At 37.8% G+C, this 72,089-nt stretch overlaps 1 protein-coding gene across 2 annotated transcripts; it reads right to left on the bottom strand.

Annotated features, from left to right (window-relative positions):
* Positions 1–45,148: 45,148 nt before the first annotated feature.
* On the bottom strand, positions 45,149–71,795 carry Epdr1 (ependymin related 1). Of its 2 annotated transcripts, none has more exons than XM_076836249.1 (3): positions 71,288–71,795; positions 47,838–48,046; positions 45,149–46,769 (listed from the first exon to the last, which is right to left on the bottom strand). In XM_076836249.1, the coding sequence occupies exons 1-3, from the start codon at positions 71,560–71,562 to the stop codon at positions 46,576–46,578; spliced, it is 678 nt and encodes a 225-aa protein (XP_076692364.1). In that variant the 5' UTR covers positions 71,563–71,795; the 3' UTR covers positions 45,149–46,575. The 2 variants fall into 2 exon arrangements, with proteins under 2 accessions (XP_076692364.1, XP_076692374.1); XM_076836259.1 differs by having other exon boundaries at positions 46,739–46,769; positions 47,809–48,046.
* Between the last annotated feature and the right edge of the window lie 294 nt (positions 71,796–72,089).

Here is a 72,089-nt window from a genome sequence, read left to right as displayed (position 1 = left end):
AATCCTTTAAATCTCCAGAAAGAAAGGTTGAAACACTCTTGAGGTAAAAAGAAAGAAAGCATCTCAGAAAATAAATGGAAGATATAAAGAACCAAATTGAAAAATTTTACAACTAAAAATATGAAAACTAAATTGAGAAAATTCACTGGATGAATTCATTAATCAAAAGGAGATGGTGGAAGAAAAATTTAAATCAAAGAGAGATCAAAGAATTACCCAGATTAAATAACAGAGATTCAAAAAAAAAAAAAACATTTAAAAGAAAGTTAGCAGAGCCTCGGAGACCTAAGTGAAAATACCCAAAAGGCCTAAAATTCACATCACTGAAGAGCCAGAAAGTGGGGGGAAAGATGTATATTTTGGAGAAAATATATTTGAAGAAAAGTTGCCAGGTTGGTAAAAAAAAAAACATAAACCTATCTAAAAAACTAAACAAACTCCAAAGAGGATAAACCTCAAAATCCATATGCAGGTGTAATATAATTTAAATTCTGTGATATAAAGTCAAAGGAAACACCTAGAAAGTAGCCAGACACTATGCATCATATTTAGAGAAACAGCAATTTGAGTAACTGGATTTGTAGAGCAAATATAGAAGAAAATGGCCCAACAATTTTCAAATTCTAAAAGAACTATCAATCCATAATTTCATATGTAACAAAATATATTTCAGTAAAGAATATTAAATAAAGACATTCTCTGCTGAAAGAAAACTATATGTTTCTTGCTAGCAGATTTGCACTAAAATAACTGCTTAAGAAAATAATATGAAGAGATTGAAATTTCAACAATGAAATTTAATAAGAAATAGCAACAGAAATAGTGTATATATTGCCAACTCTGACAGACCACTTCTCCTGAGCTCTTTAAAATACATTTGAAGGATGAAAGCAAAACTCATAATGTAGTCTGATGAAGTATCTAATGTATGTAGATGTAATATATAAAACAACTACAATATAAAGGGGGAGAATAAAACCCTAATTATAGGTATTATTTGTGTATCCAGTAGGGGGCAATAAAAAATTGATTCTAAGCAGACCGCAAAACATGAAATACGCATATTTGTAACCCTTAGATTAGCTAATAAACAGCCTATATAAAGACATGTTAGAAATATTACATAAAATAAAATATCTCAAAAATTCTTATAACCCTAAAGAAGGAAAAACAATGCAAAACAAGAAAAAAATCAGAGGTAACTAATAAAAAAATAGGACTATATTTTTAAAAAATCAATATTATATTAAGTGTAAATGATCTGTACACATCAATTAAATGACAGAGATTTTCAGAGTAGACAAATATCTGACCAAGTATATATTGTCTACAAAAAAAAAAGAAAGAATGAAAAAACACTGCAAATACAAATTAGCATTAAAATTAAAAAGACTAAACAACATGTCATACAAACAATTCTAACTTCAATGTTAAGATGTTCTAGTGAACAAAGGCCTTCCAAAAGCCTGGAGATGGGCTGGGGGTATAGCTTAGTTGGTAGAGTTCTTGCCTCACATGCACAAAGCCCTGGGTTCAATCCCCAGCACCACAAGAAAGGAAAAAAAGCCTGAGGGTAAGATAGATACAACAGGAGCTCCAGAGGTTGAATGGTTAGTGAGGAGGGCCACGGTGGAAGCAGGAATCCCATAAATTATCCCTTAATTATGAACCATAGCTTTATGCTACGAATACATATATTATGGTTGCCTTCCCAACAAACTCATGTGTTACATAATGCAGCAATATTCATAGATAAAAAAATGTATTTTGAGAGATATAATCTCATCAGTGGATTAATTTGATGGATTAATAATTTGCATGGACTACTGAGTGATAACTATAGGCAGGAGAGGCATGGCAGAAGAAAGTAGGTTATTGGGGGCATATCCTTGGGGACTTTATCTCCTCCCTGACTTCTCCCTTGTTCTCTCTGCTTTCTGGCTATTAAGAGCAGAACAACTTTCTTCTATCACATCCTTCTACCAAGACATGTGTACTTTGGAGCCAATTATAGACTGAATCCTTTGAAACTGTGATCCAAAATAAATCCCTCCTCCTCTAAGTTGTTCTTGTCAGGTATTTTGGTCAGAGTGATCAAAAACTGACTAACTCAACATGGTCACATGAGACTTGAAGCTGAATAAGGTGTATTATTTAGACATATCTCCCAATAGAGTAAATCAATTCAGATTGATTCTTACCGTCTCATTTTTCCAAAGGAGATCCTTCTTGAGTATTAAAACAACTTTTTGTTAAACATTTGAAAAACTACTATGCTTATGGGAAGAAAATGCTGCAGAACCCAGCTTCTTTATCCTAGCTACACTGGAGCCTATCATTTCTGTTTGCCCAGGAAATTCCTTTCAGAACCATCTGCCTCTACAGAGATTTCCTCTTTCCTGAAGTTGGTTGTTATTTTGCTTTCACTGCCTTCCCTCAGTATGGATCAGTATCCTAGTTTTACTCTCATACTTACACCCTTATCTTACAAGGAGAAAGAATATGATAATGTGATAAAACAAAATTTTCTCAGATTTTTCTTTCTACAAAAATGTCTTTGCCTATGTCTTTCCTTATTTAAGATATCACAAATGATAGGCAAATTAAGTTGTTTGGGATAGTTGGTCAATGTATTATCAACTAGATTAACCTTCTCTCACTCTCATAGGACAACTAATTTTGAAGATCTTTAAAAAACAAAACACAAGATGAAGAGAAAACCCTCAGAAAGAATTAATCCAATGGTGCACAGGTCCAGAAGTCTGCAGACAGAGGGTTAATTGATGATAAAATGGGCCACTAAGCAAGAACTTGTGGTATCTCATGTTTTGCTAAACATTTAACTTCTTTTAGTAGTTCCTAATGTTTCAGTTTGAATGAAATTTTAATTTTGTCAGATATGTTGGGCAACATCCTATAGGTAAAAGACCAACATCAAAACAATGATCAAAAACAGCATTAACGTGGACTATTGCCTTTTCTAACCACAGCTTGCTATAAGCATTAGTCATTCAGATGGGAAATGTAAACTACCTGCTTTTTCTATTTCTTTGTAATGTCATTAACTTGATTGAAGTTTCCAGACTACTACACATTTCAGATCCTGACATGAGGTTTTGCAATAGTAGGCCTTGCTATTTGTAAAGGAGTCAGGGGAAAGGTCATGAACTGTACACATAGTCTCATCATTAATGGTCTTTATAACTCATTAATTCCTTGCTCAATCTCCCACTGTCTTTTCACTGAAATCAGAAGAAAGCCTATGCTCTCTAAACTGGCTTCCTTCCAAAGCAAACTGATTTTGCTGTCCTTTTGGCAGCTCATGCTTATTTGGAACTTTGTTCTGTTTCTCCTGCTGTTACCCCAGACCTAAGAGTCCAGTTTTTCTCTTCCCTTCTCCAAATCTTATTCATCCTACTTCTTTGAAAAGCTCTCCTCTACATGGGTCACAATATTTTTTTTCTTCTCATTCTTTTATAACACTTGCACATACTTGCCAAAACAAGAGGTACAGACTGTCAAAGGTTAGTTATCTATTGTCTGTGTGTATCTTGGGTCTACAAGCAGATTTTGGATCCTGAGGATCTATGGTCTCTGGCTTACATCTGTTTTCCTATTACTAAGGCAAAACAGTTGAACTTTCATCCTAGCAAAGTTCAAAACTAAGTATCAGCATATTCATGAATACATATAATGCATGAATCATAGTTTTCTTTTTTTAGGCACATTTATGATACTGCCTTGCTTCTATCTTGATCACGACCCATTCCCATGTACAAACTAAAAACAATGACTATTTGAATGTTTGCTAATATCTGCATTTAAAGGGAAAATATCTATTATAGATAAAAGCTTTGTAAACATATTTTTATCTTGACAAGTATTAATTTACTCTTAGTAATTTCTTATAAAATTTTCTGTACTCTTTAAGGTATTTTGGGTGACTCAATACTTCTTTGCCTAACTTGCATCAGACTGGTATTGTTACACTGAGGTTCTTTTATTTTTTTCAGGGAAATATTTGTAATAATGAGCATTTAATAAAAGTAGGTACTTTAAAATGATAATTGTAAAATATCAGACATCAGAGAATCATGTAAAAAATAAAAGGCATCCATCCCTCAACCCTAGCCTTGCCTAGAGGTAACCACTGTGAACAGTTTAGTACAGGGGTTAGAAAACTATAGCTCATTAGTCACTTTTTGCAAATAAATTTTATTGCAACACAGTCACATTCTTTAATTTATGTATTATCTATATCTTCTTTTATATTATAACAGTGAAGTTGATTAGTTGTGTCAGAGACTGTATAATCAGTGTTTTAGTCAGCTCTTTCAATGGTGTAACCATAAGAACTGACAAGAACAATTTTAAGGAGGGAAAGTGTATTTGGGGGTTTACAGTTTTAGAGGTCTCAGTCCATGGATGGCTGACTCCATTCCTCCTGAGTCAAAGCAGAACATTGGGGCAGAAGTGTGTGGTGAAGGAAAGCTCTGGGAACATGGGGATATGGTACAAAGAAGCAAAGGGAGAGAGGAAGAGAGAGAGGGAGAGAGGGAGAGAAAACAGAGAGAGAGGAACTCTTAAAAACACAGATAAAATATATATCCAATGATACGCCCCCCAGTGACCCACCTCCTCTAGCCACATCCTACCTGTCTGCAGTTACTACTCAGTTAATCCCTATCAGGGGTTTAACACACCGATTAGGTTAAGACTCTCATAATTCAATCATTTCACCTCTAAACCATCTTCCATTTTCTCACACATGAGTTTTTGGGGACACCTCACATTGAAACCATAACCATCAGCAAAGCCTAAAATATTTACTATGTGGTCCTTTATAGAAATGGTTTACTGACTCCTACGTTAGTATGACATATACATCTCATTTTATATGCATATATAAAAATACACAAATGATTTTTTAAAAACCTTACTGAAAATAATATGCACACTAAAAATAACACAGTCACAATTGTGTATAATTTGATGGAGTTTTATAAAATTAACATCACCAACACTCTGTTAAAAAAATAGAACATCATCAGCTATTCAAAAGATTCCTTCATTTCCCATTTCTGCCACTACCATTTCATAAATGTGACCTTATCATAAGAACACTATATGTTAGTTTTGTCTGACTTTTAACTTTGTATAAACAGAATTAAGCCTAGGTTCTGAGCCTGTCTTCTTTTGCTCCATATATCATCTTAAAAATCATTCATATTGTTGTGTATGGCAACACTTTAATGCCTATCGTAGTTCACTAGGGAATATATGTCATATTTTACTTATCCATTGTACTACAGAGAAACATTTCTGGCATTTTCAGTTTGGAGCCATTGTAAATATGCAGAAATGGACATTTTCACATCTTTTCTAGACATATGCAGGCATTTCTCAGCACTATTTTAAAAAAATTTTAAATGTTTTCATTTTTAATTAACACATAATATTTATACTTATTTCTGATGGATGGTGTTATAATTTGATACATGCATACAGTGAAGAATGATCAAATCAGGGTTATTAGAATTTCTATCTCAAATCTATCATTTCTTTGTGTTAAGAACCTTCAAATTCCTAAACTAAGAAACTAATCTACTAAATGTATATTTAATTGTTTAGCCTAGAGTAACCTTATCATGCTATATAACTATTTCTACTTCTGTATTTCAAAGCCTAGGGCCTTGCTAAGATGTTGAGGCTTCATGTCTTTTCTGAGGGAAGTTGAGCAAATTTTCATTTGAAAAGTCTATTTTTGATATTTTGTGACATATCTGTTTAAATACTGTATCACCTTTCCCATTGTATAATTATTCTAAAACATATTTATAGTGTAGTTTGTAATTAATTTTGTTTCAACTGGCTTTATACATTTTTTGATACACTGTAGCTAAATATTTCTTCAATTTTGTAAATTAGCTGGTTGTTTTACATCTTCCTCTAGAATAAATTTGGAGTCAAGCACTTAAGTTCAAAAAACATAAAATTGAAAATTTGACTAAAACTTCATTAAACATATTTATTTGGGGGTAGGATTATATAATGAACATATAAATTATAATGGATATTTTCATCCATTCTGATAATTGCTCTCCATTAATTAATTCTTACTGTCTAAGTTTTGTATATTTATCAATATATGTTATACTCAGTTTTTTTAAGTGTATGTCAAGATGCATAGGAAATGGTCAGGTGCATAGGAAATTTTCGCCTTTACAATTTTAATTTGGTTAAGTTTGGCTCATATGAGTTCTTTTTTTAGTTTTGTTTTATCTTTCATATGCTCCCTAGACTCATTGTTTTTGGTAATTTTAAAATTCATTTTCTGAAACTTACATCAGGAGCAAATAATTTATATTCAATTTTAATAAATACACCTTCTTTTTCTTGTCATATTGCATTGGGAATTCAATTAGAATAATACTGAATAGCATTAGTAATAATAGTTGTGTTTCTTCTTACCAATGGGAACTCCTTTATTAATTCAGCATAAAGTATAATGTATAAAGTAGAATTTTAATAAATTTTAAAATCAAACTAATACAAGGTTTGAAAATGTTTGTCTTGCTTTAGTAGATTACTTTTTTAGTTTAGCATATGACCACCCAAAACTCAATCATCCCCATCACCTTAATTAGGCATATTATTAATCCAGTTACTGTGATGACTGACTCACTTTGCTTCCTTTTCTTCTACAACCCACATTCAGAAGGTCAGAAAGTACACTTGCTATTTTCCTTCCTACTATTTTAGTTAAAGTCTTTAAGTCCTTTAACAATACTGTCCTAAAAATAAACACTAGAAGTAGTATAAATAATAGACAAAGTTTCCTATTTCTGGGCTCAGGGGCCCAAATCTAATTCAGTAGGCCTAGCATAATGCTATCAATTGGCAATATATTTAGGTCCTATTGAAAAAACATACCTCAAATGTTAAGACAGAAATTGGAAATGATTATGTTGGGAAATACTGTAAAATTCAATAGTCTGAAAAACCATTACAGAAAGCAATGTGATTTGGAAATTGCCTCACAGTCATAAAGAAAATATTTTGGCTACTCTGAGGGATGTTCCAGGCACCAGTTTGAGTCTTATGCTAGCTACATAACCCTTTCAGGTCAGCAAAAAGGTCAAAAAACTGGCCAGAGTTCAGAATGAACATGCATTTGAGATTTGTGAGGAGAATTCAGATCTAAAGTCTACACAAACAGACCTTAGACTTTCTGGCCACAATTCACTTGTTATTGGTACCATATGATTGCAATGACATTCAATGGTGTAAGGGTAATACTTCCTGCCAAAACACAAGACTTTGTATGAAGCTTTCTGTTTTGGGCCATTCATGCACCAAAGATGTAATTTTGGTTATTCTCATTTTTTATCCCTCTAAGGGCTTTGTCATTCCTCCCTTAAATCTCCAGCTATTTCAGCTCAAAGCGATCTAGACAAAAAAATCTTTTACATTTTCAGAAATTATCAACTTTAAGATTATAAGAAGGTGGGAAATAAAATGTTGGCTTCCAATTTATCCTGCAGTAACTTCTTATTTCTAAGAAACACTACAAGAACATAAAATTGTAAGGTTGAGGAATTTGTCTACATAATTTACATACATAGTGGAGGCCCCCTCCTAACTCTTTCACAGAGTAACCCCAATCTATCTTCTGGTGAGGGAGCATTTGCCATCCTTTGAATTTAATTAAAGATTAAGTGAACTCACTTGTTCAGGATAAATTAAGTACTTAGAATTGCCTACTTGTGATGATGTGTTTACGTCAATTATTTGAAACAAGCAACTCCTGGCACATTCACTTGTTCCATCAACTGGCTTATTCCTTGATGCCAATGTTTTGGTTTCATGTAGTGAACTGGTGAATGAATTGATCCTTACTATTGCCTTCTATTCTTCTGAGGTCCAGAACCTTCTGACTGGCTCATTTTATTTGGATTAGACAGTACATCATCTAAAGCCTGGAATCAGAGCATGAGATGGGAAAAGGAGGGTCGACAGTTGAGTCCACCTAGTGGGTTATATGGAATTCCAATAGGGACCTCCCCAAATTAACCATTGGACTACATGGGGTAATATATTTCTACATCTTGGCAGTATTAAGTGAAAATGCAAAATTATTGCATCATATTTTAACAAAGTTTGGGGACTACTTCAAAATAAATTGTTAATTTGACATTTTTAACAAGGATAGGTAATGTGCAACCAGTATCCTTTCTATGGATGAGATGAAGGAAGCGATGTGAAACAGCCTTTTCTCACTAGCATCCAAGGACATGACACTCAGGCAGCATCCTGGAGTCTTCTGTCTTCCACCCACATTTAAGCAGCCTTTACTATGTCCTTATTGTCTACACAAACTACCGGTATCTACTGTGAAAATGTCAGAAAACGTTAAATAGATAATTCACTTATCTCACACCTCATATAACTGCCAAGTATCTTACAAATTCAAGTGTTTCTCTTCCTGTTCCTGTTGCTGAATAACATCCCAATCTCAGTAGTATAAAATTATATTTAAAATAACATTTTCATTCATGTATTTCATGAGTGCAAAATTTAATCTAGCCACATGGTGGATTGCCTATGTCTGATACACCACATTTTAGGAATTATCTGGGAAGAAACAAAGATACGGGGGTCAAGAATCATTTGGATCCTGGAATCAGGAATCATCTGGGTACATCTGTGTTTACATGTCTGGTAGTGGCTAGGATCTCAGATGGGCTACTGACCATGTAACCAGTGCATGGTCTCTCTATGTTGGCTAGTTTTCCTTGTTCACAAGATACATAACAACTGAGTAAATGTCCTAAGAAGAAAAGGCAAATGTGCAAGGTGTTCTTATTGCCTTAGAAAGCACCTGGCATTGCTTTCATTACACTTTATTGCCAGAGAGTCAAGAGTTCTGCCCAGCTTAATACCATAGGTTTTTTCTTTTGGAAGTTTAGAATAAAAGACAGAAAAGCCTCTAATTATTTATTATTATTTAAGGAAGTTTGATAATATACATATTACATTTATTGAAATTGTGAAGAGGCAGCACTGACAGCTCACCATGGCAATACCAAGAAAAGTGGTGTCCTTGAGTAAGTAACCGAGACCAAATTTCTTCTCTAAGACTCTGACTTTGGAGATAGAAAATAGAACATCAGGAACTGTCTGATGCTCACCTAATGAATCATATAAAAGCAAGTTGGAGAAGTCTGAACAGGTGTACCAACTTGGAAGCTCAGCTGTCGACTCCCAGACTTGAGCTTATTTAGAGAGCAAGTTTTATAGAGGCCAAGTGGACACAGAGGAAAACTCTTGAGAACCACTTTACTAGGGACATCACTCAAGACAAAAGACCAAGAAGTTTTAGGCTTACAAAGATCCAGGATTTTCAAATTTGCTTCCTATAAAAGTTACCATGTACAATAGCAAGACAGCCTTAATACTCTAGTCCTGCGATAAGGTTCAGGAACTTATCGCACTGGGGGCTTAATAGAGACAAAGTCTTGGGATATAAGTACAAGGATATAGGATAACCAGGAAGGTTTATAATTATGTTTTGCCTAGGCTTGGTGAAAACTACATGTAAGATACCATGAGGTCCTTGAGTAGTTAAATGATGAATCAGGCAGTAGTCATCCTAGAGGCAAATCTAGACCAGTAAATGTCAGATGAACTAAAAGCACTAAAGTTAAAATTGAAAGCCATAAAATTGTCCTGGTAATAATCAGGGCCATATTTGGTTAGCATAGTTCCAGTAATATGCAAGTTTCAGTTATCTTAGTTTCATTAAATAACAGTAGTTCCCCAATGACATAGTTCAGATTTCAGTTACCATGGTATGTTAACTAACTCTAACTCATTTCATAAGACAAAATCTCACTGCTAGACCTTCATTCCACAAATCACTATAGATACAACAGGTGTAAATCATAATCAGTGACCAATCATGTCACTTCTTTCAAAGTCTATCAGCGATTAGTCACTACATATTTGTTATTTAGTTTGTACACTGACAGAAAAGTTTATAGTTGTTTTGCTTCCTTCTTTTCAGGGATGAACCTATATAACATTTTCCAAAATGGGCAATGAAAAGAGGAAGTTGGCTAATAGATGAAGTGTCACAAATATGAAGATTCATAAAAGAAACAAAAATTGAGAACTCTGTGCCAGTGGTTTAATTTTATGTTTCCAGAAGAGATCACTTTGAGCCAGGAGACTGAGTAAAAATCAGCTCACCCTCACCAGTGTGGGCATTGGGATGAGTAAGTGGAGACAGGGGAATTCTCTCTCTCTATCTAATGCCCTTGGATACTGACACTCATGGCGCACAGACCTTTGGAACTGGATGGAGACTTGAATACAGGCTCCATTGGTTCCCAGGCCTCTGGATGGAAGTGTAAAAATGGAACACACTTGGTTCCCCATCCTTGAAGCACAACTGTATGTCTATAGTCTGTTCCTTCTACTTCTCTGAAGAACTCTAACTAATATACCTTGTAAGTAAAATTCAAATTGAATATTAATGTAGTTATGGAAAAAAATAGCGATTGGGGAGCATATTAACACTATTTGAGAGACTCCAGATAGGCAGCCAGAGAAACATAGTGAAAGCAGACATGGAGACATAAATAAGGAAAAATGTTTGCAATGAAAAGGATGAAGTTGTCCCAGAAAAGTGACAATGAAAAAATACATTTAAAGGAACTCTCAAAGGTATTACATGACATTGAAAACCCAAAACATAACTAGCTGGAAGGTGATCCAAATTTGGAAAGTAATAGTTTGCCAAGGCATGATAAAAAAAAAAAAAAAAAAAAAAAAAAAAAAAAAAAAAACCTTTCACTCTGAATTGTAAATAATACAATGAGAAGACAGTGAACATCATTCAAACTATAGTCAAGTAGATACTTGCAAAGAAGTAAAACCCTTAATTGTTTCAAATTTTTAATGTTTTAAATTATAGTATATCGAATAAATATTACTTTTATTGTTTTAAAAAATTCCCTATACATTTATAGTCTATAGTAAAAAAGTTGTCATATTTTGAACAAAAATGTTTAAAGGTCACAGAAGAGTCATAATTTTTCTTCTTTAATTAATAATTGCTTTGCAGATTCTGTTTGCACTCCTTTAGGGACTACCTATAATCAGAGTAAGGGTCATAGCAGGGTAAAAAGAAATGAAATAGTTAAAACAAAGTGAAGCAAGGCCGAAAGGAACCAGACTGGGTAGTTTTGAAGAACAAGGCTAGAGATGATGGTCCTGTGGCTTTCAGGAAGTGAAAACTATCACAGAGATTAGAAGAAGAGAATTGGAAAAGCCCTTGAAAGAAGATCAACTCCAGGAGAGATATTGCTTAGGAAAATAGAGTTGTAAGTTTTACAAACAGAATGATATATAAGAAAGATTCAGATATGTGAAGTGTTAGATGCAGCCATGTACCACAATCTGATAATTTGTGATATGTTGGAAGGACAAGCACACAAACTATTATGGGTGTATCTTTTAAAAAAAATATTTATATATAACAGCAGAATGCATTACAATTCTTATTACATATATAGAGCTCAATTTTTCATACCTCTGGTTGTATACATAGTATACTCAAGGAATATATCTCATTCTCACACTATTGACAAGCCAGTACCACTAACTTAAACAGATTAATTTTGTTAAATCTACCTTTGAAAATGCAGCAAGCTCTGCATCTTTAAATCTTGCTAGTTTAGATGTGATTTTAAAAAAATAGACAAGTTGTCTTCATGAAAGATTTGCCTCCGTTATGACAAATGTCATCTTTCTTCATCTGAAGGGGATGTTATTTCAATATTGTTATTTCAGAATATTGGCCAACAAAGGCAGTCAGAAGAGGAATGCATTTCAGGTATCCTAGGGGTCAGAAAGAAAGAAGAATTTGGTCTCAGAGAGGAATTATGAAGACATTCCAACTGTACTAGAAGACTGTGCTCAACAGGAGGAGATTTGAAGTGATAGATTCCTGCCCTTTTGGAGCTTCAATTATTGTCGGAGACTAGAAGGAAATTCTCCTTCAAAGATTAGCCTGACAGCCCTGCCCGGGAGGCATCTTGCAACTATCTATCTCCCTGGAACATCCCGCGGTTATCAGGATCATCAGACATCTTTATCAGGATCATCAGACATCTTGCACCTGGCAGTTTTACCACCCACATCCAGCAATTGCTGATTAGAGAGCTTCCCCATTCCCAGCATATAAATACCCACCCAAATCCAGCAATTGATGATTAGAGAGCTTCCCCAACCCCAGCATATAAATACCCCTGTGTGAACAATAAAAACTGGCAGCTTGATCAGAACTACTGTTTTGCTGTCATCTCTCTGTGTCTCTTGTCCCTTCATTCCTCCCCATCTAGGTTCGCTGCCCACGTTGATGTGTCCTGCCTGCCGGACGGGACAAATTATGAGAGCTATTGTTCTGTAGTATGAAGAACTCTAGTCATCCACCATAGTTGGTTGACATGATTTATTAAGTTGAATCAAATACAAAAAGGAAAAGTTCTTTATGATAGGCCAGATTCCATGAGCGGGAATTCCTTGGAGTCAGCTAGGGAGAGAATACGCCCCAGTGTTAAAGACTTTCCAGAGACCTCTTCCATTCCACTTTCCACCCCTCCCTAAATCACTCGCCAAAGACATTTTTTGCTGGACACTGAAGTGGCCCCAGCTGTGGTCATGAGAAAACATCAGGATATAAAATTAATCATTCTCTCTTTTAGTTAACTTTTTTTTTTTTTGGCATGTGTGCACAGGGCAAAAGACAGGTGTTACTAAGATAATAAACATAAAAAACGTTTGAAAGAGCTGCCAGTTCCTATGACTGAAAGCTTTCCAAAGAGCTGTAATTATCTGAAGGTCAATAAATTAAAAATTTCCCTGTATCAGTATTAGGCAAAAAGGTCATTAATGTTTTAGGGGACTGTAATGAATCTGAAACAGGTTACCTTGACTCTTCCCTTCTGCATCTCTCTATCTACTTACATTGTGGTCCTCCTCAACTGCCAGATTCCTGGATGGACAGAACTGAGCCAGAGTCCAATACCCCGACAGGTCACATAAGGCCTGAAGTCATTTTTCACCTAGATTGGCAAGGTTTTCCACAACTTATGTAGGCTCACCTTCTGATAAGGATTACTACCATTCCTGGTACCCGCCCCCTCCCTGCCAAAGCCTGATGGTCAATCTTCCATAATAGCTTTGAAAAAGAAGTAACTGCCATCTTATCCCATTAGTATTTGAAAATGCAACTTCTTTGCCTGTATCCCAAAGCATCTTGGAACACAGCCGGGGAGCCCTGGATAGAAGGTCCTTCAACAGAATTGCCTTTATGTCCCTGAAGAATGGAGAGAGGGCAGGTTGACAGATGCTTTGTGTGTTTGGATTCACAGATTATACAGGAAGTTAGGATTGTCCTCTATTTTTTTTCCTTTTGTAGTACTGAGCGTCAAACCAAGGGCCTCATACGTGTTAGGTAAGTGCTCTACCACTGAGCTACATTCCCAGACATGCTTTTTTTTTTTGCCGGGGGTGGGGGTGGGGGTGGGGGTGGGGGTGGGGGTTGGGGGGTGGGGGTGGGGCTGGGGGTGGGGGGCAGGGTGTGACCAGGTATTGAACTCAGGGGCACTTGACCACTGAGCCACTGTCTCAGCTTTATTTTGTATTTTATTTAGAGACAGGGTCTCACTGAGTTGCTTAGTACCTTGCTTTTGCTGAGGCTGGCTTTGAACTCATGATCTTCCTGCCTTGGCCTCCGGAGCTGCTGGGATTACAGGCATACGTCACTGCACCAGGCCCCAGCCATAATTTTAAAGTGATCCTTTTGCCATTGATGCCATCTCTCAGAAAACTGATCACAAGATGCAATATTTTAACTTGTACTATATTCAGGAGATATAAATATAGATATGCACATATATTCTTATTTAAATACTACAAACTTATACATGTTGTCATTGCTCAGAGATGATAGATGAAATTTCACAATTTTCTCAAAGACAACCAATTTACGCTTTCCTAACAATCAAGAGTTATAGGCAGTGAGATTCAGTTTCCTTCTGGGAAACTCATCATCTACTGAAGCCCTGCTTTACTCATTTCTAGGTGGTTACTGATCACACTGTTCTTTGAATCCTTCCTTTTGGGATACCCTCCACACAACGTCTGCTTCTAAGCATATGCTGAGCTTCTCACCCATAAAAACTGAGCTTCCTACCCCACTGCCTTGGCCCATCTACTAAGAAGTCATTGACATTCCTGCGGGAAAGGAAATGCCTGGATGAAAATAATTCCCTTCGACTGATTTGAAGATAGTTCCACTAACATCACCCAAGTTCCAAGGTTATGTTTTCAGGTCAGATCCAGGGCTCATACTGGACTCTTCACCCTTTGTGTTTTTGTTCTCATTAGTAATAACATTTAAACTAACATTGAAATAACCACGCTGGGTTGTTTTTTTTTTTTTTTTCGGTATTTAGATTTATGTATGAAGACAAATAATACATCAATGTATTGAAGAGATAGAGGGCATAACAAATTCATCATAAAAGTTTAAAGAAAAAAGAAACTTATCTGTGGGTTTGTACATTTCATGAAGGAGCCATAACTGAATCCAAATTCTTATTGTTAAGTTAAATATTATTTCCAACACAAGAGAAAAATCCATCTCCCTTTCTCATGGGGTAAATCTCTGGACTTGGCTTCTGTTGCTGCCTTTGGCTCTGAAAGCTTCCACTCGCCACCCTCAGGGTTTTAAACACACACCCAATATCTCACCCCACACAGATACTGTCCCTGTGTCCACACAGCTGAGCTCCATGTGGTGTTTTAATAATCACAGGATCTAATTCCCACAACTTGTCCTGAGAGCTGAGATTTATGATCCCAATAAAGATTTCAGCAGAGAGCTGAGGGTAAATAGCTCAGAGCAACTCAGTTTAAAAGGTTGCTCTGAAATTCCCTACTTATCACCCTACTGATCATGGATCAAAATAAATGTGCATATGAGTTACTTTTACAGGGTCTAATAGGGTGAACATGTTTTGGAATTAGCAGTGATTCCTTCATAACAATGTACTATCTCTGAAGTTCCCTTTTGAAACAATGATCTTAATTTTAAAATTAAAAAAGGTATCAGGCAAATCTGTTAATTGGACATAACAAGGAAGTGACTGAGACATTCAGAAAGCAGAGATCAAGGACCTCAACTTCTGACATTTACTTTTAACCAATTTAGTAAGTTGGCGAATTTTAAAATATTAATGAGGTTCTATAGTTCAAGCAATGTCTGAAAAGTTCCTGAGGGAACCTCAGCAGGCATCCCACTAAAACACCCATGAAAACAGGTCAGGTTGAGAGCGTACCTCACCAGTGCAAAGCCAAGAACTGCAAACCAGCTGGTTTCACAGTCCATTATTCAGTCTCTCAAACTCTCAAACCCAATTAGGAAACACATGCAGTAGCTCAAAAATAGAAATGGAATAAATTTGATGGCATGAGAAATGAGTCTGCCTCTGATGCTAGGCATTGCTTTTACAGGCAAAAAGAATGACATCTCCTTTCTTTTCCTAATTCCCACTTACCTCTCCCAAATCACAGCCTTTCTCTCAGATGAGGTATGTCTGTCTTTTCTCTCCCTCCATATTTTTAAAATATGGCAAATGATAGCAGTAATATATACCATTTGGTATACTTTGGAAAGTCAGAAAACAGAAAAAGAAATAGTCACCAGAGATTTTAAATGTTTAATCTTTTAATGCACTTTTCAGCCTATGGGTATTGTTGCCTGGTCAAGCCCTATGGTGGTCTCTGGGCACTACCAATCAATTCTAGGAACCATTTCACATTCTCTTTTCTTCCTTCAAATCTTGACACCACGTCTCTTCTTTTTAATCTCAGCTGAACGTGTCATCTTTTTTTCCTTCCACATTTTTATTGGTGCATTCACACTTTACTTTTTATATAGGAGAAATCTTTCTGTAAATACCCCTGTTACAGACATCTGTCCTCATGTGTTTTACCCTCTTCCAGCTCCAGGATGGACCCTCCATTTTGCATTGGATCTCATGTCCTGCTCCTCTTCAAAATCTTTGTTCCTATAATTGTTTCCCTTCATACTGCTTAATTTTTCTTTTCCTTATTTGGTGGGTCATTATCAAGGGATATGAAAGGCCATAATATCTTGTACTATAATTTTTTTAAAACCTCATAGTTTCCCAAAACCTCAACATCCCTACAAACTGCCTGTGAGCACCCTGCCAAGGTGAACTGGTGAACCTTTAATGATAAGGCTGGTCCCTTTCCCAAGTCCCCCTTCTTGACCTCCCCTGACTGTGACCTTGTGATCTTCAAACACACCAGTGATAGCTCATCACTCCTTTGCTTGTGTACTATACCCTGATCCCTCAACAGAGGCACCTGCCCTCACTCAGGTCCTTGCTATCTCTCAGATCCTGACTAGCTTAGTGCAGATCCTGCTCCCTTGGTGCTCACACCATGTAGCCCCTTGCAAGATGATGTTCCTCGCTCTCCAGAACCTGTGGGTATAATAAATCCTTTAATTTTGTATATCACTCCAAGTCTAACTTCCACAACCTTTTAGGAATGATTTTTAAAGACCTCACAAGGATGACTTACCACCCCATTTGTAACACATACCTGCATCTTAGGGAAAAAAAACCTCTCTAACTTCTGTAACTCTCCCAGCTCCTGCCCAATTTTAAGGTTCACATTCACAAGAAAAGGGTTAGCAATAATTGTCCACACTCAAAGTTCATTATTATTCTTTCCTCTTTTTCCCTCTTCAACCCAGTCCAATCTGGGCAACAAGTACACCCATGTTGCTAACTCCAGTGATCACTATTTGGTCTGGATATAACTTGAATTCACAACAGCTTTTGAGACTGTGGAGCACTCTGTTCATCTTTGTATATTTCTTTACTTGGCTTGTATGAGACCACTATGCACTAGCTTAACTTCCAGTCTACTTCACTGGCTCTTGATTTTGATGGAGGCTTGTGTTCCCAACCAGGACCTTGGTTGGGAGCACAATACTTGACAGATCACAGTGCAAAATGAAAATGAAGTGCCCTTGCTTGAAAAGTATTGAGACTTTCAGGATGGTAAGAGCAAAGCATTCAAGAAAGCATGGGGTGCTTCTTAGCATAAGGCCTCAGGTGCTACATACGTCATATGCCTATGAATGGGCCCTGCTCTCATCCTTCCAATGCTGTTGTGCCTGTAAAGTGCTCATTTATAAATTATCTCATCTAATCCAATCAACTTTCATTATCACACACAGTATAAGACCCATATTTTATTATCAACTCTCCATTAACCATTCCAAATTCAGCCATTCAAATTCCTGTTATCTATGTGCATTGGACATATAAAAGAAAAGTACTCAAACTTAACATGTGCAAAATGGAGCTCTCATTTCCCAGTAAAATCTATCCCCAAGTCTTCCCCATTTCAGTAAATCCAACTCCATTTTTCCAGTTCTTTGGGCTGAAATAAGACTACAGTCATCTATCTTAGTCTACATTCTGCTGCATTAATACCACAGATTGGGTAATTTTATAAAGGAAAGAAATTTATTTCACTCAAACTTTTTGAGGCTAAGAAGTGCAAGAGCATAGTGCTAGCATCTGGAGATGGCTTCGTGTTGCATCATAACATGGCAGAAGGTAGAAGACAAGAAAGAGCCCCCAGAAAAGAAAAAATATGAGGGGCAGGCCTGCCTTATAATAATCTGCTCTTGGAGTAGTGAATAACACACTGTTGCAGGAAAGGCATTGTTTCTGTTTAACAATCAAATAACTCTTTAGGAACTTCATTTCCTAACATTGCCACAATAGCAATCAAATTTCAACATGAGTTTTGAAGTGAACAAATCATATAGAAACCATAGTATCAACCTTAAGTTCACATTTTCTCTCACCTCTCACATTCAATTCATCAAATCCTATTCAAAATATTTTCCAAACCTAACCAATCAATACTTTCAATCACTTGCAACTCTGATGCAAGTTTCTGTCCAACTCTTCTACGCTAGAAGGGATCTCTTGTATTCCTCCTTGAGTCTGTTCCCCACCCAACTGTCAATTATCCTTTTAAAATACAAGTCATGGCTTGCTGGTTCAAAGTGGCAAATTTGGAACCCCGTTTTTTTTTGTTGTTGTTGTTTTAGAATCTCTAAAAATGGCTTAAGAGGTTCTAAGGCAGCCTGCTTCTAGCCACCTCTTCAACCTCACCTCCCATTGTTATCATCACCACATTAGTTTTCTTGCTGTTTCTCAAGCTTTTCTTTGCTCTTGTGGGTGCCTCTGCCTAGAAAATTCTTCACTGGAGTTTTGTCTTGTTTTTTTAGTTGTTGATAGGCCTTTTTCTTATTTATTTATACATGGTGCTAGAATCGAACCCAGTGCCTCACACATGTCAGGCAAGTGTATTACGGCTGAGCCCTGGCCCCAGCCCATCACTGGATCTTTGAATGATTTATTATCTTAATTCAATCAGACTTTGAATTGCATGGCACCTCCTCAGAGAGCCTTCTGTATTGAATGTAAACTCTGCATATCTTTTGCATATCTCCTCAGATTCTCTTTACTATTTCATATGTTCCAAAGATGACATCCACCTACTGAACCTGGATTATGCCACACCATCGCCATCTTTATTGAACTCCCAGAACTAGCAGGAAATTGAAAAAGTCCTAAAATTTCCAATTCTCCACTTACTTCTGAACCTAGATGAAGTGCTACACAAGAGGAAATGGAATTTGTCTTCTTGATCAGGCTTATAAGGCCCAATGATATATCCCTGAAGAGCAGGAGAGTTATCCATTTACAATCAATGACCAGAGAGCCACTCCCCCAACCCTATTTTGTATTTTATTTAGAGGCAGGTTGTCACTGAGTTGCTTAGTACCTTGGTTTTGCCAAGGCTGGCTTTGAACTCGTGATCTTCCTGCCTCAGTCTCTGAAGCTACTGGGATTACAGGTATACACTACCACACCCAGTATACTCTCTGTCTTCCTGATCTGTTCTTTTCATTGTGCATTGATATCCTATAGTGTATTTATGTATATGTACACATATATGTATGTATACATACATGTAACATCATGACATAATAGGTACTTAACAAATATTTTTGAAAGAATAAATGAAAATGCAATACTCTATTCACAATTCCTCCTTTTTCTCCCCTTTATTTTATTTGTTTATTTTTATGTGGTGCTGAGAATCATAACCAGATATGTGCAAGGTGAGCACTCTACCACTGAGCCACAACCCCAGCCCTCACAATTTCTCATCTTGTTCTTTACACTGAATTTTACAAAATTGCATTTGGTTTTCCTTTTATTTGAGTAAATATTTTCTAGAAGAAAATAATTTCTTTGAGGATTCTATTGTAAATATACGTGAAAGTAAAGGTACTACCAAACTAAATTGTTTAAGCAGACATTTAGAAATTATTAGTATGTTAAAATATTAGTGATTTTAAATATTTTACTTATAACACAACTAGGATTTATTTGTAGATTTCTTTTATGGGATAGTTAAGTTTTTATATCAGGACACTGCTAATTTTGTAAAATAAATTAGGTTAAATGCACATATTTTTCTATGTTTTGAAAGCAGTATTTTTCAAATTATCCATGATGAGAGATCTTTGTTTTATCAATTTCCAATGATTTACTACTATTTGTGCTAAAATAAATTATTAGAAAAAAATGAAATAAGAAACCAAATAATCAAAACATAAGTGTATTTTCTTTGTTATTGGATTCAACAGACACAAAGTCATTCTGTCAAATTGATGTTAGTTTCTGATGCCAGCTCCCAGTGACCATGTTTATCTTGAACCTGTAACAAGTAGTTCATGGCCATGTCCAGCCCATTGACTATACTTTGAATAGCCCTGCTTGAGAGTAAAGGTCTAATGATTTTGATGATGCACATCAATATGCAACAAAACAAAACAAAACAAAAACACAAAAAAAGTTATTGTAGTAAAATCTCCATATCTGTAGCTTGATTTATTTATAAATTTTATCTATCATCAAACTTATTTTATAAATATTCTGGATGCTTAGATTATAAATGCCCTTCATCCTCATCTCATTCTTTTATTAATTAGTACACGAGACGCAAAATGCACTTAAGTTTTGTTGTTGCTGATATTGTGTATCAATTTCTGTTTTTTTACTAACATAAATGATTATTTAAAATTCTGCAGGCCAAATTTTTTCACATCTGATGAGATCATCCTTGGTTTGACTCATAATGTGATTAATGAAGGTTTTCTTTGAACTAACAGATAGGAAAAATGTCATTCATCATATTAGTAGTACTTTCTTCAAGCTGTGGCTTCTATTCAGGAGTATAATAATGTGCTTGTCCATTTTGTGGGGATTCATTTAGTGATAATGAAATTATGTCAGCCATGACCTTGCAATTAGTTTATGAGGCAAACATACTATGTGCCACTTATACTGTACTCCTGGGATATCTGCAAGATCACATATGTGGCTTGACCATCTGCACAGACTGAGAAAGGGGCAAAGCTATTGAGCAGAACAAATACCATTAAAGTGAAAATTCTTTCTTTTGTTATAAAAACCCCATATAAATAAAAGTCCTCTTTCTCTATATATCCTATTGGATTTCTCATGAAAACTCCTTGTTTTAAAAGACCATAGCTGTAGAACATGTTCTTCAAAGGGCAGCTCGGTTTTTCAAGCCTCTGCTCATTTAAAATTCAGATTCCTGAATTCTATCCATAACTACAAACCTCAAAGAGAAGATGGGAAGGAGAAAGGAGTCAGTATCTTTGGAAAACTCCCCAGGTGATATTTATGCATAGATACTTTGAGAACCAAAATTCAAAACATTTTTTTAAATTATAGGCATTGCACATGATTCTTGAAATCTTCAAGAATCATGTGCAATGGACATCTTGGGCTATGATTGTGGCTTAGTATAGAGTATTTGCCTACCATGTGTGAGGTCCTGGGTTCAATCCTCAGCATCACATAAAAATAAATAAATAAATAAATAAATAAATAAATAAATAAATAAATAAATGTATTGTGTCCAACTACAACTAAAAATTTTTTTTAAATGGACTTTTATTGTGAGATATTTTAGTATTGTATCACCCTTTTCAGATCCCCCTCTGATTTTAGTTAGCCTATTTTTTGTTCTGTTCCCTCTCACATCAATTTTAATAATTTTTGTTCTCATAGGATATCATATATTTCATTTATATTTCAAAACAACAATCTTAATAAAATTACTTTTGAAAGTTAATTCTTGTGCTTTTCTTTTTCTCATCTTTCTGATTCTATTTGCCCCTATACAGGGATGTAAACCATTAGAGATATCCTTTAGTTTAAATGAAATGGGAAAACAGAAGATTAACATTTATTTAGTGGGTACATAACATGAAAAAGGTCAACTTTTTGAAGTCTGCATAAAAGATGATGGTCTTAAAAGCTGTTGGTTTATAAGAATGAAGATTTTTGAGAGAATAATTCTTGAAAATTAAAGGGCAAATATGTAAAAGGCACAGGTATAAAATCAGCCTACAGATTTTAAAAATGGAGAATATATTTTTCCAAGTAATCCAAGTAGTCCCTTGTCAGGAACTCTGACAAGCACCAAGGTTAGAGTGAACTTCTGGATGACCAGGAAGGATCACACACAGAAGAGCAGAGATTATACTTAGAAAAGATCCAGTTTGCGCCCAAAGGGAGCCCATCAGGCTAATCCAAGGGCAGTCGAGAGGACATGCAGCCAAGCAATACTGAGAGATGTCCATCACCATTCCCTGAGTACTGCTACCACCCTACCAAAGAGCACTGCAGTCTCTCTCACTGCCCTCCACTGAAGATCCTTCTCTGCTCTCCGTTTGCAACTCAGCACTGAGCACCCAGTAGGAGAGTCACCAATGTATGCCCTAAAGTTTCTCTCAGAACATCTAAACCCTCCTACATTCCTTTTTAATGACCTTCAACTTTTTAAGACTCCTGAAAGAGAGACTGTAACCCTGTATAGTGAAGGAGTTGAATAGTGTCGAAAGAACTATCACTTGACTGGAGTGGTACTGGAAAAATGTAAAATCAAGAAAAAGTTTGACACTTTGAGCCAGAACAGTGGAAAGACCCACTGCCATTATTCTAGTGTATTAGTAGACAAAACGCACATATGTGGGCTTCCACTTTTCTTACTTGGAAAATTACAGCAACTACTTAGCCAACGTTCCTGACTCTGTTCTCTCCACCCTCCAATTTCTTCCACATTGCTTGTGACAATAACCTTCCAAAGGATCCAGAGTTGCCTTGTGGTTACTCTACTTTCATTACCCTGCTATTGCATATAAGAGAAAGTCCAAATTCAGTAGTGTTAACCGACTATCCTTCAAAAGCCAAGCCCATGCCATTTTTCCAGCCTCAACACATGCTATCTCAGCCACTTCCAATCAAGTGAGCTTTTTTCAAACTGCAGAATTTCCACTTACTAGTCCTTCCTCTAGGCTGTCAAGACCTTGCTTTTCTATCATGCTCCTTCCCATGGCAGCCTACTCTTATGATCCTACAAAAAGTTATTTGATTTCTCTTCCATTTATCCAGATCCTTCATTCAGACTCACAGAGAAGCCTTTTTTAGAGCCTTTTATCATGCCTTGGTTGCCTCTTTGAGAGCACCTTGAAAGCAGGGAACTTCCTTCCACTTGCTTCTTTTTCTATCTGGGGCTCCAAGCACAGTACTGCTGCAGAGGAGGCACCCTGTAAATGTTTGCTGAATGACTCCATCCACAATGAGGAACACAGCTGACTAATAAAACTGAAATGCTTTGTTCACACAACAGTCTAAATTCTTTGTCATTGTGATCCAGCTGTTTTTTCTTCTTCAGAGATTTCATTTTATTTTATTCATTTCATATCCTTTCTCTAAATTTGGCCAATCATCAGACCTGACAAAATGGTTTTATCATCTTTTTAACATTTTGAGTCTTTTATCCAAAGGATACATTGCCCCTTCCAGCTGCATCCTCAGCAGCATTTATTATTGCACTTTGAATGTCCTCACCCAAGTAATAAATAATAGTTCTGGACAGGGCTATTTATATGACATTTATCTTAACTTCCCTACAGTTATTTCTTCTCTTGTTTTGTCAACTGGATCATGAACTCCTTAAGACAGGCATCAGAGATCACTCCCATTCTTTATATTCTCTTAACTTTCTTGAGTTTAATAAATGCCAGAAAATGTTCTATCATCCCTTGATGGTAATGGCAGAGAACTAGTTCTGGAATCAAAAGACCTAGGATCGTATTTCAGATACCTTCTTTAGGATCTAGGATTTAGGTAATATTTTAAAGCCCTCCAACAAACACATAGAACATTTTCTTATATACAAAGTGGGAAATAATAGTACCTAGATCATGGGATTTTCTTGAGAATAAAACAGATGACATATGTAGACTGCTTGATACTATACTTACCACAGAGTAAATACTTACACTTACGATTTGTGAGGGATTATTACTTTACAGGTGCTAGCTGATTAAAGAGAGAAAATATCGATGCCATCAAATCTGTTGATTTATTTATCAGTCTGTAGTTTGCTAGGGCTGCCACAAGACAGTACCACAGTCTGGATGACTCAAATGTTTATTTTAATATTATTAATTCACAATTTATAATATTATTCACAATCCTGGAGGTGAGGTCTCCAGGATCCAGGGATTCTTAGTGTTAGTCTTCTCTCTGTGTCTACATGTGATCTTTCTTCTGTGCCTGGGTCTGAACTCCCCTTCTTAAAAAGCCATCATTTATAGTGCACTAGGGCCCACCCCCATTGAGCTCATTGTTAGTTAGCACTTTAAAGATCCCATCTTGAAATTTAGTCCCTTTCATAGGTACTGAGAATTAGAACATGATGCATGAATTTGGGGAGCAGTCACAATTCAATCCTTAACTATCAGCAGTAGAATTCACATTCATCATAAGTAACATAAATAAGCAGCCATGGTAGACTGCTCATCCCACTTCTTGCTCCACTGGTATTGGGCTCAGCTGTGTGTGTGCAGCCCACCTCCTGGCAGCAGTGTTAAAACCTGTTCTCAGCAAACTTCTTGCTCTTTTCCCTCTGCTCTATGGGCAGTGTGCATCTTAAATAAGGGCTGCCCTTCAGCCTACTGCCCTGAATGAGGCCGGTTGGGTAGAGCTGCTAATGTGTAAATTTAAGTGACAGTATACTTTTTTTTTTAAGTCGCTGGGATTTGGAGAAATTCTTTATTACTACATGGAAGCTACCACCAACAAATGCATACATATACTTGTTATTTTTTTCTTACAAAAGATAGAAATCCTATATTCCACTTAACAAGGTAATTCTTATAAACCCAAATTGCAAAAAGAGGAGTAGACTATATGTCAGACCACATGACAGTTAACAACTACTCTCTCACCCCTCTTCTTGGAGGCTTTTATGTCCCCAACCTCTGCAACTTGACGGGCAGTACCTCTAGTGGGAGGGGTAAGCATCATGAGCTATCATGAGGGATTTGACCTCCTGGAATATTTTTTTTTACTACTTTTCCCACTTAAGTATAAAAACATGCTGTCTTCCCTCATGCTTCAGTTTTCCCTTAGATATGAAGTAATTGCAATTTTTGGACTGGATTGGCAGTTTTTTCAGCTCTGTCTTTCCCAGGTTGAAGGAGAAATCCTATTCTGTTCTTAAGAGAATCACACTGGATGTTAACAATCAGAACTGTCTGCCCTCACTTGGCGAACACAAGACTCCCCAAAGCAGCGTAACATCACTCACACCAGGTTCAAGTTCACCAAAACATATGCTAGGTTCACAATTCAATAATCAAAATTCAGTTTGCTGCTATTTCTTCGTTACTAAGTGAGGGTGACACTGAAATTTTTAGGAACAGGCAGGATTTTGGCTGGTGAAAAAGAAGAAAGACATTTAAGACTGATGATGCAGTTGAAACAAAGTCACAAATGTATTCTGGGAATACAGGTGAGAGTGGTATGGCAAAAGTTGGGGCAATGGCTACCAAGAAGTTTGACAAGTAGCTGGAGGTATTCCTTGGCAGACAGGGTTCAGGACTCTCAGCCAAGGAGCAAAAGCTTTAGATTTTATGAATCATAAATTTATTTGTTTATACTTGTTTAAAAATACTTATATAAATATGTAATATTGTATAGAAGTTCATAATTCAGATATATTGAACAGACAGCCTGATCTATACCGCTCTTAGTCCTTCAACTTAATTACATTGGTTAGCCTGTGTAAGCTTCATTTGCTTCTTCTATTTAATGAAGATAAGCATCCTCACACAGTGTGATCAGTGGAGAGAGGATGCATGTAAAACTCTTGGCAAAATATCAAAGTCAAAAGTAAAAGCTCCAGAAATGATACTTCATAAAAATTGTGTTATCAACACTGATTGGAAAAGAAAACTCAGTCCTACACCTTTGTGGAGATTTGACCACTCATACCCCTTAGTTGTACTCAGACATTGTAAATGTTGCTTCTTAAAATGTACCTAAGACACAACTAAAAGAGAATGACAATCCAGTGACTGATAGGAATTAAATGGAGATCTCACAGCCATGTCTGTTCAGTTTCTGACTCAACTCAAACAAGGTTAAGATCAAATACTTTACAATCAACTGTAGGCCTGATTTCAGTGGGAACCACCACAGATAAAAATGGAATGGCAAACAAAGAGAAGTGTCTGGCTCCATTTCTGCAAGCCCCTAGCCACTATTAAGGTTAAGGAACAGCTTAAATTGAAAACTGGGTTTGCATTGGTAGGTAACTTTTCCCCTTGGAAATGTTATTTTTCCTTCCTTTATTGAATCAGAGGCTTCACAATTTGGGGGGTAATTTGGGAAATGAAATTTCTATCTTCCTTGAATTAAACCCTGTGGTTAGGCAGTGGCTTTTCTGTACTTACGCTGATTGGTAGGGTTTTAAATAAAGTAAGGGACCAAGGAAAAAAAATGATGAGGATAAAACCACCAGTTGCCTTTTACTTCTTAAATGTTTTCTTATTTACTTTTTGATAAACCAATATTTTATTGATGAATATTTAAAATAATCTGAGTATACTATAAGACCTTTATGGGGGTTTCTTATGGAAATGGGAAATAGCATGATCCACACTCATTCTTAGCCTTTCCCCCCAAAATAAAATATATATATGACATATGAGCACAAAAGGATATTTGTTTCACATTTTTTTCCTCTAGATTTAACCAAGAAATCTACTTCTATTATCAGATTAAGATCAAATAATCTTAATAAAATTACTGAGCTAGTTTATGATATATAGTATCACCATTGAGTGTAACAACTACTTTTCATACTGATGCGTTGTTGACTTTTCCCTTTAAATGACACATTTTTATTGGGTGATACTGGTTTTTCTAGAGAATGTTGGTTTGAATAAAAGACCCACATCAATTTTCTCCCTTTCTCTCTGTCTCTCTTTACCTGTCACTTTTACTCTCTGTTCTCTTCTTTTCCCTTTCTCACATTCATTTTTATTTATTCATTCATTTAATCTATACTTATCAACACGTACAGGATTTCAGAGTATTGAGTGGGGTCAACTAGGAGGTCAATAATCATGATTCAGAAAGATATGCCAGCCCTTTACCAATCAAGGTCAATTTCTTCAAAATGTTCAAGGGAGAAAATTAAGCACTGGAAGTCATAATTCAGATAGATATCTGAAGTAACATGTAAGCTTTCAAAGCTTACATATTTTATTACTTACACAAAGTCCAAAATAAAATATCTACTGCTTTTCCTATTTTTAGACTCCAGATTTATGACTACCTCTTGAGTGGGTCCCATTGAGTTTCCAGAATTGAGAGTGGCTTGAAAGTTGTTGTAGAGGGTTTTATGAAAACCCTCTTAGAGACTGATTCACTTGCTTTGGCTTGTAAAGCAAAAAAAAAATTCATATGCCTCCTTGCCCACTTTTAGGGTACAAAGGGACATTTGAAGTTTTGACAGGTGGGCTCTATTGCTGAAGCCCTAGGAGATGTGACACTCTCATGCGAAGAGTACCCATAGATTGAGCAGGGCTGGGTTCTGGGTCTGATCATTTGCTCAGTGATGCTCCTTCTCCTGTTGACTGGGGGCAGATATTGAGTGACTTACACAATCTTCTGCTAAGGTGACAGTGACTGCCCAGACTAAAGTGCATCTCTTTAAAAAATGCAAAAATGCTTACAGAGTTGGGTTAAAAAGAAGATTCATGTTTACATCCATCTGGATGTACAATTCCCCTAGTAATAATCAATGCTTTTGTGTATTTATGTTCTGTTTTTAAAAAAAGCATTATTTTTAGTCACCAACCCTTGTGGAAACAACTGCCTTAATTTAGCAAAATGCCTAAACAAATCATTTGGGGTAGCAGCTGAGTCACTGAGAACATTGTTTAGGATAAAAAGACAGGAAGTAAAAGGAAGAGCTCAACTGCTCTTACTTAGAAAAGCACAGGAATATGAAAACTGGAGAAGCTGAAGAGAAAGGAGTGAGCATTGAGTCCAAGAGACTCTGAAGAAGTTTTCATGTCAGTCTTAGGGTACATTCTTGGTTGTCTGTAAACACCTCTTTTTGCCTTAAATGCAATAAAGACATTGAATAATTTGTTTACTTACATTTTTTATTCAGAAATAATGGGAAGGGGTTGGATCCATGTTCCAATCAGCTCAAGATGTGGATATTAAGGACTAATAGCAAGTATAGAGCAAAGAATGATTTTCAGTGTCTGGAGCCATGGCTGGAGGCGAATTTAAGAATATAAACCCTTTTAGGAATTCACAGTACACAGGTGATAGAGGTGAAATTCTGGGCATTGAGATGGAAATTTTCATCAGTAGAGACATATACATTGTAATTATCTATGAAGTTGGGGAATAATAGCTATATATATTAATGGAGGTTTGCATGAAATTTCTGGAGGTCCCAATGATAGAACGATTAATTGATTTTAACAGAAAGGAAGATAGCACAAATACCAGGATTTTGTTAAATGAGTACTTGCTCAATATAATCCACAAATGATAAATTGTGCTATAGGATAAGTACAACCTACCTTCAGGAGCCATTGTTGGAAGTGCCCAAAGGTCATTCTTCTCATCAGATTTTTCACCAACACATCCCTCTCTAAAGTCCCTCCTGCCTTGAAAGGCTGCAGCCTGGAGAAACTGCAGAGGATAGTCTGGAAGACTGGAGTAAGAACTTCCTTTTCAGGTAGAGTCACCAAGCTTTCAAGAAACTTGTATAAATCCAGTAAGGTCAAAGGCGGCCCAAGAGGTTGATCCCTAATTGATGCTGAGTTAAAGTCAGTAAAACACAATTTCAAATGGCAAAGAACATGAGTTGAGCCAAATTGGGAGGGAAAATCTCAACTAGAATTCAGGAAGAATGGCAAAGAGGGAAGAACTGAGAGGCCAGGACAGAGGGTATTGACTTAATTAACTGATGAGTCTTGAGCTTACAAGTATTTGCTGTCAGCCAGGGGGTTTGATTTCTGGCTGAGTTTGTTCAACTTAAATATACAGGTTCAGCACAAAGGTGTCTTAAGAAAGAGCCTAGAAAGCTCAATGATAGCTGAGTCCATTAGAATAATAAGAACCTAGTGTGACTCAAAAGTTCTGGTTATGATAGAGCCTTATGGTAGAGTTGAAAGAACATCAATTACAAAAGAAAGAAAATGACTGATTCTCAATTTGTCAGAAAAATTTCCAGATTTTTGTTTCACTCTGTGTTCTGAGCCTATATAAATTCAGATTAAAAATACCTACTTTTCAAGGCTAGGTATGAGGGCCAAATACTCCACATCTGTGAACATACATCATGCAATATTCAGTATATACCAGTCTGTGTCTTTGCCCCTCTCTCTTCCTTATTCCTCTGCCCCTCCACTTCATGTTCCACATAACTACTTAGGAGGCAAAGAATCAGACTCACCAAGGCTTTCAATAAAGTCGGATTTTGAAACTCATGTTGACCTTGCCACAATGACCTGCGAATGCATTAATCTGCTGGCTTCCTCCCACACTATCTCAGCTAGGGTGATGCTCTATGCCCGCACAGACGTAAGCAGAGTGTGATTGTAACCCTGAGTCAGGGTCCCTCAGGGAAGATGAGTGGAAACCTCAGAAAACTCAAAGCATGTGTTTTACATAACAGGGGAGATCACAGGGCAAACAATCTGTCAACTTTTTCCACAGATGCCTGGAGGTCCTTGCTGAGAGCACCCTGCCAATCACTGTTCAAGTCCCTTGAAGGATGACTCATTTCCCTTTGCCATGTAACAAATCTGTATCAATAGCCAAGATATGGATTTGATAATATCCTCTGCAAAATAGTCATCCCTAGGATTACAGAATAGAACTTAAGCAGACCAAGTAGACACTCACAAGACCCAAACTGTGTATCATTTGTTTTATAAACAGATGGATAAAAGCAAGTGCAGCCCAAGGGGAAAAAAAAAAGATTTTGGAGTTATCTAAATAAGGGTAATAGCTGACACCATGCAACAGAATGAGTTTAAATAAAACATTAGTTTGTGAATCTAATAATACAAGCTCTAAACATCACTCGGGCAGAGCGGACAATAACATGTAAGGAGTAGATAGGGAAAAATGAAATTGAAAAAGCACAGCTGGAATATACTGAAGGAAGTAGCATCTCCAAAGAATCAAGGCTAAGAATTTCCCAAAGTTAGAGGAGTAGGGGTTTCAGAGTGTGGACCCATGTACAGGTTGAATAAGATGGAGAAGCCTTTATGTGGTTTTTCCATTTCTCCTAAATTCTTCATGCTACCCAAATGCCCTGCAGTCTCATCCCACACCATTCTCTCATTCTCCCACATCCACTTCTCTGGCTTTCTTTAAGTTCTTCTAGTGACCATGGTCCTTCCTACCACAAGGCCTTTGTACCCACATTCCTCTGCCCAGAGTACTCTTCCTGTTAATTGCACTTTGGTTCATCTTTCTAGCTCAGATGAAGCATCATTTCTTCTTCCCTGACTAATCTAGACCAAATCAAATTCCTTAATTATATGGTTTTTTTTAGAATCATGTTTCTTTCTATCCTAGCCCTAACTCAATTTATAATTATGTATTCAATTTATTTATTTGAAAAATGTATCATAAACTGGATTATAAGCTTTCTGAGAATTGGACATAAGAAATTCTTATCACAGCCACAAAGCAGTAATGGGTTGCAATTGGATCAGGTCTGGTGCAGAAAGAGACTTTCTATAATCTCTTCCATGTACAGAGTGAGCATCCTTAAGCTAAAAATACAAAATCTGAAATCTTTAAAATCTGAAAAGTATTGAGCATGGACACACAAGTGGAAAATTCAAAACTTAACCTCATGTGACAGATTGCTATCAAAAGATTCACTGAAAACATTATAAAATATTATCTCTAGCCTATATGTATAAGGTGTATATGAAACATAAATAAATTTGATGTTTAGACTTGAGTACCACCCCCAAGATACCTCATTATGTTTATGCGAATATTCCCAAATCCAAAAAATATCTGAAATCCAAAATTGTTCTGGTCCCAAAGATTTTGGATAAGGGATGCTAAACCTATATCGTATGCCTGAACAAACCCCATCTGAAGCACTTTGGTGCTTCTCCATGACTTCACACTTGTCCCATCTCAAGTCTATTGGTTTTCTACTCAGATTGGTATAAGAAAAGCTATAATGAAGATTCTGTAGACATTGCATCCTAATCTTGGAAAGGACCACAGACACCTTTAAGAATCCAGTGAAACCTGTGGATACTGCTGTGGGTTGAATCTGTTTCCACCAACACAATATGTTAAATTTCCAGTGCCAGGACCTGCAGAAAGGGTATTTGTGGATTATTAAATTAATACAAACTCATTGGAATGGGCCCTAATTTAATAAAACTGTTTTTATGTAAAGGGAAAACTTAGAAACAGAGACAGACAAGTAGATGGAAGACACCGGGAGAATGTTTTCTATAAGCCAAGGATGCCTGGTGCTACCAGAAGCCAGTAGAATGGTCTGCAGTCGGTCACTGTCACAACCCTTTAAAGAAACCAACCCTGTTTACCCCTTAATTTCAGATGTCTAGCCCCCAAATCTAGAAAGCAATATATTTCTGTTTTTTAAGCCATATAGATTGTGGTACTTTGTTAAGACAACTCCAGCAAATTTACACAGATATGTTCTCTAGAAATAAAATGCCCTCCAGGGCATTACATGTGATTTCCAGGTATTCTCAGATCTATAAAGCCCCACTTAGTCACTTTACAGCATCACAGATTATATAAGATTCCTAGGCCAAAATCTTCCAGAATTAAGGCAAAGAAAAGAAGGAAATTGGCCTCAGTAGATGTTTTCTACTTGTTTGGCCCTTGGTTAGATCCTTGACATAATTACTTTATTGAACCCTCATGAAAACTCCATGAAATAAATGTTACAGCCCCATTTCAGAAAGTGGAAAATAGGGACCCTGAGAGATTTAGCATCATGTATAAATTCACACATCTAGAGAATAGGCATGCTGGGAACAGGGCCAACATGTTTTACCCTGAACCCAATGCTTCTTTCATTCTTGCTCTGGCACTGAGCATGAATGATCTGTCAGATTCAGAGCATATGATGTGTGGCTTCACAACCTATGAGGTTACAGAGAGACAAGGGTTATGGATATGTCAGTGGCTTCAGGGGAAACAGGAGAACAGTTTTTAAAAAATTAAGGAGAAAAAAGAAGACCATTTCTTTTGACTATTCTGCTTTTGCTTTCACTCTTTGGCATTATCCTAATTTCCTTTGAATTCTCTAAGGATTTTACTATACAAAGAATTTTGTTCTTGCTTGGCAAGGATAGAGACAGAAATATATTAGGTCAAACTAAGACTTGATAATGTTGATTTCCAAAAGGAATTTTAAATTTGGACTTTGGAGATCAGGGGTGGCGGAGCGGTAAGAATGCAACAACAAATTAAAGAACATTCAATCTGTCTTTGATTCAAAAGTATTTATTGATTACCAGCTCGGAGGCAGGTACCATGCTCTGTGGACAGGTTGGCAGCCTTGAACTTCTAGCTTACGGGGTTCAGAGGGGACCAACGATTTCATTAGCCAAGATAAGAAATTAAAATGTCATGTGATAAGTAAAGAATAGTGTACTATACAGTCAATAAGGGGTCACGACCCACTTCTAATCAGGAAGAAAGTAGGGCTTAAGTTTACCCTGAAATCTGAGTAGTGATTATGCTGGACTGGAAGGTGGGAAAAAGGAGGCTCCAGGCAGAGAGAGAACATGCAATGTTTCTGAGATGACAAAAAGTATAATGCATTTGAAGACCTGAATGTAGAATGGCAGGGAGCAAAATAATAATAACAATAATGACACTGGAGAGCTATGCAGGAGCTGGATTGTGAAGAGCGTTGTCAGCAGCTGTGATGGAGATTGGATTTCCCTCCAAGAGCAGGGGAAGGCATTAAAAATTTGAAAAAGAGGAATGAGTACTGGAGAGAGGATTACTGGCTGTGGGAGTGAAGCAAGTCGATCAATCTTTCTGAGTCTCAGCTGCCTCATAATAAGGGATAATAAGGCCCACTGTGAAGAATAAAGGAGTCATTCAAGGCAGTACTATCAGAACACTGCCGCAGGAAGCATCAGGGCTTCTGTTACCACAGGAACACACAGCAAGACCTACTGAAGGCCTGCCTCTGACATGCATGGGATTCTAAGTCTTACCTTCATTCCACCTGCTCCCTAGAACTGTTCCCAGTGACAAGTGAAGTGGTATTTTGCTGCTCACAGCTCTCCTGGATCATACAGAAGTGTCAGCACATTGATCCTAGTGCACTTGAGTTTTCTTTCCATCATCTTCAGGTGAGGTCCACAAGTCTCCAGTGTGTGAAGGCAAGTTGTTCTTAGGCAATGCATTGGGGAGAGGTAGTGGCAGAGTCCAGGTCACTGGGCATTCTACTAGCTACCGGCCAGTAGTCCTTGCAGACCCACCTACTGTGTGAGCTTGGAGCCCTCACCAAGGCTTGTCTCACTTGCAGGTAGTGGTGGACTGGTAGAGACTCAGTCTAGAGACATTCATCTGGATCTCGACACCACATACTTCTTGTTTTTGCAGATTTTAATAAGCTTATGATATTTTGGTTTTTCCTCAGTGAGGCCTAGGGAAGATAATACTTCAAAACATGGCACTGTCTCATCTGCCATAGAAAACCTACAGAAAATTCAGCTCAGTTGAGGGCTTCCCTCTTGTATCCTTCAGGTGCAATCTTACAGATTATTCTCCATGCTTGTGAGCATGAGTGACAGCTGTTCCACAACTTGCATTGTCCTGAGACCTGGGAAATGCTCTCATCTCCAGCCACCATGTCTCTAAGAATGGAGATGAGTCTACAGATGTTCAGTCCCAGAGAAAACATGCTCTTTTTGTGGTGAGGATTTCTTCCATTAAGTATAGAAACCCATGTGTGCTAGGTAAGCACCATGCTCAGGGAACTATTGTAGTTGTTAGTTCATGTACTGACATTTTCCTTAAAAATACCAGTGAAGAAATGAGTGAGATTTTCTTTTATCTAGCTATGAAAAATGGGACTTAGGTCTAAAGATGGGACCAAGATATCACAGGTGAGCTTTGACTCAAAGCCCTGGTTTCCTGAGACATCGTTGCTCTTCAGCTCCATTGATTTGCCTCTCCACTCAGTATAATGATTACAACCTGTGTGAATCTCTAGACCACTTCCCAGCTCTGTGACCCTGGACAAGCTACTTAATCTTGATCCAGATTCCTTGACTATAAAATGGACAATGAAAGTATTTGCCTGATAATACTGTTATGAATTTTTAAAATGTAGTTGAAAACACTTAGGACAGGGTAAGTGTAAGTGCTGTAAACAAGTTAGCCATTATTGTTATTATAATTTGAAAGAGGAGTAAAGTCCCAGTTTCATCAGGGGAATATAGGATATTGTCTAGGGTCTCTGGTGTAAAAGGAGATATGTTTATAACCAAGTAAATAATTTTTAAAAGAGCACAGCAAAAAATAAAATAAATAAAATAAAATAAAAAAGGAAAGATAGAAAAGAAATAAACTTCTGAGGCAGATACATGAGATATGTTGGTTTTAAAAAACCGTTTTCCAGTAAGAACTAATTCCTTTATTTTCATCTCTAATGCCCTTCCTGTATCTCCACAATTTCATTAAGGACCTGGATAGACTGAAGAATACCGTTATTACCTACCATCATTATTGCAATCCTGACACAGATCCCATCCAGAGACTGAGCTTTGTAGTCATTAAAATCTTCAACCTCAAAGTTTATTCAGCTTATCCTTAGCTACAACTGGGATAATGGAAAGATATGGATCTCATGATATTCCTCAATCAGGTTGAGTACTAAATTCCCAAATTTTAGCTGTGCATATGAGCCCAGAACTTTCTATAGGCTCCCTCTTCTCAGACCATGTTTGTCTTATGAATGCAGTTTAATTAGCAAAACTACACTGATCACTTACTTGTACAGATAACCATGAGGAATGTAAGAAAGGTTTAAGGTGGGACTTGCCCCTGAAGAAAACAAATTCTATTTGGGAAATCATGAGCTAATCTCACATTAACAAGTGGTAGGTGATTATTGGAATCTGGCTATGATATTAAGTTGCCCCCAAATCTCTCTCCCACACTGATTGAAATATGATTGAAATCATACTATAGTATTCTCATTTTTTTTTTAACTCAAGGTTTTGCTCTCCTCCCCCAAATGTCAAATGACTACTTCTCCTGCTCACCTTAGACATAATTTCTTCCAGGTGAAGGTTTTCCAACAGCATCAGCATCACCTAGGAGCTTGTTTAAAATGAGATGCTCAGGCTGACCCCATATCTACTGAATCTGCTACTCTGGGGGAAGGTACCAGTCTCTTAACAACTCTTTCATTTGATTCTGGTTTATGCTACAGTTCAAGATGTTCTAAGAATTTTACTCTAACATCCACTCCAAATGGGGTTCAAAGCTTGTGCGGGACACAAAGTGCTTTTACCTATGTACATCTTGAAGAAAAGGGGATCCAAAATTCCATGGAGATTAAAAAGAAATTCTCAAGATTTTATTAGTTCTTCAGGTTGAATTAACAGCTTTGATGAAAGATTAAAAACTGTTGGAGAGAAGATTTCCCTAATTCTCAAATATGAACCAAGGAAGGACCAGGAAATTCTTTTAAAGTTATATGAAATTGAGTTTGAGAAACAGTCAAATGAGGCCGGATGTGGTGGCGCACCCCCATCTATAATCTCTGTGGCTCTGGAGGCTGAGGCAGGAGGATATGGAGTTCAAAGCCAGCCTCAGCAAAAGCGAGCCTCTAAGCAACTCAATAGGGTTCTATCTGTAAATAAAATATAAAATAGGGATGTAAATGTGGCTCAGTGGTCAATTGCCCCTGAGTTCAATCCCTGGTACCCTCCCCCGAAAAAATGGCCAAATAATTCATTAAAACAAAATTTTCACAGCATACAGCCAGGCTGAAAGTATTTAGGTGGAAATTTGTTTAGAGGTGATGATGCCAAATGCCCATTTCAATAATTTGATGACAATGGAGGGATGGTGGCAAAAGAAATTTTATGACTCTCAGTTTCATATCACCAATGCTTTCCAGGACTCTTCCCAAGTATAGGCTTCAAGTTATGCATGAGAGGATTTATTAAACCTTTCACACTCTGGAGACTGTACGCTTTCTAATATTTATAAATACCAGAAGTGAAAATGGCATTATGTTATTGTTTAGCCTGCATTTTTTAAATTATTACTGAATTTGAAAGTTTTAAAAATGCCCTTCATCTAATTTTATGAATGTCTACTCACGTCCTTTATTTTTAATGAGCTGTAGAAATTTTTGATTAGTAAGATGTCATAGGAAATATGTAACACATATTTGTAACACATTTTCTCCACTTGTCCTTTGTCTTTTAGTCTTCTTTATTACATATATGATAATATGTATTATGTAGACAGCTTTATATAATCAGCTCTCTTTTTCCTGTATGGTTTCTTTCAGTGATTTTTTTTTCTGAAATGTTTTCAAACCAACATCAGTATGGCTGCTTATGTTTTATTTTTATAACCTTTAAAAAGTCCTAGAGAGGTTTCATACTAATTTTAAGTTCCTCTCATTGTGTACTACAATTTATTCCAGTGCATAATATGGGTGAAATAACAATGAGGCTTTGTCTGTAATGGCTGTTTTCCTCAGTACTTTTTGATAAGAAATCTCATCCCTTGCATACCCTTTGTCTTAATTAGTGTCTTGTGGATGTACATGATGGTGAGATGCACTGTGGTACATTCAGATAGGTACTAGGAATGTTAGATCAGATTTATTCCAATGTCTTTCCCTATCACATCCCTCCTCCCCTCCTTCATTCCTTTTTGTCTACTCCACCAACCTTTCTTCTATTCTTTTATTTCCTGATGCTTCATTATGAAATGCTAAATTTGTGTGTCTGTGTTTCAAGACTATTGTACTCCATGGCTTATTTGTGAATCGAATTCCAGGGTCTGTCCAATTTTTTTATTCAACACTTCATTTTACACCTGTTACAGATACAATCCATAGCTATCATTTTCTTTTCTTCTTTAATCCCAGCTGGTTATTTTCCAAGAACTACATTATTTTGTTTTAATTGTTCTCTCTACCTAGAGTGCTACCCTAGGATCTTCTCCTGCTCCACTTCTTGATGTTGGGGTGTCTAGTTAAAAGGAACCTTCTCTGATCATCCTCATGTAAAGGAGCTATTTATTCACTCTATTCTATCATCTTCTTTCTAATCTCTGTGTAGTTCTTCTCATTCTCTGGCTTTTAAAACTATCCATGTATTGTCAACCTCTCCTTCACCAGAATGCCCCTGAGGTCAGGATCTTGTCCTTGACTGTATCCCCACTGCCTAGGTGAAAGTCCAATACAGAGAAGGGTACCATATTTTGAATATGGCTTGTGTTCCCCAAGGTTCACATTGCTGGAAGCTTGGTCCCCCAGTGTGGCAGTGATGAGATAATGAAATCTTTAAGAGATGGGATCGTCTGCAGGGTAATAGGTAATGGAGGCACAACATATGGAAAGGATTAATGCTATTTGCATGGAGTGAATTATTTCTCATGAGATTGGACTGTTATAAAACAATCCTACCCCATTTCCTTGGCCTCTTCTGCACATAGCCATCTCCCTTTATGTTTCTATCATGTTGTGATACATATGGGGGATGGCAGTTGTCAGGATTCTGGCACTGTGTTATTGAACCTCAAGAACTGTGAACAAAATAAAGCCTTTTTCTTTTTTTTTTTTTTTAAAGAAAGAGTGAGATAGAGAGGGAGAGAGAGAATTTTTTTTAATATTTATTTTTTAGTACTTGGCGAACACAGCATCTTTGTTTGTACGTGGTGCTAGGATCGAACCCGGGCCGCACGCATGCCAGGCGAGCGCGCTACCACTTGAGCCACATCCCCAGCCCAAGCCTTTTTCTTTATAAAGTATATATCTTCAGGTATTTTATTACAGTGACACAAAATGACCTAAATCAGAGGGTTCAGTAATGCTTAATGAGTAGAACAAGCAATAGAAAACTACAATCCCCAAGATCTTTCCTCTCTTTGGGGTAGTTCATGTGCTATTAATAATGGCCCATTACCTAACCTTATTTCTTGTTTGTTGCTAGACATCATATTACCTGGAATTAATTCATGAAAAAATATTCTATTGGGGAAGGGCCGAATGTAAGAAAGGATGAAGGGATAGCTTCTGATAGCACTGATACAGTTCTGTCCTAGTAAGGGAGATGGCTGTTGGCTTTCTGACTGGACCAGACTTTTGGAAGAAGTGGTAAGAGTTGATGGAAATATCTTCCTACTTTATTTCTGCTGCCCTGTCACTTTTCAAGCCTAGGAATGGAATGGTCATGACCCTTGCTGTGTAGGGAGCTCTGATGCCTAGTTTGTGATGACTCTCACACAGGTTGGAAAATGGCTAATGAAGACTGCTTGTTTCCGGTGCCACTGTGACTTTGGACTTTTCACTGTGTGTTAAAACAGATATTTGACTATAAAATTTGGGAAAAGATAAGAAAGTGTCACTACAACCCAGAAGTTCATAACTTCTGGCAATCAAAGCTGATTTAGAAATATCTGGTTTTCTTTTTAGATAATATTCAAAATCATCTGCACAGAATTGTGTTTGAATGTATCTGTTCAGTCTTTTTTCACTTAATAAATATGACTTCTATAAGTAATGCATTAATAGCATTTAGTAAATAAAATCATACCTGAAAATAATCCATTAAATAATGGATGCCCAAGTCAAAGGCAATTGATAAGGCCTGCATTCTTCTAGTCTATGAGATAAACTTAATAATAATAGCATCTAGTTTAAAGTGTTTGAAGAGTTTAAGTGAAATATTTGTTGTGAAACTCTTGAGAGCTGACACAAAACAAGTGCTCATTGTTTTTATCCAGGATTGAAGTTGATAATAATTTATTTTTCTGTTTTTATTACATCATATGCTCATGAGAGACACATTTATTAGTAGAAAGTTGCTGTTACTTTATAAACTGGATATTTATTCTATGTGATGATACTTGAGTGTGGCTAGGGGTTGGCACACATTTTTGCATGGGAGTGTGAAGCAATGAAGGAGAGAGATACTCAGAGATACCTAGGGAGAGGCCAACTGTCTTTGTGGAACTCTATAACCCAGATCTACTCCTTAGAATTTTTACAGTTGTAGAGGTTTGATATTATTGGTCCATGGAGGATAAGCCAAACTCTCGGGGGAAAGAAGTCAGGGAGGTGTCTAACATTTTGAGTGCCTATTATTTGCAAAGCCAGGCACTACACATTTTGTGAATGTTATCTCATTTAATCATAACCAAAAAAAATAAAAAATAAAAAATAAAAGTGTGTTTGTAGGCAGTAGAGAGTTCATAGAGAGTTCAAAAAAAATTGTTCCCAGTCACACAGAGGGAATAAGTGAATCAGCATTGGAGCTCAGGCATGAGTGATTTCATATCCTTGTCTTTCTTTTCTACTGCACAGTCTCTCTCAGTTAAAAGAAACTTAGTTAAAAGATTGATATATAAACTAAGACAGCATCTTGTTATTTTATAATTGTGTTTTAAACTTTCCCATGAGTAGACAACTTAAATCTACCATTTTGTATAGCCAATTGTGATTTCAAAATTACTTAAAATTCCTAATCAGAAGGGAATCCACCAAGGCTGGAGGAATCATTCTGAGTTCATCGAGTTCTGTCTCGTCCCTAAACCTGGCCAGATCTGCTTTGGGTCTTCCTTTTCATGCACGTGGGCTATTGCTCTGAGCAGCCAGGGTCTGAGGAAAGCAGAATTAGGCAGTGAGGAAGACACTTTTTTCTTGTCCTTGTTCATCTTTCTCTGTTGCAGTGAGTCTACACTCCATGTCCTTTTGTTGAACTGGAAATGGAAAGGCCCACTTGGTTGGAACTCTTGGTATGGAGAAACCTGAGAGTTTAGCCTGCTTTGGGCAATGGCTGCTTTGACCTCTCCTTCCTCCACCTGGTCTAGTTTTATTCACCAGCATCTACAGAAGCACCTGGAGCCAAAACTCCAGCTAAGTAACAGTGACTCTTAGCTTGGCCCTGCCTTCTGAGCTTACTCCTCTATGGATCTTTGACAAGGAGAGTGAAGTAAAATCTGAATATTCCTGAATCATATCCAAACTAACAACACATGACTTTAATCTCATAATTGTCCCCAACATTCTGTCTGTGTCTGCCAGATTCTGTATTTTTCTCTCCTGGATACAGTGAGATAAACACTGCCAAATCCTTGGGTTTAGATTCCCTAACTAAACGCCATGTAAACCAATCTCCTTCTGCTAAAACACTTTGTCTTCAGAAAAAAAAGATGATAATGTCTCAGTGTTCTTTCACATCAGCCCAATTCTGACTGAGCCTTGATGAGACTGCATTCCAATGGCAATCATCTTTAATTGGACATCATGATTTCTCCAACTTTTAGATCTACACTTTCCATGATTTTCATCTCTAAATAGCTAGTCCAACCATTTGTTAGTCATTAGACCTCTACTTTCAATCATGGAGCGTAATCTTATTTCCAAGTTTGGAACATCTAAGCTCATCCTATTTATGGGTGGCTTTGTTAAGTAAATATACACTGACCACTCTTCAAGATACATATAGATCCATCTAAATAAAAAATACATTAGCAAACTTATTTTTAAATGGCTTCATTAAACTGAATGATAATTTATGGCAGGAATCTGAGGGTGGGGGTAGTTTGCTCATCTCCATTCCAGGAGCATCAATGGCAAACACCATAATACACTTAATCATTTGTTCCTTAGCTGAACTATTTGAATTATCAGAATAAATCTGTTTCCCTTTATTTCTAGTCCTAAACCCAGGAAATACAGAGTTCACATGCCTATACAGAAGAAGCAATGTGTCTAGGAATAATGAGGTGGACTGGGAAGTTCTAAAAAATCACATGGAAACCCATTATTGTCCAAGGACTAAGTACATAATAATAAAATTTTCAGTTAAACTAAAAAGCATCCTTTAAGGTTCAATTTTTCACACTTGAACACCCCATAACACTGAACTTTAATTGTTGGCAGTAGTCAAAATAAAAATCATTTTAAAATTATTGAACTAACAAAAACAGGAACACTATGCCTGAAGCCAATATCATTGTTCTTGGAGGCGGTTTTCCTTCCTTATTAAATGGCTACATCTACTAAAAGTTGCACAGACATACAGACATAGAACCAAGTCTGAATTTCTAATAGAAGAGGTCTATGGGTCATGGGGATGATGACCAGTTTGGAAATGCTCTTTGTTGGGTAACTTAAGAGAGAAATATGTGAATTGAACATCTCTGAGTCCTGTTCCAGTGTGGCTTTTGCTAGTCTCATGCTTATTCATCAATATGCAGCAACCCCTTTGACCTGAGAAGTTATGGTGTTAATCCAAATGCCTCCTCCTGCTCCCTGTCTTCCTCCCCTCCACTTCCTCATTCTAATCTCTCACCTCTCTTAGCTGTTTGGGATACAGTTTGAGCCAGAATTCATAGGAGGACTATAACCATGGCACTTATTGATATTATTGAGGTAGGATACATAAAGATCTTAGTCAAATCTTTAGGGCCAAGACATCAGAAGTGTTGGGATCCATCTGGAAACCTTTGCAGTGCTACTGGTTGCTTTTTTTGTGGTATGAGTTATAGTGATGGAAGCACACACATGGTTGCTGAACTGGGAGAAAATTATGTTAAATGAAGAAAGTTTTAACCTATAAGAAACTTCATGAAGCATAGGCCTTTCCTGGGCTTGGTCATCATTCTTAACTCGCATGATGTAAATGTGCATCATAAAAATCACTAAAATCTCCTAAGATCATGCAAGACAGACCAGGTTATGTCTTCACTTTATTATCCCCAAGTCCTCATGGAGGCCAGAACTATTGAAAAGTGAACACTTAATGCTTTCAAATCAGAAAGTTCTGCAAAAGCAAAGTGCTTTCCTTAAAAGAGATTAAATTCCATATGGAATTTAATGAATGCCATCAACTATGGTGATCACAGAATGGTTTAGAAAATCACCTTTATCCTTGCCTTCATGTTTACATTTTTAAAAATTTTTTCTAAAAATCAATCTTCTCAGTTTGTCATGGAATTTACTGGGAACCTGGCCTTTGTAAGGTTGTATTTATTCCATAATATTGGATAAAGATACGCTGAGCGAACCATATATTTGTGTGTGTGTGTGTGTGTGTGTGTGTGTGTATGTGTGTATGTATGTATTATAGCACTGGAAGTGAAACAAAACCAAGAGATCCTAAATTACTGATATGTACATAATCACTCACTTGTCCAGCCCATTACTACTCTGTTAATTAAGGTATTTGTGTATGTACCTAGCTGGGAGCTTTCCAAGAGTGTTGGTAGTTGACTTTTTGTTAAGAAGCTCATGCCAGTGTTTTCCAACAACCACCTTCCTCCAGGCTAACTGAGAAAATTAATTCACTGCTACAGTATGAGTAGGTTTGAATGTTCCAAGGCTTTATGCATTAAAATTTAATTTCCACTGAGAGATAGTACAAGGGAGGAAACTCTGATGCGTAGAGGTGGTAATTTTGAAAAGTGATTAGTATTAGTATTAGATAGAGCCTCATGATTGAAGCCTGGTGACTTTAGAGGGACAGAGACCAAACAGATACACACTATACTTATACGCTCTGTCTCTTGCATCATGATACCATCTGGGGACTCTGTTAGCAAGAAGACCATCAGCAGATGTGGACCTTTGTCCTCATATCTCCAGAACTGTAAACCAAACTAAGTCTCTTTTTTATAAGAAGCTTGCCTCAGGTATTTTGTTACAGTAACAAAAGGTACCAACTATGCCTGAGAAGTTATTAAATAGCACATTAGGTTTGAAAAACATTTCACACAATAACAGATAACCCTTGATTTATTATTTGTTTTTGTGATAATTCTCTTTATTGAAACTATGAGCTTAACTGAAAATTGCCATGATAGCTATCAAATTTTACTAAGAAGAGGAAGTACTTTGTCATTAAATATTATCTTGATGGAGAAAAAGAACACTTAGCAATGTGATTTGAATAATGATATGTTAAATATATAACATACCTTTGGGAATGATATAACTAAAACCACAGCATGGCACACACGTACATACTCAGATTACTTAAGTACCATGTATGTTGTATTCACTGAAAATTACTCCTAAGTTATAGGATAATTATGGTTCTCCTTAATTACTAGGATTATCTTTTCCAACTTTAAATATGATATAGATATTGAAAATATTGTGTTAATTTTTGTTCTGATGAAAACAATATGTATTTTAAAACTGGAATGTCATAAGAGTAAACATCATTCTCCCTGCATAAAATACACAGTAAATTCTAGGTCAAACTTTTTCCACCGATGTAACGGAGCTAATAATTCAACTTTAAAACAAATAAAAAATCTATTTCTGTTGTTACTGCCCTGGCATAGTTCTTGAAAGAGATGATTATGAATACTAGGCTATCCATACAGTTAAATTTGTCTTCTATAAGAAGTGGTCATAAATTACTCCCAAGTCGTTGGCTGAGGAGTCCCATTTGCTCCAATTCGAAGAGTTTTAAGTCATCAAGTTCTTTTGACCCAGTAAGAATGACAATAACAGCATTCCTGCATTTAAGGTGCTTTCTGTAGAGAGAGAAGGCGGAATCTATGTATCTGGAAAAGCTGGAAAACATCCTTATGGGGTTCAAGTCAATATGTGGGCACAATAATTGACAGCAACAGAAAGAACATTGAAGGTGGGGCTAGCAGGGGAGGTCTAGCAACAGGTGATTACTCATCTTTCAAGTGATGTAGAATTTAGCTTGGTAAGGAATTATAAGTATTTTTCGTGAAAAGCCTTCTCAGAAACCTGAACTTTTTAACCTTCTTTAAATATTTAGATATCTTTAAAATATGTTCCAATTTTCAGAAATCTCAATTAGAAAACCTCCTGATAGGAAATTCATCCTGCAAGAGAGGAAATGAAGGCAGAAAGGCCAAGCCTCCTGGACTCTATATAGCCAGGTGGGAGAGGCAGTGAAAGCCATGCCCTAGAGCTGGACCTTCTTCAGCCTGGCAGACTGAAAGCAGGAGAAGGGGTGAGCACTCCCCCGTGCTTGCATGGCTCCTGGCAATTTGGAAGCAATAAGACTGCCTGGGAGAGGTGGAAGCAAATTTTTCCAATGTAGCATATGGAGTCAGAGATATAGGAGGCAAAGTATCCACAACATGGTAACTAACCCAAGTTCATGTCCACTGTCAGTAATGCCACATTAGCAGATGTGTCTAACCCTGGGATGCTCCTCTTCATTAATAGATGCCAGTCCCTATTATATTTAATAGCCCTCTTCATTTCCACTATGATGGCTACTAGCAAGGTTTTACACAAGATTTCTGACTATGGAAATTCTCCTGCACTCAGGGGTAACCTAGCCATTATTTCTTAAAGAAAAAACTGTACCAGTATTGGAGAACCACAGGTCTGATCAAAAAGACTTACCCACTGTGCTCAGGGGGTTCTACTTTACTTGAAGGCAGCAGAAAATCAAGGGACAGGGCATTATCAGATCCATACTGAGCTTCTCAGTAGATGTAAAATCCTTCTGGACTTTTTATTCATTTCTGTAAAGTGGCTTAACTACCAAGATAGAACAATTGGATAAAAAGGAGGCACCCACTTCATGTGCTCCTGAATAAAATAAAATGAGTCTTCTTCCTTTCCCTTTTGAATAGGGATGTGGCCTAGGTGGGCAAAGACAGAGGCTCGGGGATAAGGGAAAATGTGTGGTTTGGAGAGGAAAGGGCCATTCTGTGGGTGGGGAGATGGGAAGTGAGGCAAACACAAAGGCTTTATAGGCTGACCCCATTGAACACAGCTGTGACATTCTTCCTGGTCTGTGAGATCTGGAAAACTGCCTCAACTGAGCTTTGCCATTTTTTTGTGACTCCAGGAAACAACATGGGCACTGGAGAGAGCAGATGCTCAGTATTGGCTGATGTGGATGGATGAATGAAGTGTGAATGAGCATAGGATAGTTTCTAGAAGAAAAGACCAGGATGAGGACAGAGGGTGCAAAGATCCCCCAAAGGCCAAGGATGGTGAGATTCAAGACCTGGTGGTAGCTAAAGAGATGGATAAAAACAGTCGCTTTAAAAACTGTTTTGATGGGGACTCGGGTATTGATCGGTAGTGGGAACTAAAGCGACATGGGTCAAAATTGACCCTGAAGCTTCTGACCTAAAGCCACTTCAAACTAGACTTGATAGGACTTGCAGGCTTTTGCAAGAGAATAAGCAATTTGGTTTTGATCATATTAAACTGTTTATTAGAGAAGAGCTTTAACTTTTTTATAATCACATTCACCCATATTTATTAGAAAAGCAAATATATCAAAGAGTGCTTTGAGATGTGCTTAAATTAGTTTATTAATATAGATAAACTGTGAGTAATACAGATTGTTTATGAACATAACATGGGTATCACACATTTATTTTGGTAACTAAAATTGATGGCCAAATGAGATACAAGAGGAAAATTATCTAGAATAATAAATTGTATTACTGAAGGTCTACCCAGCGATCAGCAAACCCAACCCCACTTAAAAGATGAGGAAACTGAGAACCAGAGGCTAGTATTCTTAACTCTACAAATGTTGAGGGCACTGATCATGTGCCAGGCACTTGCTTGGTACTGGGATTAAAAAAGTAAACAGAACAGTAATACCCGTACTCAAGGGACTCTTAGCCAGGACAGTGGGACATAGCATCCAGGAGGCAGGAAATTGTCACACAGCATAAGTATTGTCAGAAAAGCATGCTCAACCTGCAAGATGCAACTAATCCAGGCTTGGAAGCAGCTCTCCGAGAAGGTCATGTGTGAACTGACCTGGGAAGGATGAGCAGATGTCAGATAGACAACAGAGACTGTGAGACAGTCCCAGGAAGGCCAAGGCAAGGGCAAGTCTAGTTTAGTTAATAACCAAAGGAGCTGGAGTACAAAGGAGTTCTAATCCTGCATTTGGAGGATTAGAGGTATCAGTCTCCTGATAACAGGTGCAGCGCTACTTTAGAACACCAGCTGTCCATTGAGAAGAATGTGAACATTCCGTACATAAATCAATACTCTTGCATAGAAAACAGGAAGCATACACGGCTCGTGCTTCATTAAGTATAAACATTATGATTGTCCAAACCCTCTTGCTTCAAACTTCTTTCTGTTTCTCTTTTTCTTTTCCCTTTCAAAGGATCAATACTTCATAATAATAGCCTTTCATTTCCTTCCAAATATTTCTGTCCATGGGTCATGTCATAGAGCTCTTATGTCTGGAAGAAATTTAGGAGGTCATTTTGTGCATTGTAGCAGCAGGGTGGGGGTGAGCATCAGTGGGAACAGATGCCTCCTGGTACAGTGACACCGGGGGTTTCCCTTGTAGGGAACTTAACAATAAACACTGACCAAAATCATCCTGCATTTTATTATCACCATCAATTCTTAAAATATTCATCCCTGCCAAGGCAAACTGCTCCTGCTAACCTTTCACCCCTTCATATGCCAGGACACTGAATAGACACCTATGCACACAGAAAATCAAGTATGCATTAGCAATAACTGAAGTGGCCATGCTAGTGGTCATCTCAGAAGGTCACATGTTTTCCATTCAATTTCTTTCTGTATTCATAGCTGAGCAGTCAAAATCAGACACAGGGGAAAATTTATATCAGTGTTTAGCATCCTAAAACTATCCCCAGTGTAGATTCTCATCCCCACCAGTCTCCAATCTGTTTCCAGCTGATGTTCCAGGCAGTCACTTCTGAATTCACAGGCTCACTAGGTGCAGTCCTCACTCATCTTCTCGGGCTGGGCTGTCTGGCACGTGCTCGGAGGGGTAAACACGGAGGGGTCTTTAATGCCTAGTTGTACATCAAAAAATCGCGTAGACAGTATTACACTATAATTTCTAATGAAGGTTTCCTGGACCGGATAACAATCCTTGGCTGTATAAATGCCGATCCAGGTTTCGTCTATAGGAAGAAGAAAGTTGACTTTTAATAGAGGAGACAAGCAAAATGCTACACTTTTTCCTTATTGTGGTAAAATGCACACAAGATAAAAGGTGTTTTTAGCCATGATGAAGCACACAGTTGCAAGCATTCAGTACATTCATATCATCAGTACAACCATCATCACCATCCATCTCCATGTTTTCATCCTCCCCAACTGAAAACTCTGACCCATTAAAGAATAACTTCTCATTTTCTTTTTCTCCATAGTCCCTGCCAACATCCAGGCTACTGGTTGCCTGCAGGAATTTGGGTACCTAACATATGTGAAATCATGCAATGTTTGCCCCTTTTGACTGGTTTATTTCTCTTAATATAATATTCTCAAGGATTATTCATGTGGTAGCAGATATTCTTTCCTTTTTAGGGTGAACTAATGTTCTGCTGTATCCAACACCCTATTTTGTTTATCCATTTATCTGCTGATGGACATCTGGGTTAGTTCTACCTTTTGACTATTGGGAATCATGCTGCTCTAGACGTGGGCATGCACAGGTATGTTTAATTCATGCCTTTATTTCTTTTAGGAATGTATTGAGAACTGGAATAGCTGAATCACATGATGAGTCTATGCTTACTTCTTTGAGTAACTACCACATTGGTCCCCATGGCATGAATGCCCTCAGTGTTTAAAACAAACTTGGAATTACAGTGAATAGCTTCAAATGAAAACAGGCCACTTGACACTCAGAATACTGGAGTAGGTATGGCCAGGCAACTTTAAGAAGTGATGAGAGGAAAGGAAAAGGAGGCACCTGATTCGAGTGTGTGCCTTAGAAAAGCGCCCTCGTGTCACATACCTCTGGGTGATCCCAAAACATCAAAAGCCAATGTTAGTCCATAAGAGCCAGAGTGGAAGAAAAGTGCATGTGGCTCTAGAAGGCCAACATGTTTCAAATGACATGCTTAGAACCTAGTGTCCCATAATTTGCAAAGTACATATGGGGACTTACATAGGCTTTAAACAACATAATTCACCATACGTTTCCCTAACAGCTACCTTCATTAAGGGACTCTTTTAATTCTTACAGGATCGAGCTGACTTTCTGTTGGACCACTCCTGGACGGTGATCTGCTCCTGAGGCCCCCCAATGGAGTACTGGTCTTCAAAGGTGGAGTTCTGAGGAATGTCAAGAGGATCCCAAGTTTCTGTCAGGGTGATTTTTGAGCACTGCTTAGTGGCTTGTTCAATCTGAAACATGACTCCATCCTTATAGAGCAAAATATATTCAAATAATCTGAAATATAAATGAAAAAAAATAGAACTTTTATGCTACAATTATCATATTTTTATGAGCATAAAGTCCAAAGACTTTCTTTAAAGTACTTTCAACATAGAAAAAAAAATTTTTTTTTTGTTTGCTAGGCCATCATTTCCTTATTTACAAGCACTTTATACCAATCAAACTGAATATTAAATCACTAAAATTTCAGGTCAAAATTGAATATTCACTGAACAAATTCTTATCAGTGACTTCTTATATACCTGACTCTGATCCTACAAACACAGAGAAGATATGACCCTAGCTTACAGCTGGTTTGTGATTTTAGCCTCCGGAGGGTTTAACCCTTGGCTTGGCTGGATTCTTGCAACACTAAACCAAGCAATTACAGGAGTATACTGAATGTAAAACAAGAACCTGCTGAGGACCAAATGGACCAAATATCCATATTTCACTGCCTCAGTGCCTATTCGTCACAAATAAAAGATTTTATTGAACAGAGCTGCACCAGACTTCAACACTCCCACATACCCTAAGACAGCAAGGACAAAAACTGAAGGGTCCCCAGCCAGCAAGTGTTCCCTAAACGAGGTCTTCTACGTCCTCTTGACCTCCTCTCATGACTCTTTGTGGTAAGAGAGAGGGAAGTATTCCCAAGTGGTGCCAGAAGTCACGTGCATGCTATGTTGTATCTCCCTTAAATTTAAGCAATCTTGATGTTCTGTAAAGGCCACCATGTTTCCCTACATTTCAGTATCAATCCAAAACTCTGGCCACTGCTGCTAGTGGGGCAGAGTGGCACTCACTGCCGCCTTCATCTGAGAAACTGAAATTCACATTTAAGTGCAGAAGGACTAGGTGCTTTTCACGAGTAAATGAAGTTGGCAGAGATGTAGCTCAGTGGTAAAGCACTTGCTTGGCATGCACAGGCCCTAGTTTTAATCCCAGCACTGCAAAAAATTAAAAATAAAAAAATAAAGGACAACCAAGAATGGATCTGTGCTTTTTGGGACTAATGCTATTAGAAGAATGCTCATGGAGGAAGTATGTTCTCTTCCCAAGTCTGAACTCAAAGATTACTTTCTTTATTAAAAAATAATGCAAACAATAACTGCCTGTGTGGTCAAAATAATGCTTTGAGCTAGTATGGAAATATGAACGTGATCTCATTCTAAACATTTAGATATAATCTGCTTATTCCAGAGAAGGTATGAAATGGCTTACCAGAATAAGACAAAAAATAAAAATAAAATAACACATTTTTAAAAATTTTTTATTCTATTTTGTTATATACAAGAGCAGAATGCATAATGATTCATAGAACACATATAGAGCACAATTTTTCATATCTCTGGTTGTATACAAAGTATATTCACATAACTTTAGAAGTGGGAGTAAATATAGAAAAATGTGGATTTTTGTGAGATAATGCTCCAAAATGAAGTAATCTCTTATAATATGTATTTAGTGTCCACACAAAACCATTACCTCTTTGAAGAGCTGGAGGTTAAAAAGTAACTATTGCCTAATAACCAGTTAAGCACCATAAACATTCATATAAAAATATTAACATTAACTTTCAGAGCATAATTCATTTCTAAATATGTGAACCTCTGTCCAAATACAAATCTTGTTCTCAGACACTTTTAATGACCAGTGCACCATCCACAAAAACCTTACAATGTGTACCTTCAGGGGCATATAGCTGCCTTTATTGTTTTTCTCCTCACCATTAGCATCTCCATCCTGTGATATCCCCAATTTCAGGTATCCAGGCTGAGAGTCATTCCTAGTTTTTGCTGCTAGTCCTGTCTTGTGTTTTTCAAACTCTGACAATCGCCCCTGAAGGATGTGTAGTATTGTGCAAGAAAGAGTGTTCTTGAAACTACTGTTCTCATGCCCTAAAGCCACAGGATGCCAGAAGTACCCACCTAAGCAACATATTGGTCACATATGACCTTTCCATCCTCATCACAGCTTACGGGACCTGGGGTGGACCTGTGACCCAGGGCAACATAATCAGATCTCCCCACACCTGGACATGTAGAATTGTAACCGGAACCTACTATTCAACCTCTTTAGGCAAATGGGCATGTCATATGTAAACTCAGGAGCTGTTGGTGGCTATTTCCCAACATGTGAACTAAGAGTAAAGAAGGAGGCAGCAGGAAGCACTAGCAAACTGCTATTCCAACAACTATTCATTTCTTGGATGCGTCTTATTTTCTGAGATCCTCCTGCAGAGTTATAAAAACCTCCTATTGTTCTCATAAAACTTCCTTTCCAGCTTGCAACTTTGGGTCCTACTCATAACCAGGATTCATGTCAGAAAGAGTTGAGGACTCCAGGGCTCCAAGAAGAAAAGCCCCAAGTAAGAGTTCTATGTTTGTCAGTTTCTACCACTTGGACAAAATAGTTGAGTTAAATAATTCATAAGGAGAAAGCTTTATTTTGGCTAATGATTTCAGAGGTTTCAGCCCATGGTCATTTGACCTGTTTCTTTGGGGTCTGTGTTTGTCAGAATTTCATCTCTGTGACTGAAATAACTGACAAGAACAACTTAGAGGAAGAAAAAATTATTTCAGGCTCATGGTCTCAGCAGTTCAATTCATGGTCATCTGCAGAGAGCAAAGGAGCCAAGGAGAAGATACATAATTCCCTTTGTGATACCCCCAGTGATCTATCTCCTCTTTCCATGCCAAATCTGCCTATCATTACCACCCAGTAATCTATTCAAATCCAACAAAAGGATTAACCCATCAAATGAATTAGTCTGCTGATTAGGTTACAGCTCTCCTAATCTTTTCACCTTTGAACATTTCCACATTATATATCACATGAGTTTACTGAGGGACATCTCACAATCAAACCATAATAGGGCCTGTGGCAAGACAGCCCATCATGGCATGAGCACAAGGTTAAGTGGACTTCTTACCTCATTGCAGCCAGAAAACAAAATGAGAGAAGAAGAGGGTGAGGTTCCAATATCCCTAACTTCCACCAACTAGACCCTATGTCTTAAAGGTTCTACCACCTCCAAATGGTGGTGTGGTCTGGAAATCAAGTCTTTATTACATGAGCCTTTGGGGGACATTCATGACCCAAATCGTAGCAAGCCGTCAGACAGCTATTCTGTGAGAGGCATGCAAGGCCTTATGTAGAATCAAGGGCCACCGGCATGTAGTCAGTCACATGTAACAGAAAGAACAGGGACAGCAAGAAAAGTTATCTGCAAATTTCCCTTTCCCCCAGGCCAGCTCTGCCCATACACAGAAGTATAATTTAACTTTAAACTAAAAATTCTGGGCCTGAAACGATCATTACAAAATATTAATGTGTTAAATCTGGGTAATCCACACACAGGTGTTATGGTGTTCTCTGTAATTATCTGTTTTTGAAATATTTATTTATTTTTAAACAGAGGGCACCATCAAGAGTGAATGTGACTTTGTGATGTTGACTGTGCTTTAAGTAAAACTGAAAATAATCACATAATGGGAAACAAAGTAGAACTGTATAATTCATTGTATTTTTCAAAATCCCATGTGACTATAAATAATAATACTGTTCCATGATAAATTTTAGGAAAGAGCATTTTAACGATGCTCCCACATTTATGTGAATGCATCAACAGGTCAGATGTAAGTTTCTCCTTCAGACACAGGGCCTGAAGTTTGATAGAAAGGGACAGAAGGTCAAACGCAGCCATCAGCCCAGGTGGAAATGAGTCATCACTGTGGGGACCGCTGTGCGGGTTGTAACCCACAGACCGAAAGGACTGTCAGACTTCAACAGAAATTGCATCCCTGGAGGCAGGATCAAAGCCTGGCTCTGACAGGGAGGCAGTTGTGAGGATGGGAGTCATCAACTGCACCTCCAGGATACAGTCCAGGAAGGTAAGGTGCTAGAATCGGCATGGAGGACAGACAGGCAGACAGCCCTGGGTCAACAACAGCAGGCAGACTTCACCTCCTTGCTGGCCAGACACCAAGCAAAGCATGGTTCTCTGGGAGCAGCTGGTGAGAGTTCCCACAGAGGCTGGCCACCCGCTGCTGGGCCTTAGCTGTAAGCAAGGTCACAGCTGGTCAGGCCCAGCCAAGGAGTGAGAAGGCCGAGCTTTCCAAGGCAGCCACAATGCAGAGGAGTGGCCTGCCACTCATTTTGCCTCTCACCATATGGAACAAAAGATTTATGTTGCTTTTAACAAAACTCTCAGGCTCATTAACAATAACTTCCATTTCCTAAAAATTCATTTTCCTAAGTATTAGACCTCTGTTCTCAATCTTCCAAAATACTGATAATATTCACAAGTTTTATTTCTTCTGGAAACTGGTTTATGGTTTTTGTAAAACTGATTCATGTTCATGTAAAAAAGTTTTCAAACAATACAGAAATAAAAAGTAGAAGTTGCCCAGAAACTTGAACTTATAGACACAGTAACTCTGTGCATGTGCCTAAATATATGTTCTTCTAGATACATTTTTATAGTTATATCTATTCTTTAAATTGTAAATATTTAGTTGTTATAAAATACCTATATATGCAAAATTTATCACCTCAACCGTTTCTAAGTGAACGGTTAAATAGTGTTAAGCACATTCACATCGTTGTGTAACCAGCCTCCAAATTGCAAAGTTGACACTATATTCCCATTAAAAAATTTTTTCCAATTTCCTATTCTCCTCAGACTCTGGCAACTACTGTTCTACTTTCTGTCTCTATGAATCTGACTACTCTAGGTACCCCCCATAAGTTAATTCAGGCAGTATCTATGTTTTGTTGACTGGTATAGTTCATTTGGCATATAGTCCTCTAGTTTCTTCCATGTGGTAGCATGCATCCATCAGCTTTTCATTGCTGTAACCAAAATGCTTTCTAAGAACAACTGAAAAGAGAAAAACTTTATTTTAGCTCATAGTTTCAGAGGTTCAGACAATGGTCAGGCTATTGAACTCCATTGCCCTGGCCCCAGGGATGGCCTAACATCATAGCAGAAGAGAGTGGCAGAGGAAAGCTACTCAGCTCAAGGCAGCTGAGAATCAGAGGATATGGGAGAAGCCAGGGAAAATATAAGGTATATAATCCCCAAGGGCACACCCCCTGGAAACTATTTCTTCCAGCTATGCCTCCCACCAGCTTACAGTTATTACCCAGTAAGCCAGTCATATAATTAACCAATCAAGTGGACTAGTTCACTGATTAGGTTACAGCTCTCCTAATCTAATAATTTCAACTCTGAGCATGCCTGCATTATCTATCACATGAGCTTAGTGGGGGACACCTTATATCTAAACCATAATAACATATGTCAGAATCTCATTCCTATTTATGGCTGAATAGTAGCCCTTTGCATACATATACTGCATTTTGTTTATCCATTCATATTTGATAGATACTGGGGTTGTTCTCAACCTTTGGCTATTATGAATGAATGTCACTATGAACATGGTTGTACAAATATCATGCTGACTCTGTCTGTGTATGAACATATATATTGGGACACCACTGCTTTGAGGTCCATTCAGTGGTCAGCAATTACTGAATGGTGATAAAATCGTGAATTCATATTGATATTTCCAACAACACTTAACATTATAGGTTTTCCACCATTATTTTTCATACTTAAATAACTTTTCTCTTAAAATAAAAGTGATGCTTCCAAAAACATCAATAAAATTTCCTTATTTGCTTTATATTACAGTCAAATCTACTACACAAAAGTTGAGTTGCTAAATGACTTTAAAGATTTCATGGTAGCTCTTATTGTCCTCAAAGTATAACTCAGATTTAGAGTGAGTACTGTGCTAAAAGTTCACTTGGAATAAGCCTATTTGGTGTGTGGTTATGCTCATAGGTAGAATGTTAGGTTCATTTGTTTTAGTTTTTCCCTCAGTTTAGTGATTTATACCTCCTCTCTTTGACTTAATTTTATTATCTGCATATGGAATATTTTTCACATTTCAAATGCAAAATAATATCAAAAGACAGATTGAGAGAAGTCTCCCTCTCATCCCAATCCTCTCCCATCCCCTCATGACCTATATATAACACTATTCATCAGTGTTAATTGAACTTCTCCTGCATGTCTTTTACCAAAATAAAAAAAAATAAACAAATGCATGCATGGATTATTACTTATCCTCCTTTCTGGGAGGGGGCAGGGTGGTACTGGGCATTGAACTTGGGGGAGCTGAGTCATATCCCCACACCTTTATTATTTTTTATTTTGAGGTCTCACTAAGTTGTTTAGGGCCTCACTAAATTACTGAGGCTGGTGTTGAACTTGAGATCCTCCTGCCTCAGCCATCCAAGCCACTGGGATTACAGGTGTACATATCTTCCTTTCTTATGGAAAAGGTGGCATGCTGTATATTTTTCTGCTCTTGTTATGTCTACTCTCTATTATAGATTTCTTTCTTCTTTATCACTATGTAATAGGTTATTTATGTAAATACCATTGATTATTTAGGCATAATCCTGCTAATGAACAGTGGGTTGTTTCCATACTTCTGATATTAATAAAACACCACAATGAATGCCTGTGTGCTGTTTTATTTTGGAAGAATATATTTAAGGTAATCCTAAATGGAACTGCTAGGTCAAAAGGTGAAACATTTGTGATTGTGTTGAATATTACCAAATTTCTGTCCTTAGGACAGGACTATTTGGCACTCCTATCAAAATATATGAGAGTGCCTATTTTCTTTATAATACTGCCAATAGAGCATGTAGTCAAACTTGGATTTCAGCCCATCTGATAAGGAGGACCTGGAATTTGACTATCAAGGTTTTTATGTATTTTTTTAGAACTTTTAAAAATATGTATAACATCCTTATAATAGACTGCATAAATATAAAGTTCAGAGCTTGAAATTTTTTGCAAAGTGCACAACCTGTGGGTCCCCTACTTAGATCAAAATAAGGCATCCTAGAGGTCTTCCTCCTGATATCTCCCAGTCACTATCCTTCCAAAGAGAAGACTAGGTTTTGGGGTTTTTTGTTTGTTTGTTTTGTTTTTTGTTTGTTTATTTGTTTTGAAACAGGGTCTCAGTAAGTTGCTTACAGTCTCAGTAAATTGCTGTGGCTGGTTTTGAACCTACAATTCTCCTGCCTTAGCCTCCCAAACCACTGGGATTATAGATATGCTCCACTGCACCTGGCTAGACTAGTTTTAATTCTCCTTCACTCATGATAGTTGGTTGAGCAAATTTTCATATGTTGAGGCATTGATCTGTCCTCATTTTTCTATGAACTGACTCTTTATTCTCTGTACCTTAGGGTTTTTTTTTTCTTCCTAACTTTCTGTAGCTTGTAAATGAGTCTTTTGTGTCTGATAAAAGTTGCAAGTTTTTTTCCTCTGTCATTTTCTGACTACTAAAAATTTTCTACAATGGAAAGAATTTTACACTCTTCTTATATTACTTCTGAATTTTGTCATACTTAGAAAAAAAATCTTACTCTTGAGTTATAAAGACATGTACCCATGTTTTCTGTTATGTCTGTGTGGCTTTGTTTTGTTTACATTTTGATCTTTAACTCATTTAGAGTTTATTTTTATGCACGATGTGAGACATGGAGCCAATTTTATCTTTTTTTCAGTTGTTCCAACACCATTTATTAAGAATTCCATCTCTCTCCAGAGATTTGAGATTCCACCCTTATCAGATACTGAATTTCCAGATGTATGTGGATCTCTTCCAGGACTCTATTTTATTCTATTGGATTGGCATTTCATGCACCGGCATCATATTGCTTTATTTAGAGAAACTTAATAGTGTGCTTCAATATCAGGCCAAATTTACTGGGACTCTGACTGTTTTCATCTTTTTAAGGTTGATAGAATTAATACCTGCATTATGATGAATGATCATCCTGCCCTTCCTCCCAAAATCTGCCCATTTTGTGGTGTCATTTTGTATATTTTAGGAATATTTAAAATATGTTCTGTACAGTTTTGCACAGTTCTTTAAATTTACTCTTGAGTAGTGTATGTCTTTGTTGCTATTAGTATTTTTAATGGAAATTTCCTTTCCATTACAGTTTCTGGTTTAAATGGAAGGTTCCTTCCACCATTATGTCTAGCAGGTCATCATTTGTATATGTGAAGACTATAGGTTTTTCATGTCAATTTTATGTTCAACTATCTTACCTAATTCTTTTGTTTTAATTTTGTTTGATTTGGAGGTGCTTTGTGTCTTCAAGGCTCACTACATCCACACCATTGAAAAAGACAGTGATTGCTAAAAATTCAATACAATATTAAGTACAGTAGAGGTAATGGATATCCTTCTCTTTTCCTGAGTTTAACAGGAAGAGGATTCTGATTTCAATATAAACCTATAAAGTTTGCATCATGTTAAGTAGCACCTACTGATTCCTATTAAGTCCTTGTATCAGTAATGTTTGTTGAATTTTGTAAACTGCCTTTCCAGCAGACTAAGGACATAATCATGTGATTATTTCCCTAGATGTTTTGGATTTCCTAAAATCAAACTATCCTTGCATTTCTGAAATAGACTTTCCTTGATCATAATGTATTATTTTATTTATTTATTTATTTATTTTTCAGTTTGCTGATTGGGAGTATCAAAATTCCTAAGTGAAATTGCTTTACAATAATCCTAACAAATTCCCATCTTGTACCCAAAAACCACGATTTGCAATTCACTCATTAGTTCCCTATTCATGACCGCTTAGATTATTCCCATTTTTGTTAATGTTAATGCTGACTATAATTTGGAGATTAAACTTTTTACCTTCCTGTGTTTATTATCCTATGAAATATTTATAGACTGGGATTGTTGGATCTAGAGAAATTCTCATTTAATATAAAATATTACTGTTTCCCAAAAAGGGACACTAGAATTTTAAACTGGGCTTGGAGCTTCATTAATATCTTTGCCTTAGAAAAAGTACTGAAAGATTGCTCTCTTAGGAGACAAGGATACAACTTTTCTGTCTCATTTTCAAACTTCAGCATAAGGTTTACAAACCATGTGAAAAGCATCATAAGGAAGTCTTAGGTCAAAGGCCATGGTTTATTGCTTGTAGTCTGTATGCTTATAATTTTGATGTTCCAATTTCTCCAAATAAAGAGGGACCAAAATTCTGAAGCTCAGAGAATTTTTTGAAGAAAATAGAAATAAAATTTTTATAAAAATGCAATGCATCTTTACTATGATGGAAAAATTTGACCCTTATCATTTACCAAAGAAACTAATCATTTAACTTATACACAAAAGACTTAATCTGATATATAACTAAGAAGCATTACTTCATCCAAGTGGGATGGAGAGAGGAAAAAAGAGCCTATTACTGATTGCTGTGGTGGATACTTTCATAAAAGACCCAGAAGGCATTTCTGCCCCCTCCTCCTTGAATGCCTCTCAATATGTAGCTGAAAAAACAAAGTCATATAACTCATTTTATTCATCTGCCTTAGAAGCAGGAGTATAATTGGTTCTCTCCTTGGAAATCTAAAGGGTGGTCTGCAGGGAGAATGAATCCTCTAGAGATTTCTCCTTTATCAAAAAGAAGAGCTTGTCTTTTGTCCCATTCTGTTTCCTTCAGTTGTTGCCTTTGAACTTTGTTGGGTTAGGATAGAATGCCTGGAGCAGAGAGAGCCATCTTGAAGCCATGAGGCAACAAGTCAACCCACCATCTGCAACTGTGAGACAGCACCCTAAGAATGGCAGAACAAGGGTAGAGAAAAGCCTGGAGCCTTGGTGAAACTGTTGGGTGAAACCTGGAAATACGTATCATGACAGTTCTGTAATAAACAACACACATCCTAAACAACTGTTAGTGAGGTATTTTTGCATCTGTAGATATAAGTATCCTTAATGAATAAGTAAAAACTACTTCTTTACAGGTATTATCTACCTGATTCCTTACAACCACACAATGAGGACCTTCTCTTCCAGAATAGGCAGGACCCAAGAACTTGGCTAATCTTGGAATTCCAAATACTGGTGCTTTGGCAGGGTGTAGGTGAAACTGACCAGCCCCTGCCTCAATAGTCAACAAGCACTCGTTTTTCTTTCCTAAATTGGGATAGTAAGGAAAAAAAAAAAAAGAAAGAAAAAAATCTGTTTGCTGAAGGCAAATTCAGCTGGATGACATGTTACCAGCATTTTTTTAAAAAACAGATGACTGTAAGGCTCTGAGCATAACTCAGTTTAAATGATGAGGTTGGGATTGGACCCAAGGTCTGATCTCTTACCAGAATCACTCTAATTCTCTAATACCATCCTATTCGCTGCCTCCACATAGGGAAGGAATGATTCTTCCCATCTATGTAGAACATTTGGCTCTCCAATATATACTAAATTACAGAAAAGGGAGTGGACAAATATTATATTGTGATTACAAAAGGACTTTAGCTTTAATGGAAGATACTGGTCAAATTTTGGATTTGTTTAATATGCAATATAATAGATTAGTAATGCATGCTGGTCCTCTGACTCTCAGGAGGAAAAAATTGAGCTGCAGCTACTTGCCATTTCTGGCAACTGCTAAGTTTGAGTTACACCCTACAGTAATTATGAGACATAAAAAAGAAAAACACTTTCAGAACTGTGATGCTAGACACAAACTCATTGTGCATTTTGATGCCAAACATACATAACTAAAGGAAAATTAAATTACCTAAGAATGCAGCCTAAGGAAAAGGAAAATTACGTGTGCAATTTAAGAAGCTGTAAGGTGATGGACCTCCAATACTTGGATTCTACTTCAAAACTTGAAAAGAGTGCTCAAGAAATTGAAGAAGTCCCCCCCACCTAAAAAAAATATATCTGTATGAATATTGGCAATGTGTAGGTATATCTTCTTTCATCTGATGAAAGATAATAATAAAAAACATATTCCATGAGACAGTAACTCAAACTGTCTTAATTTTCTGACTTAATTTTCCCCATTACTAAAAGGAACAGTCTCATCAGTACTGAGATACCCAGGAGGTTGCCATGGTGCACGATGGTTTCTAGACTACACATCAAGGGGCATTAAGGAGAGGGAGTCAAGGAGTACATAGTCATCACTACGCTTTTTAGTAGAAATGCTTCAATTCCCACCATGCTGAAATATAAACTGACATACCCTTCCAGCTAATGAAACTCTAACATAGAAATCTGATCTTTCTACTTTCCCTGGGATTTAGGATAGACAGTGTTCATGATAAAAGGAATAATGGTGAACACAAGAGTAGTTTTCTGATGAAAAAACGTGAGAATCAAAATAAGAAATGCAGTAGAGGCAGAATAAAATAAACCAAAAGTAAATAAATAAATTAATTAATGAAACCCAGAAGCTGGTGACTTGAGAGGTATTATTCTAGAACTCAATATTGGTGCTTTGGCAGGGTATAGGTGAACCTGACCAGCCCCTGCCCCAATATGACTATTTTACCGAAATTGGGTAGAACATTTACTTTCTTGTCTATAATGGGTTAATCTAACATTAAATAATTTTTCAACATGAAAAAAAAGAGAGAGAGAGACAAAAAACCTTGAAGGACAGATTTAAGAGAACCAAAATGTGTAAGTAGAAAGAGATCCACAAAGAAATAAAGCAAAAAAAAAGAAAGTAAAAAAATTCCAGAAACAGTAGATGAAGGGTTGGGGATGTCACTCCGTGGTAAAGTGATTGCCTAGCATATTCAAGGCTCTGGGTTTGATCCTGACACCAACAGAAAAACAAACAGTAGATGAAATTTCTTTAGAGGTAGACATACCCTAATAAAGTTCAAGGACAATAGAAATGACCTACAAAAACTTGCATTTACACACACACACACACACACACACACACACACACACACATAAAAAGTAAACCAAACTTAGCTTAGTATCAGACCTCTGTTCTAGAGGTCTGAAAGATATAAAAATGTTTAAGCAAAAGGACTTTTTGTACCCACTGAATTGTACACATCCCCCCGCAAAAAAACTATTATTAGGTAAAACAATAATAAGTAGATATCCACAGACATTAAAAATCTTTGAAAGTATAGAACTCAGGTATCTTTTCTGATGAAGAGTGATTGCAAAAGTTTTTAGCTGACTAGAACATGAATCAAAAGAAAGAATTTAGGCAAGTAAGAAAAATGGTCTAAAAAAGAAATTTCAGTGAAAGGAGGAAAATGACTTAAGTATTGAAATTTTTTAAATAGCAGACTGTGTGGCAAAGTTCCTCAGAAGTTTGTGCAAACACACACGTTATAAAAATTCCTGTTATACCAAGTGAAGGAGCTGACCTTTCAAGGGTTTGAGTCAGGATAATAGAAAGAGGAAAGACTATAAACCACCAAAACACTTGAAATTCTTTTCAACATGCTATGTAGGACCTAAATAAACCCTGTGTGCAAAAGGTTTTGAGGTCAGGAAAGTAGATTACTGGGCTTTATTTTTGAACACCTTAAGGAGAGTCGAGATCTCTCTCATCAGGGTGTCTTTTCTGGGGTCTCAAGCTTCAGCCAGAACATACTTGAGTTGGGCTGGGAGGATCATCACTGTCCTTAAGTATTGAGTGTGTGACAAAGGGGGCAGGTAAAAGGCTTGATACTGAAATGGAGGAACTCCCAGGTCCTGCTGTGGCACTCCAGTGAATAATAAGTCTTTTCCCAGAATCCTTTGCTACCAAGGGTGTGGACTGGTGCAATGTCCACTGGTCCATTGCTCTCTTTCTCCTGAAGTGGGAGATTCCATCTTCTCATGCTTTCTCTACATTCGCTGCCTCTGCCTCAACACTTCAAGCAGGAACCCTGTGCAAAAAGTTGTCCCGGGGACTCTGATAGCTTCAGTGTGACCTGGAAAACTTCTTCAGAAGCACATATCTGAACATCCTGATTCATCAACATCTTGGTGAAGCACTCTTGTAGTGGGCCTTAAGACTCCAGAGGATCCAGAGGGGTTTCAGTAAGAGGCTTAAAGGGAATGTTTTAGAAGCTGTGGAGTCAATGAAGACAGCTTGCCTCATTGCAGTCTTCCTTGCAAATGTTTTTGTTTTGGCTTGGTTTGGGTGCTAGGAGTTAAACCCAGGGCCTCCAGCATGCTGGGTAAAAATTTTCCTACTCATCCAAACTCCTAGTATACTCCAAATATTTTCAAACCACTATGGAGGACCTTGCATTCACCATGCCACTTAGTTTGAGGTCCATGATGCTACATGTATATTCTTCATAAGTTATAGTATACCTATAACTTGCAATACTACATCAGACCAAGAAACTGGCATGTGCCTTGGCCCTGAGCCTCCTTCTTCCCATCTGTCTTCATTTTCCCTGGCAACTTCTGAGATTCTCCAAAGCAGTGTGCTCTCTGGGAGAGTTTAGAAGGTTATTTTTTTTTTTGTCTTTTATGATGCAAAGTTTTAGGCTCTTACTCATCAGCAAAGCCCACATTCTGGAATGCTCACAGTAGACCTCACTTTAGCCACAACAAAAGCAACCTTCTGTGAAGGGGCAGGGCTCATCCAGTTTTTTTTTTTTTTTTCCTCTAGGGCAGCTGCTTTCTTCTTTTGGGGGCCATCTGTCACAGATTTTCTCTTTCTTTGGCGGTATGAGGGTGGCATAAGTACCCTGGTAGGGGACTAGTGCTTCTTTAGAAAGCTTCTCAGTTCAAAGAAGCATTGCCTTTGAAGAAAACCAATAGTGCCTGGGAAACCTCCACATCCATATGGGTGGAAAGTCTCCAAAAATTGAGGTGAAGGAAGAAAAGAGACATTGAAAACAGTGTTTGATGAGAGATGAGCTTAGGAGTGGCTCATGGATGAAATGAAAATGAGGAAATCCATTCCCCAAAGATTGGGATATGCCCTTCTGCTTGGGTTCCACTATAGACCTATGTAAAAACTTTTAAAAACATAGGTAAGGTAGACAATGCAATTTTTTTTTAAGAGAGAGGGGAGAGAGAGAGAGAGAGAGAGAGAGAGAGAGAGAGAGAGAGAGAGAGAGAGAGAGAGAGAGAGAGAGAGAATTTTAATATTTATTTGTTTTTTTTAGTTTTCGGCAGACACAACATGTTTGTTCATATGCTGAGGATCGAACCCAGGCCACCCACATGCCAGGTGAGCGCACTACCGCTTGAGCCACATCCCCAGCCCCGACAATGCAATTTGATATAAAAATTATCTTTCTTTAATCAAGCAGATATATGGTATAAAATAAAATGAATAATAAGCTATAAGAACCTTTGCATAAATCTGTGAGTTTGTTGTTTTAGAAAACATAATCGTGAGAAAAAAAGGATAGAAAAAGATGCAAAGATGACTTAACACTTGGCAGTCTGTTAGTACAATTCACTAGGCTGATGAAGTTTCATCCATCTTAATTAAAATACATTCTTTATAAAATGAAATCAGAGATATATTTACTAGACCTGATAGAATATTGTGTGAAGCCAGCAACCTGTGAAAGGTAACTGGGAAACATTAGAGGTACTCACACTAGAAGAGGACTCTGATTGCCTTAATTTGGGTGAAGGAAGACAGGAGAGATGAGGAAACAAATGTAGGATTATTAAATCATATGTTAGATAGTAGTAGGAGCCTGGAGCATATAAGGCATTTGAGATGGGCATGTGAGAGTGCTGAGAGGAGATCTAGTGCAATTTGACAGTGGCCATACAGTTTCTCAGGGGAAAGATTTTGTAGGTAAAGAGAACCACAGCTAAGGCTGTGGGTTGGTGATGAGGTTGGGGAAATAAGATATGAAGAGGGGAGGGAGCAGATCCCATAGGTTCAGTAGGCTCTTGTAAGGACATTTTACAAGGAAGGACATTTATTCCAAGATAGATAGAAAGCACTGGAGTATTTTGAGCCGAGGAACAACATGATACAATGTTTTTTGACAGAATTACCTGGGCTACTCTCTTGAGAATAGACTAAAGGAGGCCAGTGCAGAAGTAGGAGGCAGGGGGGCAAAGAAATAGATGATAGCAGACTGTTACAAAAATCCAGGCCAAGAGATGGTGAAGGTGGGACCAGAATAATATTGGAAGCATGATCAGATTCTGGGTATTTATTCAAAATTTCAATCAACTGGATTGGTTTATAGAATATTTTTTGGCAAATGGGAGAAAAAGAAATCAAGGATGAGTCCAAGAGTTTCACGCTGAGCAAGTGGGTTTGCTAGTGCCAAAGAAAAAGAAAACTCCATGAGGAGTAAGTTTGGTTAGTTTGGTTAGATTCTGGCTTTTATTTGTTGTTTGTTTGTTTATATGCAGGGGAAACATTTTGGTCATGCTGAGTTCCACATGACTATTGGATTCCAAAATGAAGATATCAACTAAGCAGCTGGATCCATGAGTGCAAAGGTCAGGGGAGATCTATGGCTTGGAGAGGGGCAGGCGAGAGTCTTCCCCTGGGGAGAGGGCACTCTGAGCCATGACCTAGATGAGATCATCAAGACAGCAGGTTTAGACAAAAAGTAAAGAAATGGAAAGTCTGAGCCTTGGGCGGTCCATCACCAACAGCCCTGAGAAGAGGAGGAAGGGCAAAGGAGACTAAGAAGAAAAGGAAAAGAGACAGAAGGAAGGAAAGGAGAGAGTGACATGTGGAAAATCAAAGGAGAAAATGTGTCAAGATGGAGAAGAGCAAAGTAAAACCAGGACTGATAAAAGATGAGCTGATTAGTAATGTGCTGCTTAGTGCCCTTGCCCAGAGCATTCTCAACAGAATTGTGGTGATGAAAGTTTTATTGGAGGGGGTTCAAGAGAGCCTGGGAGGACAGAAATTGGAGTTAGCCTGAGATTTGCTTTAAACAGAGGGAAGAATGAGGTTTCAGCTAGTAGCCTTCAAGAAAAGTTTTTTTTTTATTTTTTTATTTTTATTTTTTTTAACTGTAAAAGACGGGTAAAATAAAAGAAATTTTAAAGGGGGAAAATAGAAGATTTTTACTGGAATTGGGAATATAAGACTATCACATTTTTTCCAGGAAAAATAAACCACTAATTGGTGGAATATTTTCAGATCTTTGGGCACTCTGCCTCTGACCACCTTCTTTAAGGTCAGAATCAGGAAGAAATAGCTCAAGGTTATGGGAGAGAAAAAAAGATCTTTCCAGAACAGTATGGTTACCACCTCTGGCTTCCATTTATAAGATAGTCTTATCTTCTACCAGCTTTCTTATCTTTTTTGGCAGTAGTTTCTCCTCCCTCCCTCCCTCACTGCCCAGTCCTCCCTCCTTATCCTGAAAGCCAATGGGAAACAGCCCCGCTAAATTAAGCCCCTTAAAGCAAATTTTGTGTTCTTCCATGAAAATCTCTTTGGAGAAAGAAATCTCCTCTGGAGAAAAACTTAGTATTGCAAATAGCACAGTTTATTCTTTGAGGAGCAAGAGGCCATGAACAGTCAGACTCCCTGAGCTAATAAAAGAAAATATTCTCTCCTGCCATCAGAGATCAAGAGGAGTGAGTAACAGCCAAAAGAGAAGTCATTATTCTGAAATTCTCAAAGTCATAACTTCTTAAAACTCAAAGTCCAATCCATGCAAAACAGAGTTCATGATCAAATAAATTTGTTGAACACTTTATACTAATCTACCTCTTCCAGACACACAGACACCCTCTGAGGATTTGGAATGGTGATACGATATGCTGAGAAACACAAAAGAAAACAAACATACATTTAAAAAAAGTAACCTAACCATCCCCTTCTTGTTGTTGAGCAATTTAGACTAAATAAAACCATTAGGTAAGACCAAGCAAAGTAGGTTTCTACAGGTACTGGCTGGGGGTGCAGGGTCCATGTGGGGTGAGGTGGGTGTTCATGTGCAGAGGACCTATCCTAAGAATGCATGATTGGTTATACTTCAACTAAATATAGGGTACAGTTTTCTCACTGAGAAGGTAGCCTCAAAAGTGATATTGAGAAGCTGGGTTCAGTGCTGCATGCTTGTAATCCCAGTGGTCAGGAGACTGAGGCAGGAAGATCGTGAATTCAAAGCCAGCCTCAGCAAAAGTGAGGTGCTAAGCAACTTAGTGGGACCCTGTCTCTAAATAAAATAAAAAAAACTAGGCCGGGGATGTGGCTCAGTGGTAGAGTGTCCCTGAGTTCAATTCCAGGTACCAAAAAAAAAAAAAAAAAAAAAGTGATACACAGAAAACTAGAAAGAACCACGTGGTATTAGAATAGGAGGTATTGGTGTAAATAGCTCTATGCATTAGAATTGGAGGCCTACAGATAAATACAGGCTTACGGGTGTGGGTGTGTAATCTACATATGAGTGTATGTAAGTGTGTGTGTGAATTTAAACCTACACACCCTTATTTAATCCACCATGAAGGACTGGGAACAGGGCCACACAGTGGCAATGACCACAAACAGAGTTTGACTTCCAAGTATTCTTCTCTAGCAGGCTTCTTGAGAAATGGCTTCTCAAGGTGGAAACAAGGGAAATACAGATGATCTTGAAATATCTTGTTTTGCCAAAAAGAAAGGGAATGCTCAAAGAATAAGAAGATATGTCTAAAGGACATTGAAGCCAATTGGAGCTAATAAAAGAAAATATTATTTTCTGCCATCAGAGATCAAGAGGAGTGAGTGATCTCTGGGCAACCTAGTGAGAAACTCTCTCTCTCAAAAAGGGGGGGGGGGGCTGGTGATATAATTCAGTGTGGTAGAGCAACCCTGGGTTCAATCTCTAGTGCCATGGCGGGGGAAAGAAAAAAAAAGAGGCTCCCACTAGCCAAATCCAGGAAGCCAAATAAACAATGAGAACAGTGGAATAAAAGGAGATCCTTGAGTCCATATTGAGACAAATACATGAACGGGTAGAAAGTTTAATGAAGAAGGAGATATGGACATGGTCTAAAAATACCTCCCTACAAAATAGGTATTAATTGCAAAGGAAAGAATTATCACTTTGCAGTAAAGAAGAAACCTGGAAGAGAACAGCCAACCAAATGATCCAAGTGAACATCAGGATGCCAAAAATACGAAGTATTACCTCTGAGCTATTCCTGCCAAAGGTAAGCAACTTGAATCTAATATGAGGAAACACAAGACAAACCCAGGTGGAGGGACAATCTACAAAACAACTGGTTTTCAATCTTTAAAAGTACTAAAGTGCAAGAAAGATCTTAGGAACTGTTTGAGACCAGGAGAGTCTACAGAGACACAACCCCTAAATACTATGCTTGAATTTAAACTGTGTCCCTTTCCTAGGAAGAACACATAAAGGAAAACTGGTAAAAACCTGAATGACAACTGAATTTCAGATAAGAGGAAACATTGTTAACTTCGTGATTTTTAAGTTTGTATTGAAGTTATATAGGAGAATGCCCTTTCTTGTTGGAAATACACCCTGAGGTATTTGGGGATCATGGGTGTATGAGGTTGGAAACTCCCTCTCAAATGGTTCAAAGATTTAAGGGAGAAAGAAGCCCTTTGCATTATATTTGCAACTTTTCTATAAGTGTGAGATAGTTTTTCAAAACAAAATAAAATCATGCATTTGAAAAGAATGTTAGCCAGATATGGTGGTGCATGCCTGTAATCCCAGCTACTCAGGAGGCTGAGGCAAAAGGATCACAAGTATGAGGCCAGCCTGGGCAACCTAGTGAAAAACTCTCGCTCAAAAAAACAAGACAAAAGAAAAACAAATTAAAAAGGGCTGGTGATATAATTCAGTGGTAGAGCAACCCTGGAAGAATCTCTAGTGCCATGGGGTGTAGGGGAAGAAAAAAGAAAAAAGAAAAAAAAAAAAACAAAACAGGAAAAGGATCCTTATCTTCATTCACAAACACATTAGATCATTGAAGTTACTTAACATAATTGCATATGCTGGAACTAATCTTCTATAGCAGACACTTGGATGAAACTTCCTGTGGGATCCTATTTGATTCTTAGTATAAAGTGATGCTCAGGAGAGATAACAACTCTGTGAGTTTAAGACCAAAGCATTGAAAGACAACATCTTATTCTTTGCCCACAAGCATAGGTGTAAGTGAAAAGAAGAAGAAAGAGAAAGCACACGGAAACTGGAGATGTGGTCAGGGGCACAGAGCTTGACCTGCATGTATTTGAGGCCCTGGGTTCAATCCCTAGAACTGCAAAATAAATAAATACATAAATGAACACATGAATAAAAGGAAACTTGACTTTATTGACACAAAGAGACAAGTTGAGAAAAACTGAAAATCCGTGCCAAGTTCACTGCATCCTGGTAGCAACAGCCAATCAGCTTGATAAGATAAAGCACAATTTGGTGCTTTCATGATATCCATTAATCCTATCTCTTCCTAGCTTTTAAGAATAAGGGCCTGGAATTTAGAATCAACATTGTAGACATCGTTGAAATGAAAAGATAAAAAAGACCAAGGTCCTGAGAAGTTAAGGACCTTATTGGGGTGGGGGGGCGGAGTCAGGATTAGAAGCCATGATTGATATTTCATGGGTTTAAAATGGATGCTTATGCTCTCTGCAGTACAGATGACTTGTTTACTTTAAAAATAGAAAAAGAATTCTATTTTGTTCTTTAGGAAATAAAATTCTCTGGGAAAATTGGGACAGAATTAGTCAGAACTTGAATGAGAATGACTAGCCCCTCCATTTTTGACATGTTTTTCATCATTTACAAATAAAAATCACCACCAATGGAACATATTAGATTGATAACTGAATAGTCTAAGATTTTGCCTCTATGCATATTCATCCAATGCCTCTGCACCCACTAACATTCATAGCTTTATTAATCCCAACACCCAAGCCACCATTTTGTAAGTAGCAGTAAATCACTCCAGGTCCCTCAGCATTCATTCAACATCAACGCTGTTTTTCCCATAAAGTTCAACATATTGACTGAAATACAAAAATGAACGTTTTGCTTTTCTATCAGTCTTCCAAACATAATTCTTGTGAGTTTAATCAAGGAGTGAAGACAGACCACTGGAACCAGAAAACCAAATAGTATCAATTACTAATATTTCCCATTCTCTATTCAGACTTGTCTTATCTAAAGCTTGTAAAGTTGTTTAATCTCTTCCCTCATCTCAGGGAAAAGAAAGTCTGGAAAATCCTGATCATTCCACATTAACCATCAGTGGGATTTTCCATAACTATCTGGATGAAAAATGAAAATCTTAAGAAGTTGATCCAATTCTAAAACTTACTTCTCAACTTACTAATAAATACAAAGAGACAACCTATCCACATTTTCTTCAAACAACATCTGCTCTCTTGGCCAGACTGCTGATACCTGGAAAAAAAGTTTTTGAGTTCATTTCAACAAATCTACATTTAAATAGTTCAAAATGTATTTATGCACCAAACCTTCTCCTCTACATCTGACTTACAGCCAACAATGGGACTATAAGACAGAACCTTGCCAAGAACTCTGGAAAGAAAAGGAATACAGTTGTCCTTTAAAAGTTAAACTATAAAACCAACACTTAACTAATAAGGGCAAATAACTAATGAGGGAACACACACACACACAAAGAAGAGCAAGATTTAGCCATGATCGCACTAAAGGTAAAACACAAAAATCTGAAGACTATACTAATTAATCATGGAGTTACGAAAGGAGAGCTACTAATACAGACTTCAGCAATACCCACTTACACCCTATTCAGACTAGGAAGAGTCTAGCCCAGCAAAGTAGAGACAAGGTATCTCAACTGTGAAAATGAATGTATCGCTTCATCTTCACCTGATTACCATGAAAACCTACTCTGCGCTGGCCTCTTTTATTCATGATGGAAAGCCAAATGTTGAGTATAAGGCCTAGGCTAGCACAGGCAATCAATCATGTTTGTTCAATGTATTTCTTCCAGTTCTGTGCTCACAACGTCTTGATGATAATTGGCAAAACACACACACACACACACACACACACACACCCCTAGTTTTGAGTACAGGAAGATAATGACCTAGTTTTAGAATTTGAGAATTCCAGCCTCCAGGCTAGCAGTAAAATTCATTGAAACATATTGTTTAACATTTGACTTTGCATATACTGAGTCTGATCCCTAAAGGAAGGAACCCTGTGTGTGCTGCTGAGTCAAATATCTGAGTCCACAGCTGGAAGCAAGTTTCTGGCAGATGGGAAATTCACCAGGATGATGATGGTGGTGGTGATGGGATCATCCACAGCCTTGTGCTGATCTTTAGAGTGCTATCAGATGTTGTACTATGCTCTACATACCTAAACTCAATCCCCATAATGTACTAACAAATTTGTCATAAGTATTCTTATGTTTTAAATGAAGAATCTGAGGCTCAGCAAATGACAGTAATTTATCCAAAGACCCACCTTCAGAAAATGGATTCAAAACTAGGTTTGTCTGACTTTATACCTGAATTTCTTAAATTGCAAAAATTGCTATCTTGTAGGGTGGGGGGCATAAAGCTTTATCCTTCTGCTGGCCACACTCCTCTGCATCAGCAGGGAGTTTCAAGTCACTCTAATCCATCTTCAACAAGACCACTCATCAATACACTTCTATTATAACAGACTTCACATAAATGAGCACAGTGAGTAATGGTCCATCATCACCTGGCTTTCTCGAGTCTTGGTTCTGTGGTAGTGAGAAAGTTCTTTTAATCTTCCTAGACTTCAGAGTCTTTCTATAAAATGGAGGTCATAAAACCTGCACTGTGAATTGTTGTGAGATTTAAACTAAATCATATAATATGTGCAAAGTTGGCAGCAACATGGCTGGCATATAATAAGCGCTCAAATATTGGTGATTGTTATTACCACTTCTTTCAAGACCCAACCCAAAACATCCATGTTTTGAAAGGCTTTGCACATATCTAAAATAAAGATTCTTCTGTTCCATGCTTCCACAGAATTCATATACAGTGATTCCTAGGTCTCCAAGGAGGATTGGTTCCAGGGTCCCTGTGGATACCAAACTCTGTGGATGCCAGAGACCCTAGTACAAAATGGCGTAGTACTCGCAAATAACCTATGGATATCCTCCCAAATACATTAAGTCATCTGTGGATAACTTATAGAACCTAATGCAGTTTAAATGCTATGTAAATAGGTATCATACCTCATCATTTAGGGAATAAGGACAAGACAAAATCTGCATGGTCCAATTCAGATGCAATTTGTTTCAAACAATTTTGATGTGTGGTTGTTTGAATCCTCAAATGCAGAACCAAAAAAATACAGAAGGCCTACTATGTTTTCTAATGTATTATCTTCCTCTGAATACGACACTTGCAATGGTTAGTCCTTCCCCTCGTTTCCTCAAGAAGCCCAACACTTCAACAAATGTTTTAAGGGGAAATGATATTATTATCAAGATTTTTTTTGTCCCAGAACATAATGGTATCCCTTGGTCACTGTTCTTACTGCTCACTGAAGCCTTAAATGATGGACATTTATATCACACCTCCTAATGTTGCAAGAGAGGCCAAAGTGACCCTTGGAAGAACAGGAAGGCTGTGGTAAGAAGACAGGTGGTAATCCCAAATTAGAAATCAGGTCTTAAAGGGGCCAGAGGAAAGGTGACCACTCAGGAGAGCACCTTCTGTCAAAACTGTGGAAAGGTGAATTATTAGGCCAGTTATATTTTTTATATTGAATCCTTCCTTTATGGAGTATTGTGTACCCATTAAAACCAGATAGAGGCCAAGCAATAAAATGGCAAATAACATGTAAGAGACAATGTTAAGAAGAAAGGATACAGATAATAGTATACAATTTCTGATGGTAGTACGGAAAACTAGCTTTAAAAAGCGAGCAACAAAACACCTTATGGGAGTGAACTGAAGTTTTAACAGTTGTAACAAGGTTATGATTTATCAGATCCCTGCACATTTTAGTGTTATTATATTCCTTTAAGATGGAAAAAGAAGAAGGTATTATATATGTATGTGTGTACATATGTGTATGTGTCCCTAGCAGCTGGCTTCTGGAAGAAATGAGCTAGTGCAGAAGCCACGCCCTAGGTTACAGGGGGCTATGGTCGCCTTGGGTCTGACTCAGCAACCTGGAGACTGCGGGGAACTTGGGTCTGGGGCCCCTGGCGGTTCGATCTTGCTAGGGCTTTTATTTTCCTAACATCGCAGTGCGAAGCAATATTGAGAGCCTGCCGGCCGGCCGCACTTAATGAGCCCAGCCCCACACTATGCTGTCCCGATGCGACCCTCTTTGCGAAAGTTTTTTTTTTTTTGTGTGTGTGTGTGTTTTTTTTTTAGGGCAGGGAGGAGCCACGAGGGGCTGGAAACCCGGCAGGCTTGAGCGCTGGGCCCCGCGACCTCGCCCTCCCCAGCCCGTCCCACTGCCGACCCCACGTCCCATACCTCTTGCAAGGGATCAGCGCCTTCCTCTCGTCCAGCACTCTCACGCGCTGGTTGACCCCATCGTAGGACAGCAGAGCACGACTGTTGCGCCCACTGCTCTGTTGATAAAGAACCTGGCGTCCCTCCCACTGCTGCGGCGCCTGGCACGGGTGCGGCGACCCCGGGGAGCCCGCCGTACCCAGGCCGCACAGGCCGCCCAGCGCCCAAACCCAGAGGCCGCCCAGCAGCCAGGCGCCCAGGGGGCTGGCCGCGCGGAGAGGAACGCGTCCTGACATCGCTGTCTGCCGCCCCCCAGGAGTGAGCCCGAGTCCAAGGGGCCGCTGAGGGCTCCAGGCGCAGAGTGGTTCCAAGGGTTCTCTCGGCACTGGGCCGGCCGAGGTGCTTCCTGTCCTAGCAGTGGCCTTTATCAGCTGTTGAGATCAGGACACAGAGGCTCCTGAGCTAGACATTGGGCCTGGGAAGGCTCCTGTGAATCGCGCGCGAGCTATTTTCTGCCTTGGCCGCTGCCTACTGCAGCGTCTGTTTTCACTGCTCACTGCTGCCAACAGGAAATGCAGAGGCAGCGGTGCCACTAGCACCCTGAAGGGCATCGCAATTTAAGGGGGTTGGGGAGGAGAATGAGACTTGACTGGGAAGGAATATGCTTCTCCACTACCTGCAATGTTTAACAAGTAATCACACACTGGGGGCAATTTCAAGGTCAAATGGGAGAGTAGAACTGCTACATTTGCTTTTCTCTGATTTATCATGCCTCTTGGCAAATTATAACCCTTCGCCTACAAATTTAAAGTGAAAAGACAGG

The sequence above is a fragment of the Callospermophilus lateralis genome, chromosome 1 (genome assembly GCF_048772815.1).
Source record: "Callospermophilus lateralis isolate mCalLat2 chromosome 1, mCalLat2.hap1, whole genome shotgun sequence".
In the NCBI taxonomy this organism is placed as follows: domain Eukaryota; kingdom Metazoa; phylum Chordata; class Mammalia; order Rodentia; family Sciuridae; genus Callospermophilus; species Callospermophilus lateralis.
This window is presented reverse-complemented; position numbering and strand designations above follow the sequence as displayed.

Bases quoted from the DNA above. Each gene is read 5' to 3' on its own strand.
- Epdr1 (XM_076836249.1), bottom strand. From the start codon at position 71,562: ATGTCAGGACGCGTTCCTCTCCGCGCGGCCAGCCCCCTGGGCGCCTGG. The intron at 48,047-71,287 runs GTATGGGACGTG...TTTATATTTCAG, and splicing joins GCGCTGATCCCTTGCAAGAG to ATTATTTGAATATATTTTGC. The intron at 46,770-47,837 runs GTAAGAATTAAA...TTCTTCCTATAG, and splicing joins CAGAAAGTCAGCTCGATCCT to ACGAAACCTGGATCGGCATT.